The sequence below is a fragment of the Lotus japonicus genome, chromosome 3 (genome assembly GCF_012489685.1).
Source record: "Lotus japonicus ecotype B-129 chromosome 3, LjGifu_v1.2".
NCBI lineage: Eukaryota > Viridiplantae > Streptophyta > Magnoliopsida > Fabales > Fabaceae > Lotus > Lotus japonicus.
Genome location: NC_080043.1, coordinates 35,331,180 through 35,398,963, shown reverse-complemented (window position 1 = coordinate 35,398,963; position 67,784 = coordinate 35,331,180). Strand labels below are relative to the sequence as shown.

The 67,784-nt window shown below is 40.7% G+C and overlaps 2 protein-coding genes and 1 long non-coding RNA gene across 4 annotated transcripts in view; 1 reads left to right on the top strand and 2 right to left on the bottom strand.

Moving 5' to 3' along the window:
- Positions 1 to 9,690: 9,690 nt before the first annotated feature.
- On the top strand, positions 9,691 to 27,947 carry LOC130742796 (uncharacterized). 2 transcript variants are annotated; one of them, XR_009021271.1, is made up of 5 exons: positions 9,691 to 9,805; positions 10,426 to 10,484; positions 10,974 to 11,020; positions 16,465 to 16,542; positions 27,575 to 27,947. It is a non-coding gene; the product is annotated as an uncharacterized LOC130742796 (long non-coding RNA). The 2 variants fall into 2 exon arrangements; XR_009021272.1 differs by lacking the exon at positions 27,575 to 27,947 and adding an exon at positions 22,940 to 23,358.
- A 25,661-nt stretch (positions 27,948 to 53,608) lies between these two features.
- LOC130744039 (uncharacterized) lies at positions 53,609 to 56,475 on the bottom strand. The gene is made up of 3 exons (XM_057596234.1): positions 56,246 to 56,475; positions 54,530 to 55,094; positions 53,609 to 54,469 (listed from the first exon to the last, which is right to left on the bottom strand). Exons 1-3 carry the CDS (start codon positions 56,473 to 56,475, stop codon positions 53,609 to 53,611), a joined length of 1,656 nt encoding a protein of 551 aa, XP_057452217.1.
- Positions 56,476 to 63,150: 6,675 nt separating this feature from the next.
- The window catches only part of LOC130749742 (uncharacterized), an 8,885-nt gene continuing 4,251 nt past the window's right edge, over positions 63,151 to 67,784 (bottom strand). The window contains exons 7-9 of the mRNA XM_057603114.1: positions 65,579 to 65,665; positions 63,947 to 64,040; positions 63,151 to 63,851 (exon numbers count right to left, since the gene is read on the bottom strand). Coding sequence (XP_057459097.1) covers positions 63,331 to 63,851; positions 63,947 to 64,040; positions 65,579 to 65,665 — 702 coding nt within the window. The 3' untranslated portion in view covers positions 63,151 to 63,330. The remainder of the gene's footprint in view (positions 63,852 to 63,946; positions 64,041 to 65,578; positions 65,666 to 67,784) is intronic.

Genomic DNA, 67,784 nt, shown 5'->3' with positions numbered 1-67,784 from the left:
ACCATAGAAGGTGTTAAGAAGTCGCTCATTCATTTCAAAAAAGGAAAAAAAAAGTCGCTCATTGACAAGAGATATATGACTTTTATAATCTAATCCTTATTTCTAAAGCAAACTTTTAGGTTGTGTTAGGTTTTCAAAATTTTAATATGTCATTCCTAAATATTCAATGCTACAGATATCCAATCCTGAGTAGGAAGTTGGTGTGTGATAAGAGATCTCATATTGATTAAAGATTTTACATAAATAATCCTCATATATTAGACTTCCCAAATTCTAATAAGGTGAAATTGTTTTTTATTTTTATTTTGTTTGTTACAAGAGAAAAACTAAGGAATAGTTTAATACAAATTACCTATACATAGATGAAAATAAATGAAAAAATATAAATAAGTTATTTCAGACTAGATTTTACAGATATATATGTATTTAGCCTCATAAAAAGAATATATAATTGGACCCTAAGGTATGTTACTATGTATATTCTTGTAAATGAAATGTTTTTGTTAGGGATTTAATGTACATGCATAACTATAGGAGGACAATCTCAGTCTTTTTTGGTTAATGGTCATAAAATTAGACCTCTCCATGTAAGAGCTTGACCTATGAATTTCTTTCAGAATCATTATCTCTTCTCAACATGATTTGAAAAAACATACTAAATGAGGCAATATTATAAGACCAGTGATTAAGCACTTTAACATCACGCTGAAAAACAATATTTGCAAGTGGAAATAAATAATTAAGTCGATATAATATACAATTATAATAATAAACAAATTAAAAATTAATGCAATTTAACTAGAGATAATAAACGAAAAATGTTTAGGCAATGATATGAAATGGGAGCTCTCACATATAGTTATGATTGTGATATTGTTGCTTTTTAATTTGTTGTTGCTGCAATTCAAAAGGCCACGTAGGTTTGGTGATAATATATCCCACACCCACCACCACCCCTTGAACCAGGGGTGCTTTTTTCAACTTTATAAACGTCACCATAGAATAGAGACAACTAAGTAAACCCTACTTTAATTATCATGCAATAAACTTGCACTTTGGGTTGCAGGTGTGTGTGTATGTGAGAGAAAAAGAGACATTACTATGATTGGTGGGGTTTTGTTGTCATTTTTTTATGCAGACACCATGTGGAAACCAGCATGCACTTGGTTTGGTTGGTGCTCTCATTGCCTTTGGCCTGCACACAAAGATTTTTCATTCTAGTTAACATAATATTTATAGGAATTTAATTATGAAATTTATCAATGTATATAACTTTTTAACACTGTTTATCTAGCTATATTACTTATTCAGTCAAAATCAATGAGCATCAAATTAGCGATTGAGTCAAACAATATCAGTTAAAGGATCTTTCAATTTAATTTGATCATGTCAGTAGTTTTTTTATTGGATACTTGCCTGATAATCACTGCAATAATGTTGGGGATAGTCACAACGATGACCCATGGGTCAAGATTGAAGGGAGACACCAAGGTTTATGAGTTCATCTCCTTATAAACTATCCCTCTTACCCTGACTTCACAGTTGTTGGACTTGATTCTAACACTTGATTCCAACAATCTCCCCCTCAACCACATCACATGGTCCTCCCATCCGCGGAAGCTATCAGGCGTCACTATGGTTACTAACCATCGGCCCCTCCGCAGAAGTTACCCGGTCGTTATCATGTTTACTAACCATCGGTCCCTCTGTGGAAGTTATCCAGCTGTTACCATGGTCCCACGAACCATCTCTCTGATACCACATGTTGGGGAGAGTCACAACGAGCGAGGACCCATGGGTCAAGACTGAGGGGAGACATCAAGGAGATCCTGGACACCACATCTGAACCCAAAACCTTAAGGCAATAGGTTTATGGGTCCATCTCCTTATAAACAATCCCTCTTACCCTGACTTCACCAATGTGGGACTTGACTTTACCACTTGATTCCAACAAATAATAAATTCTATTAGCTCGAGTTAATGACGAAAAATCCTGATGCAAAAGATAATTTAGTGTCGACTTAATATTAGTGTCGTGGCTTCCAATAATCTGGTCAAAACAAACATATTAACGCTGACCTTATGGTTGAGGCCACTTTAGTATCAGTAAAGTTGATATTAATGTGACGCTATTTACGAGAGTCAAGACTAATCATTCATAATTAGCGTTGGCCACACAAATGACGATTGGGTTAAACGTGAAAATCGTCCCTGAACTTTGAGTGAGATTTGGTTTTTGTCCCTCGTCGGAAAATCTTCCTATAGACACCCTCAAGCTAGGTTTTTTTTTATTTGGAAACCGTCATTGCCGTTAAAAATCTCCGGCCGCCGTGTCCATGTGTCTGTTTTGGGCCTATGTGGATCTGCCACATCATTTCATTAAATGACGTGTAAATTTTTTATTTTTTGGAAAGGGTTAGAGTTTTAACCGACACAAATTCTCACTATGCTAATTTAATGACGAGTAACAATCTTTGTTCGTTAATTGAGCATATTTGAGTTTGCGGCTATTGGGCATACTTAATTAGCAGTACCTAACACATGGGTTATGCATTTTAGGATGACTCAGGACACTACTTATGTAATGTCAAGAATGCTTGATATCCACCAACTCAAAACCATCAAGAAACTAACAAAGAACCTAACTCATTATCTAAATTAGAATTTTCTAATTCCACAATTTCTACACATAATATTAGTACAATTACATATACAAGTATGCAATAAGTTTGAATCAAGCAACTCTAATTAATTGTGTTAAACAACCAATTATCTCATATGCTTAAGTTATTGGGTACATGGGGCATGAATAGTTTTATATTATTATTTCTAACACGCCATCTCAAATAAAAGCTTGGTTGGACTTGTCCGTTTGAGCTTGAAGTGTTGACATTGCATAAGCCGATCTACCATTTGCTGATATTTAACTTTTTATTAGAAGAATTAGGGAGGAAATGATCTAACTCAAGACCGCTTGATCATAGAAGTTCCAATACTATGTAAAGAAAGCAATGTAAAGAAAATAGGAAGAGGAAGAATAGAGAGGACAAGAGGAAATGGAATGGACTAGGGTCTATAATGTGAATGTTTAGTTAATTAAAAGATTAAATACTTTCCCATATTTATAGTGATGGCCTAATGGGTTGACTCTTAATCCTAATTAAATAAGGAATCAAAGAAAGAAATCAATCTAAAAAATACTCTAAATTAGCTAAAATAAAATCAAGATATGATAAGATAACCTAAGATATGATAAAGATTAAAAATATTATAGATATCTTTTTGATATTCTAACACTCTCCCCCAAGCATAGTTAATTTGGCTTTAAGCTTGCTACAAGTATAATTTTAGGAAAAAAAAACTAATGAGAGTGTGTCACCATTATCATTATCATAGAAAAGAGGAGAAAAGAAGATGGACCATTGTCATTGCCAAAGAGAAGAATAGAAAAGAACATAGGGAGAAGTAGGCGAGCCTGTCCAAGTTGAAAACCCTTTGGGGTGAGATTTTCTTTTGGTTGTTCACCGAAGGAGATGAAGTGTATGATTCAGGATGGTTGCTAACGATACAACTTGCTTTGCCTAGACTTGTACCCAAGCAGAACGTCATTTATTGTTAGGTTTCTACTCCTTTTTTCTGAGTCTTTTGTCGGGGCTTGTACTCAAGCGAATGTCATCATTGTAAGACTTATGTTCCTCTTTTTGAGACTTACGCACATGTATCGCTTGTTTTGCGGAATGTCATCCGAAAGATGAGTTGTCGCACGTGGGGATTAGTTGCGACGTGTGAGCTCATGCGCAGTAGTAGTTGCTTCTAGTGAGTAAATTGAAAATAGAACAAAGTTTCAAATATTATTTCTAACAATTGTATACAACAAGTAAGCGAGAAGGTGGGTGCGTTGGCAGAGGCAGCACGAGCCTAGATAGAAGTGCAGGGCTGAACTATTGGAGTGAGAGGGGTTAGATTTTAAGAAATTTAAAAAAGGAAAACTAATATAGTATTCATTGAAATTTAGCGTCAACCAGACCGATGATTAAACATGGGTCATTAAATGGGCTAGATCGATTACAAATTAGTGTCAGCCTGCATGGACACTAATTTGGCCGATGACATTATTGTTAGTCTAAATCGATGTTAATGAGCAGTGAACAAACGCTAATTTGGCTAGTGTATTTACCCTCGGCCTAAACCGACGGTAATGGACGATGAGCCGAGCCGAAGCTGTCTAAAGTGAAACACAATTGAAATTCAATGCTTAGCGTCAATTTAGCATAACAGACACTAACAAGCACAAATTAGTGTCACATCGTTTTTAATAGTGAATATGTGTGGCATCCCCACCCACAAATGATTTTTTCTTAGTTCGAACTCGAGTCATCACTCTCATTAGGAAATAACTTGTTTAACACTATATCAACAATCCCTCACAATTGAAATTCAACGCTTAGGGTAAGTTTAAAGTAATCAACACTAACATGCACAAATTATGCCGAGACGTTTTTCGTAGTGAAAATTTGTGATAGTCCATCATAACATATGACTTTTACATAGCTCGAATTTGTGTCCTCACTCTTGCAAGAATCTAATTTGTCTAAAACTATATAACATCTTGTTAGTTTGTGCTTTTGATAGTTTTTAAATATTTATATAATTGCATGATAGTATAAGCTTATACAATATATTATGGACTTATCCATATTGTTTGGTACTAACATTGTCTTGTATGCTTATGCATCAATCTTCTCTTATGCACTAAAATGATAGATTATTTAATCCACCCTATAGATGATGGATAAGGCATGATGAGAGAATGATGCATAAGCTACATGAAAATAATTAATCAACTGCCACCACCGCTGCCACCTCCACCCTCCACCATTTCCACCACATCCATTTCCATCATCTTTATTGCCATTGACATCCTCCACCTTTGCCACCACCCACCATTGCCACCACCATCACCTTCCACCACCGCCACCACACCACCCTCCATTGTCATCGCCACCAACACTATATACCGCCATGACCCACCATCACCATGACGACAACAACCTCTCCCTCCACCATCACCACCATCATCATTATCACCTTCCAACACCACCACTCGAACCATCACCACCACCGTAATCATCACCCCCACCACCACTACATACCGCCCTGACCCATTACCACCACTACCGCCATAACCATCACCCTCCACCGTCACAACCGTCACCGCTACCGCCACCCCCATCTTTTTTCCAACACCAACACCACTCGAACCACCATTGCCACCGCCACCGCCTACACCACCACCACCACAATATTCTCCACCAACATCATCACCACCACCCTCCACCACCATTCTCCACCTCCACTTTCCACCGTCATCGTCATCGTCATCGCCATCACCACTTCCTACCGCCACGACCCACGACCACTACTACCGCCACAACGACCTCTCTCCACCATCGTCACCATTGAACCTCACTATTGCCACCTCGACAACCACCACCACCCTCCATCACACCACCGCTATTGTCTCAGCCACCTCGGCCTTGTCATCCTTACCACCCACTAACACCACCATCATTTTTATAATATTTATTATAATTTAATATTTCACGAAACGCATATTTATATTAATTTAAATGAAATGATAAGTTAGATGGATGACTAAATATTGTATATTATAAAATTTTTATCAAGCATAATACAATCGGATATTGTACTATTAGGTCTTATACTATACAACATACCAAACATGTTGATTGTAACACCCCGATTTCCAGGTGTCACTTTAGTAACACAAAAATAAACTTTACGCGAAAAACCAGGTATTTTTTTTTCTTTTTAATAAAGCGATAGAAAATAAAGACATAACCCAGCAAACTAAACTAACCGATGTACAAACATATACATGTACAGCCTCAGCTGCACGTCAACGTCACGCGCACTCGCAGTGACCTCAAAGTAGTGTGCCCGTAGGCAAATATGTACAGAACCAGTAATGTAAGTAAGAAAGTTTTAAGTACAGTCATCCAAGAGAAAGTCGACTCCAAAATAGCCTAAACAAAAGACCCCTGTAGTCCGACAGACTCTCTGTGATTCCCCATCAAGAGAACCACACAAAAAGCCATGTATCGGGAACCTACCCTGTCCCAAAAGTAAGACGAATCAGAGCTCTACACAAAATATGACGCTGCCTAACCTACCCTCCCAGTACTGCTCATAGATCCTCCTCCTCTCCCTCGTCAAACGTCCACGCTCGTCTGTCCGGTCCTCCATGACCCTTCCCCGGTACGTCGCTCGATGACCCACAACATCGATCACCCAAGCGGTGGGGGCATGACGGTCCACCAACTCATACCTGATCCCTCCCGAGGGAGAGACCATCGAAAACCAGTCCGCCATCGACATCTGGCAGCAGGCCGACCGCCCAAACACAAACATGAAACCAAAGCCAAGGCGCTAGGGTCAACTCACGGAAATAAGTAATTATACACTCAACATGTGATTGGGGTATAGATATATATGTTGATATATATATATATATATATATATATATATATATATATATAAATAATCCTAGCATGTTATTGGCTCTAACAATGCTTCAATAATTCAAACAGCATACAATCCCAGTCAGAGTGAATGTATGCGTGAAATGCAATTCAATATGATCCGGATAGTTGTTTGGGATGGGCACCACGAGACCGCACGACACAGGCCTAGTGTCGCCAACTCTGCTCGGATGTCGCTTACAAACCCATGCATAGTCGGATCAGCCCCAACCATCAATGGTCGTGCCACTCTGCCCGCTATGCCGAAGATGCACCCAGGTGTTCTTCGATGAAGGCAATTCCCCAACCTTCGTGAAGCATTCCCGTTCTTCACCGAGGCCCAATCTTTCGATCGTACAAACCCCGAATATGCATGATGCAATATGGTTAGCCAAACATCGAATCGTCCTCCCAACGCAAGTGTTTAGCTCAAAACCCAATCTCGAAACCCAAGAGTTTAGTGTCGGTCAATACAACACAACTCCAACAACAAGAGTACTAAAGTACTCGGTGACTTTCAATCATCACCGTGGCTCACCCCCCCCCCCCCGGTGTCCAGCAATTCTCCAGAACCCCCAACAAAAGTCGACTTTTCCCCGTCTTTCGCAATTTTTTTCCCCTTTTAGTTTTCCTATGTTTTATTCGCTAATAAAAATGTTTTCGAATTGAATTAGTCAAGTTATGAGTTTAGTTCTTGAATACTAAATTCTCTAAAGTCTCTAGTTTTCGAAATTCTATTCATTCTAAGTTTTCCAAAAACCCACCAAAAGCAATTCCCGGGGAAAGTCTAAGTATACCAACGAATGGCTAAGTCTCAAACCCCACGTTTGAACTTGCCTAGGGTTGTTTCCCCAACCCGAAACATCAACTATAACTAGTTCAGTAATTCTCCACTCCGAAATCGCGTCAAAACGCACAATTCAATAACATCTCAATATCATAAGTTATGGAAAACATCATAACATTAGTTCATCATCATAATCAATATCAAAATAAAGCATAAGTCGAATTTATCGACGCCTATCATGCAGTCTTAGCTAATAGTAAGTTGCCCTAACCTCGAGTTGCTCCAGCCTCGTGGTCTAGGTTTTCTTCACACAAATGCTCTGAAAAATCCAAAGTTCCTTCAACTGAACCTCGGAGAAAACAAAGCAGAAATCCAAACAAAATCGATTAGCTCGATCACAATACAACTCATTAACGATAGACAAAGCATTGAAGCTTCAGAATACAACAATCGAGTACGAAAAGACAAGTTTTCGAAAACGAAAACTCCCCCCCCCCCACAAACATGCTCTCGGCCAGAAGAGGAAAAGAGCTCCGGCTCTTTTTCTTCGATCTAATTTAAATACAAGGTAGTTTTAGGGTAAAACTAGGGTAAAGAAACTGTCGGAAAAATTTTCGGACGATCGGATCGAATTACGGCTATTCAGGGGCGTTTTGGTCCAATATAAAAGCTCAAAACCTCAAAGTTAAAACTTCGGAAAAAAAATTTGATAGCGATGTTCCTAACGACATTTGAAGCAACTTATCCTAAAGGCACGAAGTCGGATTGCGACATTTCGACATTAAAGTTTCGATATGTGCACAAAAAGAGTTTTGAATCAGTTTTTTAGATCCTTGACAACTCGATCAAAATCGGCGAATATCGGCGAGTGTTCTAGGCTCTTGGGCAAGTACAGAAGATATCCCAAGCGAAAAATCAAGAAAAACGGATAGTTTTACGAAAAGCTCGAAACTTTGAGCACAGAAAGAGATATAGAAACGCAGTAGAAACAATGATCAGAGGTAAGAATTAAGCTAGTTACCTCGATACCTTGAAGTAGGGACAAACAGCTCGAAGATCGGTCAAGTTTCGGCGAAAATCTCCTCTCCTCTTTTCTCTCCTCAACCCGCGGCCTCAATGGAAGGAAATGAGAGATATTTTGAATTTTTCAACTACTTATAGGAAGGTGAAATCGCGGGAAAATGAATATTTCGCGATTCCGATTTTTGCAGCACGTTCATCGGTGAATTCTAAGCGAGATTCTGGCGACAGAATTCCAGAACTCAAAACAAATCTCTATAATTATGGAAAAACTATCTCTAAAACCCCAAAAGCGGTGTAAGTTAATCTGTCCCGAAAAACTACTTTTTGCTGTGAAGGTCAGACGACAAAACTTCGTTCTGAAGAAAGATTGGATACATCGAAACAAATCTGGCAACGCGGACGGAAACTTCGTTAAAAGCTCTGAATAGAAAAAGTCTTCATTCAGTGATTGAATTTAGGGTTTTGAAGCAAAGAAATTAGCGTCGTCGGACTTTCGAGAAGTGAATACTATCGTGCGTACAGTCCAGGGTTCCGAAATGAAACACTGGTCGAAGGAAAAATAAAGAGAACTTCTTATTTTTCCAAGGATTTGAAATCTCACTTAAACGTTGCTTTAAGAGCGAAATTAGCCTATTCTGGACACTCTCGCCATAAGGCAGGTGTGCAGACGACTCGTACTAACTCCTAAAACAACTATGAAACATTCCTCAAGCAATTCCTGAACTTTCTTCTTCATTAATCTTTCTCAACCGGCGAACTCCTGTCACGCTTACACTGATTCTACGCGTGAGTCGGAAAAGTAACTAGTTCAGTAAATCCAGGTCTTACATTGATGAGATAATACATAATTGAAACTTTAAATAAAAGAATGGAATTTTGAATTGCCTTTTTGTAAATTAATTTCGGATAATTCCTTTCCCTATATTCATCAATTGATATTTAATTAGCAACGTGGGATGAGTACTAAACTTGATATTTAATTAGGGTAACATGAGGAAGAAAGGCAATTTGACATAAGATATATTTTGTGGGTGCTTTTAATTTCAAAGCTACCTATTTAATATGCATCGTGGGTTGGGAACTTGGGATCCATGTGAGGACAATCATGGGAAAATGGGAAGAAATTTTTTAGGTTTGTGGGTGGTGGAGGGTACCCCTCAATTGATTAATTCTATGTTTGCAAATGTTTGGTCACAAGTAGTAAAAAAATTGGAGGCAAGTGGAAGCTTTGGTCCCCCCAACACCGAATGGTTCTCGCCTCTGACTTTACTTTTGACCCTATTTAAGCCTCTTCATTTGCTACTTCAAGCCAGATTTGTCTCTCTACATATGTGGGTTTCTTACTTGTGAACCCAAGAATCTTGACAACCACTGGTCACATCAACTTTAACTATTTCTTTTGTAAATCTGCTTGGTCCCTTTCTTAACAAAAATGATAGAGTTCAACGCTAATGTAAGTAGATTAACAAATATGAGGCCTAATAGAAGTAGATATAAGTGATCAACTGTGAACGCACACTTCCCCTCTCATCTCTTTCACTCTGTATGAGAATTGTTGGGGAGACAGATAAACCCAAATTAAGCCGGAGAAGCAATACAAATGGGCTAACAAAGAAGATTACTTATAGCTGCAATTCATATCTAGAGTTTTAGATAACTGTTTTGTATCAAATTTAGAAATTTAAAATATAATATTGTCACCTACAGACCAAGAAGTAATTTCAATGTTTGCATAATTAAAAAATATAAGTTTAAGTTCTCATAAAAAATCAAAATTTCACATCAAGTCAACTATACCGGCAAACTCTTTTAATTTAGTTCCACATTGTGAAAGTTCATATACTCTTCCTTCTCTTTACCCAACATGTTTCATAATTCAAAAAATCTAACACTAACGAAGGTTATAAGATTAACACTTCATTCAGTGTTTTATATCACACTAACATAGTGTACAAACACAAAGTATGTATCATAGTGCAAGATTTTACAGATCCATTTTTTGGTCACTTGAATTTTGTGCTCAGCACTAAACCTGTGTTCAAGTCTAAAGTTTTGGGGTTTTTTATTGTGCAGCAAGGTTAAATTCTTAGAAGGCCTACGCGGATAGAGACACTGTGAGTGCTTCCAGCGAGGTAAATTTTTATCTAATTTATTCTTTGTTTTAATTTTATTTGTATAATTTATTTTTTATTTATTTATGTGAATTTTATTTTCTTCTTGTTTAATGTTCTTTAAATATTTGATTTCTCAATTTCGTTCTAATTATGTCTTTAGTTTTAATTATAAAAAATCCCAAAATATGCTTTCATTCATCATAAAAGTAAAAGCCCCAAAAACTATCTTACAGAAATCACATAAATATCATGATTAATAGTTTTTTAAAATATTTAGAATAACTATTAATTTAAATTCTAAAAAGTACGTGACTTTTCCATTGCGCCAAAGGGATACATAGGAGCAACGTTTATACCTCATCAAGCCTATTATGTAACTAATTTCTTTTCCTTTTAAAAAAATCTTTTTGTAAATTCTGAAACATAAAAGTATGTATATGTATTATTTTCCTTTTGGGGAAAAATGAATAATTTTGAAGTTATTACATTTTGAATAATAAATAACAGGTAACTGCTTTTACGGACGTCGTATGGTGCAAAAATATTCCCTACAGGTAATGGCTTTCAAATTCGGAACTTTAGTCGACTCCATGCATATAATTTATTTTCTTAGAGTCGATTGTTGTCCCTTTGAGACCCTAGTAGTGATAATAGGAACGATGTAATTACACCGTGGAAAAACTGATCACAAAGTCTGTGTCTAAAAAGATCTCACAAAGCGTGACTTACATTATGACGCTAAAGATCTACGAACTATATTCGGATTTCATATCTTCTTTAAGATCTTCAATCCATCAAGCAAGGATATATCTTGTTCTTGCCATGAACATTGAGATAGGGTGTAGTACGTATATTAGAGAGATTGCACTAAGAGAGAGAGTATCTAGAGAGAGAGTGTAACTGCTTGGAGAGAGAAAATAACTGAATCTCAAGTGTGTATTGATCAAATGAGTCAAAAGTCTCTTACAAATGGTAACCGCTCCCTATTTATCGTAAGGGAGCTGGGCCTAATGCGTATAACTGCCTCTGTTCGGCAGGTTGGGCCTTGCGGGAGGAGGCCCAATTCCTAGGCTGGGTGACCGCCACTTTGCGGGTAACCTCTGGGCGTAGGCCCCCTAGGGACTCGCCTAGTCCACAAGACACCGAGCACGAAGCATGAGGGCTAAGTGTGTCTTTAAGGATCAACATAACTAACTTAAAGCGCTACGTGTGCAAAAATATCTAGATCGCCAATATGGCGTTAAAAGAAATAACATTTCACAAGTCCGCAAGCCCATGAGCCCACGAGTCCACGAGCGGCGATTGCAGAGCACTTGATCGCCACGCTCGGAGGGCGGTCGTGGTGAGTTTGGTCGCCGACACGTCAGCGAAGTGGAAAGGTCAGCGTATCTTTGAAATCTCAACTGCCACTTTCGAAGCGTCACCTCTCATCATAATGTCGCGAAATTCAAGCCAATCACGCGTAAAAACTGTATGCCGCCTGCCCCTCTCTTTCCACATTATGGGGCACATTTCCCATCAATAGTCATGGCTTTCCATACGTCCTTTCCTATTCTCCCTTTAAACCTATAAAACGCCCCTTCTTCTATCCCTTTCATTTCTTTCACGAACTCTTCACAAACTTTCTCTTCTTTTTCACTCTTCAAGACATCTCCAGCGAACCCGCTGTTTCGGTACCTCAACGACTCATTCTTATCCTTCCATCCTTTTGCTTGCTCTTCTGGTGAGTTTTCCTCTTCTTGCTCTAGTTTTTGCTTTCCTTTACTCCTGTGACTGTCATTCCTTCTGCCATGTCACCCAAGCAACAAACCGTCGACCCCCGAAATGACACCGATTGTGCCATCTCCTCATCTTCCTCAACTCAGCGCGAGCCAGCGCCAGAAACGTCAGATGGAACCCTCTCCTTAACCTTGAGGAGATTGCTGCTTATCGGCTCCAAACTTCAGATCCCTCGAACGTTCTGTTCAAATTGCCCCACTTCAGGATGCAATAGACCAAACCTCAGACTACAAATCCTACGACCACATTGTCAACTTAGAGAACAAAACCGGAGGAATTTTCCATGAGAAATCCTTTTCAGACGTCCTCCGGGCCGGCAGTTGCACAGACGCCGATCGCCCGTGGGTACACCGTGCAGAAGGGAACATCAATAAGTCCCACTTCTTTTATGTTTACGAATATTTGTTCTCAGAGCTTAGGGTGAAACTTCCCTTCTTGCCTTTTCTCTGCCAAGTGCTGAGCCAAATCAATGTCGCCCCATTCCAGCTACATCCTAATGCTTAGGCCTTCATAAGATGTTTTGAGAAGCTCTACGGCGTGATCCAACTCGAGCCGTCACCCGCCCACTTCTTCCATTTCTATGACGTTGACTCCAAGTCCCTCCAATCCCGCAGCTGCGTTTCGTTGAAATCTCGCCCAGGGCGCAAACGCTTCAACCCTTACAAGAGAAATCCTAAGACGAGTTTTGCTCGTCGGTATTTCCGCGTGATTGTCGACCCTGCTTACCTAGAAGTCTTCACCGATCGGGACAGAACTACCCTTTTTCCTTTCTACTGGACCGAGAAACCCTGTAGCATTCCTGACCTACCCGAAAGGTCTTTGTCTGAGGACGAAAAAGTCATCATCGGTCTCTTCACCAAGCTCCCCATCCTCGATTGCAGCAAAGTCCTTGAGGCCTCAAAAAAACTCCACCCTTAGCCAGTTCCTAGGTGTCTACCCACTCGCCATCCTATTGTTTATTTTTCATGACCGCTCATAAGTGAATTTGTTCTTTTCCGTATTTACTAATGTTGTAAGATCAAGATTTGGTCATGTGGTACAACTCTATGTTTTGATGATAACAAGTATTTATTTGTGGATGAACAACTATGATACTCTAATGTATGTCTTGAGTGTTTTGACAAACAGGTTCTGATTCTGACACCAGAAGATATATTCGTCAGAAGATCTGAAGATCAGAGGATCTGAAGATCAGAGGATCTGAAGATCAGAGGATCTGAGGATCAGAGGATCAGAAGATCAGAAGATCTGAGGATCAGAAGATCTGAAGACCAGAAGCTCTGAGGGACCAGAGGCTCTGAAGGTTCAGAAGCTCTGAAGGTCCAGAAGCAGAAGTTACGAAGGTCAGAGGATCCAAGCATCCCTCTGACTCTGATCACCAAGCTTCACAAGTTCCAACACGAAGCATAACTCTGATCAGAAGTCAATGGTTAAAGGCAAATGTCTCTATCGAGTAGTACAAGAGCAGTGTACTATTCTGAATAGCCTACCTACCAAGGTTCAGCCACAGCAGGTTCTGGAAGTTCCAGAAATGCCCTCCAACGGTCATATTCTCTCAACAGAAATATCCTTTGCACCTTGGACTATAAAAGGCTGAAGAAAAGAAGAAAGAAGAGTGAGAGAAATCAAGAGCTGCAATACAAGAAAAGATTCAAGCCTCTACTTTCTTCATCTATTCTTATTTGGTTTACACTCAGCTTATTTAGAAGCAAACCTTTGTAAACACCAACCTCAAACAGTTGTTTGATTTTCCTTAAGGGACCGGGTAGGTCAGTATCCTTAAGAAGACTAAGAGAGTGAATCTTAGTGGTGATTCCTTTAGGAGATCAAGGTTGATCGGATCCTAGAGAAGACTAAGAGAGTGAATCTTAGTGATAGCTAAGTCAGTGTATTGTTAGTCACTTGTAGGTTTCAAGTGCAGTTGTAACAATTATCTGATTAGTGGATTGCCTTCATTCTAAGAAGGAAGAAATCACCTTAACGGGTGGACTGGATTAGCTTGAGGGATTTATCAAGTGAACCAGGATAAAATACTTGTGTGCTTTTCTCTTCTCTCTATCTTTATCCGCTGCACCATCTATCTTAGAGAAACTGAAAAGATTTACTTTAAATCTTAAGGGGAAAGTTTTTATATTGAAAACTCTATTCAACCCCCCCTTCTAGTCGTTTTTCACACCTTCAATTGGTATCAGAGCGCAAGTTCTGATTACCACACTTAACAGTGTTCAGTAGATCCGGGCCAGTGTGAAAAACTCATGGATGCCACCACTACTACAAGCAAATATCAATACAGTGCAAGACCACCTATCTTTGATGGTCAGAGATTTGATTTCTGGAAAGATAGAATCAAAAGCTTCTTTCTTGGCTTTGATCCTGATCTCTGGGACTTTGTTGTTGATGGCTACACCCCTCCTGTTGATGAACATGGTGTAAAAATCCCAAGGGAGAAGATGAGTGAAGATCAAAAGAAGGAATTCAGAGATCATCACCGATCAAGAGCTATTCTGCAAAGTGCCATTTCATATGAAGAATATGAGAAAATTACTGATCGTGATTCCGCCAAGGGCATCTTTGAATCCTTGAAGATGTCTCATGAAGGAAACAAGAAAGTGAAAGAATCAAAGGCACTGTCTTTGATCCAGAAATATGAATCCTTCCAAATGGAACCTGACGAATCCATTGAGGATATGTTTTCCAGATTCCAGTTGATTATTGCTGGAATAAGACCCCTCAGCTGTAAGGCCCAAGTTTTAACGCTTTGGATAAGTGAATAAAATAAAAAAAGTTATTTGATTAAGATAAATTTGGGAAGGAAAGAGGTTCAGGAAAAGTCCAAGAATGTATCGAAAAACCGAAAGAGTTATAGCACGACTAACATACGCTTAATCCTAGGTCGAAGGTATTAGTGAATAGTTAATTTACGCTTTAGGACACGATGGAAACTAATTCCAAAAATCCTCAGAGAAATGTTAGAACTTCTCTTTTCCGTCCTTAAACAACCATTTCGATGCGAAATCCTGGAATGTACGAACGTCAAATTCCAATTCTCGGAAGTTTGCCGAAACGGAATCCCTGATAGTTCGGAAAACCTAAGATCGACAGACGATGAAGACTTTTTCTATCCGGAAACTCAAACGAAGATTCCACCCGCGTTCTCCTACATCTCTCATCATTCCTAATCTTTCTTCAGAAGGAAGTTTTCTCATCCGACGATCACTGCAAAAAGTAGTTTTTCGGGATTAACCGACTTACACCGACTTATGCCGATTTTGGATCTTTTGGTTTAATTCCAAGAATTCTATTTTGAGTTCTGGAATTCTGTCGCCAGAACCTATCTTAGAATGCGCAGAGGAACGCGCAGGAAAAATCGGAATCGCAAAAAAATCATTTTTCCGTTTTTTCCAAAACCTATAAATAGTTGAAAAATTAGATTTTTTTCACAAAACCCATTTTCCCCACCCCCCAAAGCCGCGAGTTTCTAGAGAGAGAGAGAGATCCGGATCTTCGTCGATTCTTGCCCGTTTGCTTCACCGTTCGTCACTAATCGAAGACCTCGAGGTAGGTAATCTATACTCTCCTTCGAATCGTCGTTTCTGTCCATTTCTCCTGCGACTTTCTGAGTTCAAAATTTTGAGGTTTTTGAAAAACTGTTCAAATCAGTTGATTTCAGCGTCTAAACTTCTTCCCTGCATGCTCCTGAGCGTGTTCTGCGGATTAGATTTTGTCAAATGTCGACGAAATGCCGCCGGGATCAATTTCTACCCTAAATACCCATTTTTCGCCAAAGTCGCAACCTTTACGCTCTAATCTATCGACTTGGCTTAGTGCTAGTAGGATTTGTCGTCATAAACGTCGTTGTGGACGTCCCCATCCAATTTGTTTTTCAAAAATCCAATTTTGAAATTCTGAGCTAAAAATAATGACCAAACTACCCCTATATCAGTTTTCGATCCGAAAATTTTTCCGAGCCTAGAACCGTCTTAGTTACGGCTTATGTTAACCTAGGAACCAAGTTTGATCGAAGAAAAATCGACCCTCCCAATTAAGGAAAGTGGCCGAGAGCTATATCAAGGGGGGAGGAGAATCCGATTTTTCGAAAACTTGTCTTAACGCGTTAGATTGTCGTACCACGGAGGTAGTAGTGTACTGTGTAACCCTAGGACTCTTTGATTGCTGAGTTTCTGACTCTTGGTGTTGATTTCTGTGATTTTTGCTTAAGGTTCGTTTGAGGAGATTCCAAGAAACCAAGGAGAAGAGCTTGAAGAACATTTGGAGGAGGAAGCTGGAAGACCCACCGGTGAGGGCTACTCTCTGAATTACTAGATAATGCTTTAGGTGTCGATGAAATTCGACTTGATTTATGTGTTATGCACCTAATTGCTAAATGTCTGAAATGATTTCTGAGGCTTCGGCCGAACTTGTTGAGTACTTGATGCCATGATATTGTGTGCTAAATGATTCACATGCTATGTGCTACATGGTTAACTTAGGATGTGTTGGAATATGCTGTTTATGTCTTTTGGTTGAGCTGTTTCAATGATGCTATTCCACTTGTACCTGAGATTCTGAAAAGTGAGGATTACGGGCAGGTCATGCCGAATTTTTATGAGATTTTGAGAAAGTTTTAAAAGGACGAACGGAGTTCGGACCTTGTCATGCTCCAATGGATCGAGACCTTCTCAGGGAATTACTTGGGTTTATGGGAACTTTGAACTCATAGGGAATACGATAAGACTAAAAAGAGCTATTTTTATAAAGAAATTCATAAGATATTAAACAACCTCTAAACCTTTAAATAAAGATAACAATCTCGGATGCAAGCTTTGGATTGAAGTTTAGTTTTGGAAAATGAGAAGTGTCGTCGGATCCAAGTGTTGGGAAGATTTCGAGTTTTGGGTATGTTGATACTCATTCGCTCTGGGAGCAGTTTGTTTAGCCATCCAAGGGATGAGCCGAGAAGCTTCACGGAGGTGTGAGACCTTGTGAATGCGTGATACTCCACTGAGGCGTGAGACCTTGTGGAAAGCATGGATCTTCACTGAGGCGTGAGACCTCGTGAACAGCATGATACTTCATTGAAGCGTGAGACTTCGTGCAAGTGTGTAAATTCACTGAGGCGTGAGACCTTGTGAAAGCATAAAACTTCACTGAAGCGTGAGACTTTGTGAATGTGTGAGACTCCACAGAAGCGTGAGACTTCGTGAGAGCATTGATGACTCGAAGAGTTGTCGTGAGTGGTTGCACTCTTTTGTTTATGATTAATTGTATTTTGTCGCAGAATCGACATTTACCTTAGGGTATTCTTTTAGAGACTTTAAGTTAATCTAGAACACGTGGCGACGTGTCGGGTGAGGTCGGAGACGTTGTTTGGCTAATCACTTGCATTCATGCACTCATTTTGAGGTTAATACACGGCGTGATACCGGACCTCGGTGGATTCCAAAATGGTCATAAGACCCGGATTTCCATATTTAGGACACTACGGTGGTCCTCAGTAGCAGACGGAATGGCAGACCTACGGGTTCACTGCTGATCTGACTACTTTTGTGTGGTGTAAGAGACACGCGAGCAGGAAGGTACCCACCGTGGCTGGTGTTAGGGCCGTCTCGTTGATGTCCATCCTTCTTCCGGAATGCATTTTGTTACCCAGCATTGCATTTCATGCAACATACATGCTAACTTAGTTGCTGAGTGTGATTGGTAACTGTTTATCCTATTTTGAGGCATGCTACTTGTTTTTATGGCTCTTTATATTTATTGTGATACATGCAACCCTAGGAAGCTATCCCAAAACTTATAAGCCTGAGAGGCTAGTATTTATTATCCTATAATTATATCTGGTTTTATTAATTATATAATTCTTTGGAGTTGACCCTCGCGTCTGCTGTGTGTGTTTGGGCGGACTACGCCATTTGTCAGATGAGTATGGGGGATTGGTTTACCATGGTCAGCCCGTCAGGGGGGACCAGGTACGAGATGCTTGACCAAGACGACCCAGGTGCATGGGTGGTCGATCCCGAGGGCCACCGTGCGACCTACACCGGTCGGATCATGGAGGACCGTGTCGATCGATTCGGACGCTTGACGGAGGGAGTGATGAGGAGGCACATAGTGAGCTTCAACCTGCCTCCAGGAGTACACTGTGGACCCGGCTTGGGAGTACCTCCACCGCCACCATCTCCTTCAGATGATGAGGACCCTTCTGAGGAGTTGCCAGTAGGTGGGGCTTCGACGGAGTCTAGTCCGTCTACTGCTGCTGCTGTCGTTGCGGATCTCGTTCCGGGCCCCGAGCCCGAGAGTCCAGTGCGGGAGCGCATTAGGGTGGACAGAGAGGGCAGTGTTGAGTACGTCGACCTAGTCGTCCTGGATGCAGATTCGGATGACGACCGCGCTAGCATGTAGGATCGAGTGCTAGTGTGGGCTCCTCGGGTAGGGATAGTGTAGGAGTTGTGTCGATGCTCTGACCGTCATGCTTCCGTTTTGGGGACAGGGTAGTTTTCCTACCGGTAGCTTTTGTGTGGTTTCCTATGGAGATCACAGAGAGCTGGTTGGATTTAGGGGGTCTTTTCTTAGGCCGCTGGGCCAACTTGCTCTCAGTTTTTGTAGGTTAGTGTTGCGGACACAGTATCTTCATCTTGGACTGTACATATTGCCTTCGGGCGTTACTCTTTTCTGTCACCCGACACGAGGCATGTATATATAGTTGTATAGTAGTTCCTTTTATCTTTTGTTGGGGAGTTTTATTGCTTTTTGTCTTTAGTTATATTGTCGAAAAAAAATAATTCACGTTTTTCCGCTTAAAGTATTTTCTTTTGGTTACTAAAGTGACGCCACCGAAATCGGGGTGTTACATCAGCAATAGCTACACCACTGTGGATCATGTCATGAGGATCCTTAGAGGTCTTCCTGAAAGCTGGATGCCTTTGATAACTTCCTTGGAGCTAACTAGAGATGTTGAGCAGATGAGTTTGGAAGAACTCATAAGCATACTGAAGTGTCATGAACTAAAGCGTGCTGAACATCAAGATCACAAGAAGAAGTCTATTGTCTTGAAATCCAAATCTGAAAAGGCTAAGGCTCTCCAAGCAGCAGCAGAAGAATCTGAAGAAGCATCAGAATATTCTGATGAAGATGAGCTGACTCTTATATCCAGAAAGTTCAACTGCATCTGGAAGCACAGGCAGAGCAAATACAAAGGTTCATCAAAGGACGGAAAGTCAAAGAAGCATTTCAAACCAAAGAAAAGTCTGATGGTGACTTTTGATGAATCAGAATCAGAGGATGTTGACTCTGATGGTGAAGTCCAAGGACTCATGGCTATTGTCAAAGACAAAGGAGCAGAGTCAAAGGAAGCTGTTGACTCTGACTCAGAATCAGAAGGAGATCCAGACTCTGACGATGAAAATGAGGTATTTGATTCTTTCTCAACTTCTGAACTTAAAGATGCTTTGTCTGAAATTATGGATAAATATAACTCTCTCTTGACTAAGCATAAAAGGTTGAAAAAGAATTTCTCTACTGCCTCTGAAACTTCTGTTGAACATGAGAAAATTATTTCTGATTTGAAAAATGATAATCATGCTTTGATCAATTCTAACTCTGTGCTTAAGAACCAGATTGCTAAGTTAGAAGAAATTGTTGCTTGTGATGCCTCTGATTGTAGAAATGAATCTAAGTATGAAAAATCTTTTCAAAGATTCCTGGCTAAAAGCGTAGATAGAAGCTTGATGGCTTCATTGATCTATGGCGTGAGCAGAAATGGAATGCGTGGCATTGGGTATTCTAAACCAATTAGAAATGAGCCCTCTGTGCCTAAAGCTAAATCTTTGTATGAATGCTTTGTTCCCTCTGGTACCATATTGCCTGACCCTGTACCTGCTGAAGCTGCTAAACCTCCTCTTATAAAGGGATCCTTCTCCATGTCTAAATATCATGCAAAAATTCCTGTATATTATCCTGTTGAAAGACCCAAAGTTGTCAGAACTTCTGGGCTAACTAACAAGAAAGGACCCAGAAAGTGGGTACCTAGGGATAAGATTATATATGTTGCAGATATCTTCAATAGGTCTATCGAAACTCCAACCATGGAACCTGGACAGTGGATGCAGGCAACACATGACGGGAAAAAGGCATATGTCCCAAGATCCAAAACTTGAACCTGAAGGTGAAGTTAATCTTGGAAGCATCAGTAGAGTAAGATTTGGTCAAGTCAAAGCTAGCTGAAAAAGCTTGCAGAGATGAGCATGACCGTTTCAGAAAGAAACAAAGACTCAGAACTTGACGAACCAGAAGCAACAACATCAGAAGATGCTACTACAACTTCTGACTTGCGTCATCAGAAGAAGAGTAGGTTCCTAGCTTCTCATTCTGGAGTATCTGAAGATGAAATTTTGTCCAGAACGGAGATGTCACCAGAACCACACTTCTGCTCTCATCAGAAGATATGCTAATCAGAAGCCAAGTATCCCTTGGTATTCCTTCTGAGGGGGAGTATTTCGTCTTATGCTCTTACTATTTTTTCCCACCTTCATTCTTTTTGCTTATGACAAAAAGGGGGAGAACTTATAGTATCTTGACAACTCCTATATTTTTTAGCTCAGCTAACGTTGATATTAAGTATTAGATTCAGGGGGAGCTTAGCTCAGAATCAAGCACGAGTCTTGGATTCAGAAGGAGCAAGATAAACTACTATTTTTTCCCACCTTCATTCTTTTTGCTTATGACAAAAAGGGGGAGAACTTATAGTATCTTGACAACTCCTATATTTTTTAGCTCAGCTAACGTTGATATTAAGTATTAGATTCAGGGGGAGCTTAGCTCAGAATCAAGCACGAGTCTTGGATTCAGAAGGAGCAAGATAAACTATACACATCAGGATAAGTTTTAACTCTGATACCTTATACTCTGAGTGTATTCAGTTTATTTGTTTAGAGTTGTTCATCAAAATACATGGTTTTGTCATCATCAAAAAGGGGGAGATTGTAAGATCAAGATTTGGTCATGTGGTACAACTCTATGTTTTGATGATAACAAGTATTTATTTGTGGATGAACAACTATGATACTCTAATGTATGTCTTGAGTGTTTTGACAAACAGGTTCTGATTCTGACACCAGAAGATATATTCGTCAGAGGATCTGAAGATCAGAGGATCTGAAGATCAGAGGATCTGAGGATCAGAGGATCTGAGGATCAGAGGATCAGAAGATCAGAAGATCTGAGGATCAGAAGATCTGAAGACCAGAAGCTCTGAGGGACCAGAGGCTCTGAAGGTTCAGAAGCTCTGAAGGTCCAGAAGCAGAAGTTACGAAGGTCAGAGGATCCAAGCATCCCTCTGACTCTGATCACCAAGCTTCACAAGTTCCAACACGAAGCATAACTCTGATAAGAAGTCAATGGTTAAAGGCAAATGTCTCTATCGAGTAGTACAAGAGCAGTGTACTATTCTGAATAGCCTACCTACCAAGGTTCAGCCACAGCAGGTTCTGGAAGTTCCAGAAATGCCCTCCAACGGTCATATTCTCTCAACAGAAATATCCTTTGCACCTTGGACTATAAAAGGCTGAAGAAAAGAAGAAAGAAGAGTGAGAGAAATCAAGAGCTGCAATACAAGAAAAGATTCAAGCCTCTACTTTCTTCATCTATTCTTATTTGGTTTACACTCAGCTTATTTAGAAGCAAACCTTTGTAAACACCAACCTCAAACAGTTGTTTGATTTTCCTTAAGGGACCGGGTAGGTCAGTATCCTTAAGAAGACTAAGAGAGTGAATCTTAGTGGTGATTCCTTTAGGAGATCAAGGTTGATCGGATCCTAGAGAAGACTAAGAGAGTGAATCTTAGTGATAGCTAAGTCAGTGTATTGTTAGTCACTTGTAGGTTTCAAGTGCAGTTGTAACAATTATCTGATTAGTGGATTGCCTTCATTCTAAGAAGGAAGAAATCACCTTAACGGGTGGACTGGATTAGCTTGAGGGATTTATCAAGTGAACCAGGATAAAATACTTGTGTGCTTTTCTCTTCTCTCTATCTTTATCCGCTGCACCATCTATCTTAGAGAAACTGAAAAGATTTACTTTAAATCTTAAGGGGAAAGTTTTTATATTGAAAACTCTATTCAACCCCCCCCTTCTAGTCGTTTTTCACACCTTCAAATGTGTCTTTCCCTTTTCTTTTGTTAGGAAGCATGAATTTCTCCAATGCCTAGCTGTTCCGCGTCCTTGCTGCTAGGAGGGCCGCCCAAGCCCTGCCAACTCTTAGTGCTGAAGGGGGAAAGAGAAGTCGCCCCTAGCGAATGATGATGGCGGGATTTCCTAACCTCTTCCCAAAAGACAGGCCACGCAAGTTGAAAACTCCGCCCCGGCGGGCCTGGAGAGCGAGATTATTGCCCAGTCCGCCCCTGTGAACGTCGCCGCCGCCACCTCCACGCTTGCTCAGTGATGACCCTTGTTTAGTAGTGCTTTTAGGGTCATTTCTTAGTGTGTTTTGAGTCTTTTTGTTGAGTCTAATGTAGTGTTTCATGCAATCTCATGCATTTTTATCTTTATTAGTTTTTGTGCTTTGTTTTGGTAATTTCGTAGTTTTATAGGGACCTTTTATGCATTTTAGGAAAATTTAGGACTTGCATGTTTTTTCTACTTAAATGTGAGGACTTTTATGCTTTTAACCCTTTGAGTTTCTTGCTTTTATTCCTTAGCTTGGGCTCTAAGCATTTCAGATCATAACTGATGAAGAGGGAAGGCCAACGAGCTAGGAGAATTGATGGAGGCATTCAAAGGGAGTTACAAGAAGATGGAGAGTTTTTTTGTTAGGGTGCTGAGCGCCCAAGCGCTGGTGCTGAGCGCTCAGGCGCCAGCTAACCAGTACCTTCTTGCCAGCTTCTGTTTAGGGAGCGCTCAAGCGCCCCTGTGCAGCGCTTGAGCGCCCCTGTTCGCACAAATTGCCTATAAATAGGCTTTTTGTCATTTCTTTTGTAATTTTTGTCATTTCTATACATTCCTAAATAAGTTAGAAGTAGGGTTAGGCTCTGGAGCTTGAGGAGAAGCTTTCTCCAAGTCCATGTTCCAGGTTTTATCCTTTCTTTCTTGTATGGATTCTATAGCCATGCTTGGCTAAACCCCCTTTGCTTTAGGTTCTTTGTAAGACTCTTGATGTTTTAGTTATAATTCCTATTTCTATTCATGAATCTTCTGAGTAAACCCTTGAATCTCATTACTATGCTTCATCTTTTAAGCTTGAATGCGTGCTAGCTTTATGCTTTTTTATAATCATAACGGAAGTTTGTTATAGATTAGGGACTTGTTGTGGGATTACCCCTTCTGTGCTTGCTACTAGGAATAGAGGAAGGGTAGGGGTGTTGATCTGAAATTGAAAACTTAATGCCCCAAACAATTGTTTAAGTACACAAGGAATTGGGCTTATCCTTTGATTTGAGAGTATTACCTATGCGAGGCATCGATAGGTAGTTGTTTAGATTATAGCATCAACACTTTGTGAGTAGAATAGGTTTACTAAAACTGAATTAGTTGTGCAAGAACCCAAGGCATTCTCATCATTGATCTTTTCACACTTATCTTTTTTAGCCTGTTAATTGAGTACCTCAACAAACAGTCAACCTTAAAACTGAATTTTATTTGTTTTCTAACCTTGAACTTGAATCTTAAACCGAAATCGCATTCCAATTCCCTGTGGATCGATAAATTAAAACCGGGTAGATTTTGTACACTTGCAGATTGACCAACACTCAGAAAGAGTCTTCTGCTCAACAGGGCGAGCCAGGGGCTCCACCGACTCCCCCTTCTCGCACGGCGAGCCCGACCTCCACCGATTCGGCCTCGCCACCGCCCAATGACCGGTCTCCTTTGAAGATTGGCCAAGTCGTCCTTTCTCCTTCTCCTTACCACCGCCCGGGTAGTGTGGAGGACCAAGCTTATGAAGGTATGAAAAACACTAGATGGGGGGGGGGGGTTGAATAGGGTTTTGAAGTTTTAAAGCTTTCCTTCTAAGATTTTGGTAAATCTTCTCGGTATAAATAACACAAGGTGCAAGAGATAAAGGAAAGAGAAAAGCACACAAGTATTTTATCCTAGTTCACTTGATAAATTACTCAAGTTAATCCAGTCCACCCGTTAAGGTGATTTCTTCCTTCTTAGAATGAAGGCAATCCACTATTCAAAGATTGTTACAACTGCACTAGCACACCTTGCTCAGTGACTAACAAATCTAAGAACTAGCAACACTAAGACACACCAGTCTTAGTCTTCTCAAGAATCCTGACCTCATTGGTATCTCAAGGAAAATACAAACATAGTTTGTAGAAGGTTTGGTTTACAAAGAAATGCTTCTAAACAAGCAAAGGTAAACACAATAAGAACAATGAAGAAATATTGCTAAGGTATTCGCTTGAAGGTTTTCACTTGTATTGCACAATAGTTTCTTAGCCAATTTCTTCTATCTTCAGCCTTTAAATACTCCAAGGTTTAGGGTTTGTATCCGTTGAAAGAATCCATCCGTTGGAGGGAAATTCTGGAATTTCCAGAACCTGCTGTGGTTAATCATCGTAGGTAAGACGGTCAGAATAGTACACTTGCTTTTGTACTATTGACAATGACATTGTCTTAGCCTAGTTGACTCCTAATCTTTGGCGACGTTTCGTGTTGGAACTTATGAAGCAATGAGATCAGAGTCAGAAGGAAGCTTGGATCCTCTGACCTTCAGAACTTCTGCTTCTGGACCGTTCATTCTGAACTTCTGGTCTTCAGAATTTGAAGTACTTTGGTTTTGGTTGTCAGCTTACTCTTGGACTTCAGAATCTTTAAGTCTTCAGCTTCTGGACCGTTCACTCAGAACTTCTGATCTTCAGAACTTCAGCACTTGAACTTAACAGAGTCTGTAAGACCCGGTTTTAGGGCATACTATTTTAATAATAATATTAAATAATATTCTGTGAATTGCTTGTGCTATATGTGATATTATGTCTTTTAAAAAGGTGATTAATTGTTAGAAGCAATATTAAGTCCTAGAAACCTCTAGACATTGATGAGCGCGACGATACGAGCATTCTGACTATAATATTGCTAGGGTTCGGCGACGGCGACTTTTAGGTCAAAATCGACCCGACAGCAGCGATGAGTTGGCGAATCGAGTCGACGATGACGATTTCGTGGGCCGCACCTTATGGGGAGGTGCTGGGCATGATTTTAAGAATATTCTAGAAGAGAATATTCCTTGGTTTTATTTTTGAAGGTTTTATTTAAATAAAATGGGGTTTTATTTAAATAAAATGCATTTAAATAATTTTAACCTATGGTTTAATATCAAAATTAATTCTGAAAATATTTTTGAGGCATCATGGAGCTGTTGCACGAATTTTTGGAGCCAAAAATTATTGATGAGGATTTTTGATTTTAAAATTGAAGTTTTGATGCATTTAGGAGGGAAATGGTTCATTTAATGCATTAATTATTTTGGGGTTTTTATTTAAATTATTATTTTAAAAATTTTTGGTGAAAATCTGAGCATGGAGAGTGTGTGGTCGGCCAAGACTTGTGGAGGAAGGAAAAAGAAGACTTTTGCAAAAATTTCCTTTTCTAGCTAGGTTTTATGATGGAGAGAGATTAGGGATTTGATTCTTTGATTTTCTATTTGATGGGGGATTGATTTCTAAATTTTTAAAACTTTCAAGGATCTCTCCAAATCTGATTGGAAACCCTTGTGATTCAGATTTAATTATTTTAAATAATTAGGGATTTAAATGCTAATTTTTTTGGGGTTTAATTAGGAAATAAACCTAAATTTGAGGGCTAAATGTGGGGAGCTTGGAAAGCTCTAGAAACCCTGGGTTGGGCTGAAGAAAGGGGCGGCATGGGCTTCACTTGGAGAGGAAGAAAAGCAATTAATGCTTTGCTCTCACCTCTCACTATAAATAGAGAGCTCCTCCCTCTCATTTCTTCACACCAAGAGCTCTCCTCTCCTCTGCATTTGTGTGAGCTCTCTCTCCCTCTCTTGTCTTTATTTTATTTTTCTTGTTCTTAGGTTAGTTTAATTTCTAAGCCTTGAGCAAGGTCATTCTCAATATGCTCTGTGGTTGCAGCTTAAGCTGATCTGCCAAATCCAGAAGAGAATGATTTTAATCAAGTTGCTTAGAAATGTTTATCTATTTGAGGGTTTTCTTAAAGAAGTTCTTGATGTTCTTATTTTGTTCTTATGACCTTCCAAGAAAGGATTTTATAAAGGAGGTTTTGATCTTGGGAGGATTGAATCTATGCGAAAATTATGTTTTTCTTCGAAAGTTCTTCAAGTGTTCTTATGATCTTCAAGCAAAATGTTTTAGAAAAGAATGTTTGATCTTATGAAAGAAATGATTTTGGATTTTCAAGCTTTTTTGGGGGGGGGGGGGATTTCGTGATCAACAAGGGGATGGGCTTATGATCGATTCGATTGTCCGATTAGTAACGTTACTTTGTCCGTTCGTTGGTAGGAAATTTCCAAGTGTAGATCTAGCTTCAAGGAGCAACCCAAGACTTCTAGGAAAGCGTACCTTTGAGGTAAGGGCACTTCGGCCTCGGCCTAGATAAATTGTTTGTGATTGTGATTGTTAGCAAGCATGATGCTAGGACTATTGATGATGTATGTGCTAGATATGCTATATGATGATGCAATAAATGCTAGCTAGTGTTATTATGAATATGCCTATATGCCTAGGGTGTTAGCGATATTTATTGCTATGCATGCAAGTTATTATGCGATGATATGTTGTTCATAAGAGATGAACGTGATGGGCTTAGGGCCTAGTGACGATGACTGACTTGCATGACATGCATTTGTGGGCCAAGTGACCTGGACTGGGCTTGGTTGGCCACGGCTGGTGACCTGGACTGGGCTAGTCAGTGGTGACGTTCAGGGGATGGACCTGAACAAAGGACGAACGTGAAATGGCAGTGCGTTGGAGAGGTCCAACCCCGATCATCAAGCTGTTGGGCAGCGGTGCGTTGGAGGTGTCCAACCCCGATCGTGGAGTCGTGTTCGTCCTGCCTTTCCATGAGGGATTGGCTTATGGATATCCAAAGCGTCTTCATGCATATGCACAAGCATTGACTGACAATAAACTATGAGATAGTTCCCTATACTTGTGAAACTTAGAATTATGAGATAGTTCCCTATACTTGTGAACCTTAGAACTTAATATAGTCCCCATATTTGTGATGTTAGCTTAGTGAAGAACTTGTGATTGATAGGGTAGTATACCTTACTTATGATGTGTGTGTGTTAGAAGTTGACCCTTGCTTGTTTGCTTGTTTGTTGTTTGTTGTTTGGGGCGCTTAACGCCTAGACAACAAGCATGCGTGTGATCAGTCGAGATGCGACCCTATATCTGCTTGATGTGGACGATGGCAAGGCTCGAGACATCGACTGCGCGACTGATGGTTCAGCTATGGGATTGGCGAGAGCAGATGATGCGAGACGATATGATGCGTGCGCTGAAGGAGGCCTTGGAGGGCACGTGACCTATGAGTCGGGTATTGAGTGTGATAATTGAGTCTGTACTTGGGGGTGAGCTGAGTTTGTTTATAGGGTTCGAACCTAACCTAGAGACCTTCTTGTTGTGTTGGCTCGGGGGCGGTCGAACACTAGTTTAATCATTATGTTGTAATTTGTAAGAATCATTGTACGCTTCCAAAGCTTTTATTAATAAAATGAATTATTCAGTCTACTTCTCAAGTTACAACTTTTTATTTGTAAGCAATGTTTCGAAAAGGTTTTTATTTCAGTTAAAATTTACACACGTTTTTGGAAAAAGGTTACTAAAGTGACCCTCGAGAAATTGGGGCGTTACAGAGTCCACATCAGAGCTTTAATCTTCAGAACATCTGAAGCATTTACTACCGTTTAGAAGAACGTAGTGATTGCAGAAGCGTTTCATTGGTTACTCTTGGATCTTTAACTTCTGATATATATGTGTTTGAGTCAGAATCAGAACCTGTTTGTCACACACTTAAAAGACAAACGTTAGAGTACCCTAATTTTTCATACATAAATAATAAACTTGTTATCATCAAAACATAGAGTTGTACCACATGACCAAATCTTGGTCTTACAATCTCCCCCTTTTTGATGATGACAAAACTAAGTATTTTGATGAACGATTCTTAAACAATAAACTGAATACACTCGGAGTTTAAGGTATCAGAGTTAAACTTATCCTGATGTGTATAGTTTATATAGCTCTTTCTGAATCCAAGTAATGAGCTTGATTCTGAGCTAAGCTCCCCTTGAATCTATGACTTAATAAAATCGTTAGAATAGTCTAGATTCTGAGCTAAATTAGATAAAGTGATCAGAGTGATATATCGATCAGGGTTAGGCATTTAGTAGTTTAACATAAAAGTATAAGCATTGGAGTATTAGAACTATTAAAAGATCGGAGAATATGATCACTTCAGAAGAAGTGAAATGTATTCCTTGTTGTTGCCTCATGAAAGATCTATAGTCATAACGATTGATCACTTTAAATTCTCCAAAATAAAAATTAACACATCAAAAACTAGGTGTTGTTCTCCCCCTTTTTGTCATAAGCAAAAAGGACAAAGAGTGTGAAAAACTTAGCGTTGAAGTACTAGGTACTCCCCCTGAGAAAAGGACTAAGTTCACAAGATTAGATAAGAAAATAACAGAAGAAAAGAGTCAGAAGCAAAAACTTGTATATATATAATGAAAATCATAACATAAAGAGAAAAACTTGAAAACATCAGAAGAAAAAAATAAAATAGAAGTAAATCCTAAGAGACTAGGGTTTTGGATATGGGAGCCTTTTCAGAATGATATCCATCATCTTCTGCATATTATGATTAAACGCAGTTTGCTCTTCAATGACGATGTTCTTGAGGCAAGCGCTGAAAGATCATGTTGAGCAGAAGCCAATTGTGCAGCTTGAAATGACGATGTTCCCGGAACAGAAGTAGCGCTCATAGCAGAACTTACAACAGGATCAGAAGCAGATGCAGAAGCAGAAGCAAGTGCTTGGGCCTTCAAGGTAGCAACTTCAGCTTCCAACTTAGCATCATTTTCCAGGGCTTCTAAGCGAGCAACTTCTTTCTTGGCGGCCTCAATCTTGGAAGCCTCAACTCTGACAGCAGCAGCTCTAGCAAGCTCTTCGGCTTGAGCTACTAGTTTCTCAAGTGCAGCTTCCTCAGCTTCAGCTTTCGATCTCTTTGCCATGGCCTCTTCAGAGTGTTCTTCCCTGTTCCTTGTATTCTGAACCGCCTCTCTCAGATTTTCAAACAGTTTGGATTCCAGAAGTTCTTGCCTTCTTCCATTCAAAGCTTCTCTCTTCACCCTGGCAGCTTCAACCCGGTCAAATCTGTCAATGTTCAGAAAACTCGAGCATGTCCTGAATGTGACTTTGCATCCATTCACAAAATGTTTCCCATTGTGCATCCACGCAGTTTGGCTTCTCACTTGAGTCAGTGATAGCATAAAGGTTCCTCAGCCTTGTTGTTGCCCTATCATTAAAAACATTAATGCATTCCAGAAGGTGGGTTGGTTCTGGATAGGTGTAGGGAATGATTGGAAGATTTGGTTGAGGGGAGGGTTGGGTGGTTGCAGCATGGTTAGAACTGGTTGCCTCAGAAGCATATTGGGCAGAAGTTTCTGCTTCAGAAGTTGGAGGCAACTTCTGAGTTACCTGATCATAAGTGGTCTGATCTGGAATGGGTTGGATCTCAGAGTTTGAAAAGGAAAGGTCTCTGGAGTTAACTGTGGAATATCCAGATAACGAGACTTTAGATGATTCAGAAGAGAATGGAGGAAACACAACATTTTGTGGTATGGGGCTGAAAATATGAGAGGTGTGTGGAATAGGATTAACGATGGTGTCTGAAGGTACAGAAGTTCTTTCTTTCATAACTTGTTGGAATTCTCTTTCAGTGGAGGATTTGTTTATAGGAGAAGATGTTTGAGGTTGATCTGAGGTATTTGGGTAGGTGAGTTGGATGATTGGAGGAGTTGGTGCAGATGATGTTTGGCGAATGCGATCTAGAAGGTCTGGTTTAGGAGGTGGAGGAAGGTGTTGTTCAGAGGTGGTTGTGACTGTTGTAGCAATGGTGGAAATTGCAGATGTAGAAATGGTAGAAGTTGTGAGGGAATGGTATTTTGGAATAAGAGGAGCAGAAAAAGGAGGGAGTGTTTGTGAAGGGGCAGAAGTAGGAATTGCATTAACATTCATAATAGTGGAAGGAGTAGAAGTAACAACAATAGGCTTACTTGATTCTTTGGCAGAGGATCTGGTGATCCTTGGAGCTCGATTCTGAGATGGATGATGATTGACAGCCTTTGTTTCTGTCTTGATCTTCTTGGCCTTCTTTTTCTTGGGCTTCTTCTCAGATTCAGAATCTAAATCTTGATGCCTCGTCTTGGGTTGAGGTCTTGACATGTCAAGAGGACATTCTGGAAGAGTGTTGAAGAAATATTCAAAATCCACATCAAGTCCTTGCTCCCTTAGAAGATTGACATACTCCATGATTGCATTTGGAGCATCCGGCTTTGTCCAAAGAGGATAATCATCAATGGAGATCCTCTTTTGAATGATTTGCTCCTGCGACTCATCAGAAGGAGTAACAGCCACGGTTGTCACCAACTTCATTTTCTTCATATTCTTCACGTTGAATGCTTCTCCAGTAGTAACATTCAGATCTTCTGTGCAGCCAGTGTCAATCAGATCTTGGACCAGCCCACTCTCCACAAAGATGTCAGAGAGGTTTTTGCCAAAGGGTATGTAATAGATGGCGGTCTTCTTCTCACCACTGGTGGTTCTGGACTTCCTGATGCACTCCTTCAGATATGTGAAGTTGAAGAATGGTAGATACAACTCCTTTTTCTCCTTGATGAGAAAAATCATCAACTTCTGGGTTGCGTTGATGTAGTTAGAAGAACTTGTCAGCGTTCTGGGGTTGATGCAGAAAAGTATGATTTTGTGCCATACCCTCAGAGCTAGACGAAGATCACTTGACTTGTACTCCGTCTTCTTTTTTTCCCAGTATACAAACAACTCTAGGTTCACTATTGTCCTAATCTTTGTCATTTTGTTGTCCACATTCTGGAATCTTCTTCCTTCAACAAACTTCATTCCCAGAATAAGGAAATGGACTTCTCAGAGATGACGATCTTCCTTCCCAGGATGTGTGAGACGACAAGATAATCATCACACTCAGCGTGCTTCCAGAACACCTTGACCAACTTCTCATAGATTGGTCCAGTTAGTCTATCAAAATACCCTTTCCATCCTTGAGCTTCCATCTCAGGACGGATGTCGATGCCGTTGGCAGCCAAATTCTCAAAATCCACCATCAGTTCCTTGAGAACAGTAAGTTCTACAACCTTGAACGTGCAGTGGACAACAGCAGTCCTCTCAGTGATTGGAATCCCTTTCTCATCATCTTCCATGTCGATCTCTTCTTCTTGTTGTTCTTGATTTCTGGGTTGAGAGGTTTCCCTTGGTGCAGATTGCCCGGTGGGAAGTCCAACAACCATTGTTGGAAACCTTGAAGTTCCTTCAGCGGCAGCCTTTTCTGCCTTCTCTTCGGCAATGAATTCAGCCAAATGCTCAAGTGCAACTTGTTCTTATGGATCAGAGGAGTTGAATTGAGACATGATGAAGGCTTTGGGTAGAGAGGGATGAAGAACAAGAGAGAGAATGAAGAGGATTTTTAAATACTAAGAGTTTTGAAAACTTGTGTGAATGAGAGAAGTGATGGGAACGTGTGTGCAAAGTGGGTAAATAGTGGTTTTGAAAGGTAACCGTTGAGTAGTTGAAAAACCAAAAGACAAAAGTAAAAATCAACGACCAAAATTTAATGTAGCAATAATACGCAATAACTACTAATAATAAGAGGTGGATAATTAAGTAGATGTGATCATTACAACAGAAATTCCCAAGAGGCACAAGGAACGAGGCATCAGAATAAATCTAACACGCGTTTAATGTCTTATCACAGAAGGAATACCAATGGGTACCCATCTTCTCATTAAGTAACCTTCTGAACTATACAGCTTCTGACAAAGGGTAGAAGTATCATTGTCAGAGGATTTGATCCATCTTCATACTGGACACAAGTCCATATTCATATTTTTCAGGATAAACTTAAATCTATCCTCTGCTAAGGGCTTTGTAAAGATATATGCCCATTGATGATCAGTATCCACAAACTTCAGAAGAAGTACGCCCTTCTGAACATAGTCTCTAATAAAGTGATACTTTAACTCAATGTGCTTGGCCCTTGAATGTAAGATATGATTCTTACTTAGAGAAATAACAACGGTGGTGTCACAATAGATTGGGATATTTCTCTCAAAGATTTGACAATCTTCTAACCGATGTTTCATCTAGAGCATCTGAGTGCTACAAATAGCAGCTGAGATATATTCTGCCTATGCAGTAGATAGTGCAATTTTAGATTGCCTCTTGCTTGCCCATGAGACTAAGTTACTTCCCATAAATTGACAATTTCCAGAAGTATTCTTCCTTTCTGTTCTATCTCCAGCATAATCAGCGTCACAATAACCTGAAAGCTTTTACTCTGATGTCTTTTTATACATCAAGCCTATGTAAGTGGAACTTTTCAGATATTTGAGAATTCTCTTAACGGCAGTTAAGTGAGTTTCTCTAGGATGTGATTAGAAACGAGCACATAAGTGTACACTAAACAGAATATATGGCCTGGAAGCAGTCAGATAGAGAAGAGAGCCTATCATACCATGATAGAGCTTCTGACAAACCTTTGAGCTTGTATCTTCTTTCTCCAGAATGCATGTAGGATGCATTAGTGTCTTGGATGGAGTACATTCTGACATGTTGAACTTCTTCAGAAGTTCTTTAGTATATTTACTTTGGTGAATGTACGTTGCTTCTGGTTGTTGATCTACTTGAATTCCCAGAAAATACTTGAGTTCTCCCATCATACTCATTTCAAATTCAGCCTGCATTAACTTAGAAAATTCCTTGCAAAGAGAGGGATTAGCATAACCAAATACAATATCATCAACATAAATTTGCACAATCAGAATATCATCTTTGTAAGATTTGAAAAAGAGAGTTGTCTCAACTTTACCCCTTACAAACTCATTTTCCAGAAGAAATGAGCTAAGTCTCTCATATCATGCTCTTGGAGCTTGCTTTAAGCCATAAAGAGATTTCTTCAGCTTGAAGACATGTTCAGGATGTTTAGCATCTTCAAATCCATGGGGTTGATGAACATACACTTCTTCAGAAATGTAGTTGTTGAGGAACGCACTCTTAACATCCATTTGATGAAGAATAATGTTGTGATTCACAGAAAAAGAAATCAACAACCTTATAGCTTCTAATCTTGCTACATAAGCAAAAGTTTTAGTGTAATCTATGCCTTCTTGTTGACTGTAGCCTTGTGCAACAAGTCTTGCCTTGTTTCTGACTACTTCTCCCTTCTCATTGAGTTTGTTTTTGAACACCCACTTAGTTCCAATGATATGAACATCCTTGGGTTTCTTGACAAGATTCCAGACGTCATTCTTGGTGAATTGATTCAGTTCTTCTTCCATAGCCAGAATCCAATCTTTGTCTTGAAGAGCTTGATCAATAGAAGTTGGTTCAATAAGAGTGACCAGACCCTTTAAGCTTAGAAGAATCTCTTCAGAAGGTTTGAAAGCTGATCTGGTTCTGACGGGTTCATCTTTGTTTCCCAGAATCAATTCTTCAGGATGAGAAACTATGACTCTACTCTTCTTCTGACGAGGTGGGTCAGAAGTTGTAGCAGCATCTTCTGATGTAGTTGCTTCTGGTTCTGCAACTTCTGAATCTTGGTCTTTATCTGAAATGGTTATGCTCATATCTCCAAACTTTTCAGCTAGCTTTGACTTGTCATAGAAAAGCTTGTCATCAAATTTAACATGAATAGATTCTTCAATAGTTCTAGATTCAATATTATAAATTCTATAACCTTTAGAACGTTCAGAATATCCTAGCAGATAGCATTTGAAAGACTTAGAATCAAATTTATGCAATCTATCCTTAGTATTGAACATATAGCAAATGCAACCAAAAGGATGAAAATAAGAAATGTTGGGCTTTGTATTCTTCCACAATTCATAAGGAGTCTTATTCAGAATTGGTCTTATGGAGATTCTGTTATGAATATAACACGTTGTGTTTACTGCCTCGGCCCAGAAGTGCTTTGCCATGTCAGTTTCTTGGATCATGGTTCTAGCCATCTCTTGAAGGGTCATATTCTTCCTTTCCACAACTCCATTCTGCTGAGGAGTTCTAGGACAAGATAAATCATGTGATATCCCATAGGTATCAAGGAGGTTCTCAAAATCCTCATTCTCAAATTCTCCACCATGATACTTATGACACGGACAATCCTGCAACCCTTCTTGTTTTGCACTTGGGCAACAAAGGTAGATAACACAGAATGCGACTCATCCTTGCGTCTTAAGAATTTTACCCATGTCCAGCGGCTATAGTTGTCAACGATGACCATCCCATATTTCTTGTCACCTATAGACTCAGTTTTCATCGATCCAAATAAGTCAATATGCAGAAGTTCCAACGACCTTGAGGTGGAAACAACATTCTTTGCCTTGAACAGGACTTTTGTAAATTTGTCTTTCTGACATGCTTCACAAAGAGCATCTGAAGAAAACTTCAGAGTGGGTAAGCCCCTGACAAGGTCAAGCTTACTTAGCTGAGAAATCTTTCTCATGCTAGCATACCCTAACCGTCTATGCCATACCCATTGATCGTCATTAACAGAAAGAAGACACTTTACTTTTTGAGTTTCCAACTCAGTTAATCTAATCTTATAGATGTTGTTTCGCCTCTTGCAGTTAAACAGAACAAAGCCATTAATCTGACTTACAACCCTGCAAGACTTTTGATTGAAAATAATGTCATAACCCTTGTCAGCTAATTGACTTATTGACAATAAATTATGCATTAAACCGTCAACTAAGAGAACATTATCAATGCATAGACTCTTACCAACACCTATGGTTCCAGAACCAACAATCTTACCCTTCTCGTTGCCACCAAAACCAACTTCACCTCCAAGTCTAAGTTTTAGGTCATGGAACATACGCTTTTCTCTCGTCATGTGTCGCGAGCATCCACTGTCCAGATACTATGATTGGTGTTTCAGTCGAGCTATCAAGGATATCTGCATCATATACAATCTTTTTCTTATGTACCCACTTTCTGGGTCCCTTCTTGTTAGTTACCTGGATTGGGCGAGACCCCAGGGTCCCTCGCCCAGGGGACTCAGTCTTAGGCGCGGAACATGCCTGGACCTTGGGCTGCTCTCCCCAAGGCCCAACCAGCCCATTTAGACAGATTAAAGGCACGAAGGCCCAACCCCAAATCTATAAATAGGGGACGGTTACCAATTGTAAGAGACTTTTGAGCTCATTTGGCAATAACAATATTGAAATTCAGTTATATTTTCTCTCTCTAAGCAGTTGTGAGCTCATCTCTCTAAAATCTCCGATCACATTCCACACACTCTTGGCATTATGCCTTGATTCTATGTTCTTGGCGAGAACATTGGCGCCGTCTGTGGGGGCCGATAAACTTTGATTCCCGGACTACGTGGATCGTGATTTGAAGGAGAAATTCTTTGGTTTTCTGTGAGACATTTCGTCAGTTCTTGAGTTTTTGGTGAACGTTCTTCGGTGTCAATGGAAACACGTCGGAGACGACGGGAAGAAGATCCCGTGCGATGACGCACATCGCCGCCGCGTCGCGTTCTGGGCCGACCGCGCCACCAGACTATTCACCGCGAGGAAGCAACTCCGGTAACTCCTCCAACTCTACCCCCGCCTCCTCCGTCAACGACACCTCCGCTGCCTTCTCCACCGACATCACCAGAACAAAGAAGGTCGCCACAGCAATCACCTATGGTTTCAGGAGGAGAGACGCAAGCACCTCAAGCTCCGATCTCCAGCCAAGATTGGAGACGCTTGATCAGCAGCATTGACGATATAAGGCAATGGAACTACTATCTTCAGGAGCAGCTAGAGTACTATCGTTACGAGCAGCAGGACGAAGGAGAGAGCGAGGCAGAGGCTGTGGCTGAATTCGAGCCATTTTCAGCAGCGGTAAGGGAAGTGGCCATCCCAGATAATATGAAGAATATAGTCCTCGAAACATACAGCGGAAAAGCAGATCCTAAGGAACACCTACTGTATTTCAATACAAAGATGGTGATTAGCGCCGCTTCAGACGCAGTCAAGTGCAGTATGTTTCCAGCAACTTTTAAAGGTACAACAATGGCGTGGTTCACAACTCTTCCGCGAGGATCCATCACCAACTTCCAAGATTTTTCGTCCAAATTCCTCGTCCAGTTCTCAGCAAGCAAGACTAAGCAAGTGACGATCGAGGACTTGTACAACGTTCTTCAGTCTGAAGGAGAGACTCTTAAACAATACGTGAAACGATTCAGTGCTGCGTCGGTAAAGATTGAGGAGTCGGAGCCGAATGCCTGTGCCCGGGCCTTCAAGAACGGTCTACAACCTGGGAAGCTAAATAGCAAACTGAGTCGTAAGCCGGCCAAATCGATGGCGGAGGTGCGCGCGCGGGCGAACACGTACATCCTTGATGAAGAGGACGACGCTTTCAAGCGAAGAAGAGCGAAGGTGGAAAAGGATGGTGATCAAAGGGACGCGTCGCCAGAGGATAAAGCGAGCTAAGACAAGGCTGAAGGGAGTAAAAGGCGAGACAGGAAAGTGCGGACAGCGGAAAAGACAACGAAAGATCCCTTGTATCCGAGGAAGGACAATTTCGAGCGTCGCCGGCCCTGGCACCAGGCTGACTCTAGCCAGCGTGGAGAGTCAGGAAAGAGTCTAAGCGCTCATCTAACAGAGCTGCTCCGTGAGGTCAAGGCGACCCATGCCGTTGAAGAGGGCGAAAGGGAAGCGGACCCACCGCGACCAAAATCAGATAAGACTAAGTGGTGTGAGTACCACCGGTCAGCGGGACATGATACAGGGGATTGTTTCACTTTAAAGAATGAGATCGAGAGGCTCATCAGAGCAGGGCGAGCGCAGCTAAATGACCGCAATGAGCATTGGAACGGCGAACAACAGCAGGGAAACAAGTATAGGAACTCTCGCCAGCAGGATGATCGCCGACGGGAGGATCGTCGCTGCACGCCGAGCGCAGAAAAGAAGGAAACACTGACTACCAAGAAAAAGAATGCAGAGGAAACATTTAATAAAGATCTCGAGCCGCCAGTGGGCACAATTAATACAATTGCAGGTGGTTTCGGCGGAAGGGGAGATACAACTTCGGCGAGAAGAAGACATAACAGGGCAGTAACCTCGGTGCAACAATACCAAGTTCCTTTTGGCTTCCAGCATCAGGATATAGTGATCTCATCAGCGGATTTTGAGGGAGTCAAAATGCACAAAGTTGATCCGGTGGTCATTAGTTCGGATCAAAAGCTTTAATGTTCGTCGAGTACTCCTAGATCAAGGTAGCTCCGCCGATATCATTTACGGGGATGCGTTTGATAAGCTGGGATTAACCGATAAGGATTTAATGCCCTATACGAGAACACTAGTGGGTTTCTCAGGCGAGCAAGTATGGGTGCGGGGTTATATAGATTTAGACACCGTTTTCGGGATAGAGGACAACGCCAATCTCCTTCGCGTGAGGTACTTATTGATACAAGTTGTAGCCTCATACAACGTCATCATTGGGAGGAATACCTTAAACCGTTTGTGCGCCGTCATTTCAACAACCCATCTTGCAGTAAAGTACCCACTGCTCTGTAGAAAGGTGGGAAAAATTATGGTTGATCAAAGAAGGGCGAGAGAATGCTACAATAATTGTCTCAGCATGTACGGGAAGAAAGGAGCAGGCGAGGGACACCAGTGTCACGAGATCGAGATCCAAGAGAAATGTCAGAACGAGCAAAATAGGTCAAGGAATGAGATGCAGGAGATGGAACACGGGAGGGTGAAAAGACAAAGGAATAGTTAGGAGCAACTTAGGGAAGAATTCGAGAAGACGGAGTGGGATGGATCGTTCACAGACATCACAGCGGAGGAACGCTGGGCAGGCATAGTGGATGACTTGGAAAGGTACAAGTTCAGTAGAGGTGTGTTGGCGATTGAGCCTAGGCTCACCCTTGAGCAAGAGAGACGATTGAAAAAGCTGGTAGAGGGCAATTTTGACCTCTTAAGCTGGAGTCCGAAGGACGCTACACTTTGGAACCTTCCGCGGTTCAGGACACCAGCCCTTTTGAGCAAGGGACCAGGCGACTGGAAGGGGAAAGCGGCGATGGGCCGAAGTATGGACTTGGAAGTATCTCAGCGGGAAGTTTATGGACAAGGGTTGAGCAAAGGGCCTGACCGCATTCGGAAGAAGAAAGGCTCGGCACACTGCGGTAAGAGCAAAGGGAAATCCGTGGCGAGGGAAATGGCCTCCAGGAGCAAAAAGGTCAAGGGTAACAAGCAAAAGAAAGAGTTAGAGGCGAACGGGCATTCTGCGAGTGAATGGATAGCAAGTACCTCGGGGACAAAAGAAGAGGTGCTGGGCACCATAATTTGAGGAAAGAGCTAGGCAAGCAGGGGCGCGACAAAGAGGATGGCGACTAGGATTAATCACAAAATAGGACTAAATAATAAAGACGCACTCTTTTTCTCCGACACAGGAGTTTTTTAACGAGGCATCCCTAGATGTAAAATTCCAAACAAGTCAAATACAAAAGGATATTCATCATAAATACTCCTGGCTCAAATCACTCAACTCTATTCGCTCGGTGGGAAAAATTCCCCGAAGGTGGCAATCCCAACGCGACCTTGATGTCTGGGGATCGCTCTGGGGAAGTCCGGCGCGAACCGACGCTACTCAGATAGCAAAATTCGATCATCATATCACGTTCGCCTGGTGAGAAAAATTCTCCGAAGGTGGAAATCCCAACACGACCTTGATGTCTGGGGATTGCTCCGGGGAAGTCCAGTGCAAAACACTGATTTCTCGTTTGCGATGTGTGCAGGAAAGCGACTTATCCCCAAAATGGGGCAAGTCCCTTATCCCCTTAGTCTCCCCGAAATCTAGGAATAAGAGACCTCCCCGAAATATATGGCGAGAATATAAACTAGGCGTAAGTCTGGGTAAACCCATATGGCCATTGGGCCCCCAACAAGGTAAGCCCTTGGCGGGAAAAAACCGTCGAGGCCGCACTTGCTCTTACGGGAAATATTGGTGCGAAGAAAAGCCTCGGTTCAAAAGCTGAGCAAAAGTCCTAGTTTTTTTGGCACACCTTCAAAATCGCTACACGAATGAGCAAAAGGAAAAACTAAGCCTAAAAGGCGAACAGAGAATACGAAGCGATGGAATTTAAGGCAGAGCCTAAAACGGCGACGAAAAACTCGAGAATAAAACCATGCATGAAACAAGTTAAAGGAATACAAAGATGTAATTCAATTACCAAAAAAGCAAAGTGCATACAATTAGTACGAATATAACTATGTTGCATTAACATTTCTCCCTCATCTTTTCTTCCTCAATTTCAGCAAAATGCTCAGCGGAATAGCCTGGGGATCATCTCGACCAACAAGCCCGTGAGGAGTAACTTTCTTGAAAGCTCCCATGTCATCAAGGTTGATTCCTTTGTAGAGATGTTGAACTTGAGCTTTGGCAAGGAAGAAAGCACGACCTCGCTCCTCCAAAATTTCAACAGCAGCGCCAGCCACGGACCTAGCCTGAGAAGTCTTGATTTGCGAGTCCCTCTCGGCGAGGGCCCGTTTCTTTACCTCGAGCTGCAACCTCACGTCGGCGAGAGACTCGTTCGTTTCCCCCAATTCACAGCGGAAGGACGCGATTTTCCGATCCTTGAGGATGCAGGTGGCCCTGCCGGCGTTGATTGACTCTATCTTTGTGTTCACTCCCTGTCGCAGTTCAAACCAATCCAGCTCCAAATCTTCCATCCTATCTTTACAAGCTGATAAGTCTTCCTCATGGCGGTTCAGCTCTATGCATAAGTTTGCTTGCTTGTTGGTTTGAGCCACGCCATTTGGGACAGCATCTCGTCATACTTGCGGTGCGTTTCCTGCGCCGCTGCCTGGTAGCCTTCAAACTCCTGCTGGAGTCTCTCCATCTCTAGAGAAGAAGCTGAGCCTTGAGACAGTTGGGCGAAGAGACAGCCTATGCGTAGAAGGTTGAACAGAGCTTCCTGCGCGGCATGATCAAGGTCGAGAATCTCAGCCACTCTCGCGCTCCCAAAGAAATTGTCAGAGAGGACAAAATCAATAGGAGAAGTCCGCTGGTTTGGAATGGAGCCTGCTTGATCACCAGTGGAAGTGAAATTGGCCTTGAAAGAGGTTTGGCAGGGACATGGCGGGGTGCGAGGAGCAAGGTCTTCACCCTGTGGGTCTACCGGGCGGGCAAGCAAGGTTTCATCTAGGGTCGCCTCGACTTGAGGAAGCGGGCGATTAGGGGAGAGAACCGCCGAAGGGACCCCTCCAGATTTGGCTCGCCGGTGGAAGTTCCTCTAGGGCAGGGTGAGGGTTCAGCGTCGCCTGGAGAAGCGTTTTCGTCACCCCCAAAGCTTGAGGGGAAGCAGCAGCGTCGCCAGTCTTGGATCTTTTCACCTTTTTCTTCTTCTTTTTCTCTTTCTGAGGAGAGGGAGCATCAATACCAGGGGCACCCCTTTCGGATTTTTGGATTTCACTTAAGGGTAAAGGTTGGACGGTATCCTCCGGCGTAGGTTCAGGCCCTTTTGGAGAGGGGACGACCTTAGCCACCTCGGCGGAGGGGATGGTGGTAGTGGAGGAAAACCCCCTGACTCTCTTCGCGGGAGGGGCAGGGATTTCGTCGTCAAAACTAGCCGCGGTGCGTTTCTGTTTCACTCCCTCGGTGTTAAAGGTGGGAGGAAATTTGGGAGAATCAGCGGCCAAAGCACGTTGCAGCGAGGCTTCGGTGAAATTGAACCCCTCCAAGAGTGAGCGGAGGGAGTCGCTGCGGACAGCCTCCAATAGTTGGGAGCACTCAAGGATGGGGAGTCCGGTGAAAAGGCCGATGGTGGCTTTGTCCTCGCTGCTCAGCGACGAGTCAGTTGGCGGGGGAACATCACAAGGACTCTTTGTCCAGTAAAGGGGAAACAGAACGGATCCATCTCGTCGGGTGAAGGCTTCAGGGTAAGAGGGATGAACGATCACACGGAAATAGCGTCGCCCGGGGCCCTTCTTAACGTTACTCTTATAAAGGTAAAAGCGTTTCCGACCTGAGCGGGATTTCAAGGAAATCCATCCGGGAGTTTCCGTCTTCAGGCATTTTGGGTCTACCCCATAAAAGTAGAAAAAGTGTGAGCTTCGAGGCCGATAGCTTCGCAGAGGATCTCGAAGCAACGGATGAAGGCCCAAGCATTCTGATGGAGTTGGCAAGGGGCCACGTTGATTTCCCTCATGACTTGGCAGAGGAACGGGGAAAAGGTTAATTTGATTCCTAACTCAAGGTAGAAATATTCATAGACATAGAAGAAATGTGCTGTTTAGCCTTTTGTTCAAGCCCACGACACCTCCAGGGGCGACGAATGTCCCAGCCTAGGCCGATGATGAGGGCATCCTCCAAAGACTTCTCACAGCAGAGCCCTCCGGCTTTACGAATTGACTCGGCGATGGACTCGTCAGTAGACAACTCAGAGGTTTGACAAATGGCTGCATGCTTAGGCTCTTCAACTGTGGGATGGGGAAGATTGATGAAAATTTGTCGCCAAAAGGCATCTTTCTCATCTTCGTTAAGGGGAGTTCCCCCTGCAGGAGGCGTAGCCGCCGGGGCAGGAGTGGGGGGCGCTGAGGCAGCACTTCGGGATCGGGAGGACCTATGGGTACGACGCTTGGGAGTCATTTCTGAGAATGAAGGGAGAAGGCTAATAGGAAATGTTGAGTTGATGACTTTTGGATTTTCGTCGGATGTTCAAGAATGGCGAAAGTAAAGAAGAAAGAAAATTTTAAAGTAGGAATTAAGAGTCGGTTCGGAAATCGTGTCCATCATGACAAAGGTGGAATGGTTACTTGGGAAACGTGGCATTAATCCCGAAAAAGTAAAGGCAGCATGTTAGGCGAAAAGTTGTAACCGTTGATGCTGATTGGTTCAAATTCAAAAAATGTTAGGGTTTGACATAACGCATTAAATGGAAGGTACCGTAACGGAAGCTTATTGGTTGAAATTCGGGTTGACAGGGTTCGCTGGGATTCGAAAAGACATTTCATAAGTGGCAGTTGAGATTCAGTAGATTTGTTGACTTAAAAACTACTACAGGGCGCAATGCGTGGCGAACACGCGACACCTGTCAAAGTGTCATGATCCAAGGCGCGTGCGCAATGCTAGCAAGGCGAGCAGGTCAAGTGCCATCGTCGTGAGGCTGCTTGTAGACTCAATTTGCCCAGGAAAGGGGTGGTGCAGGAAAAAAATTAGAATACGAAGATTTTTTGACTTTATTCTCCTGGCCATGTTGGCAATTGTTTTTTCATTTTGTTAAAACTTTAGGTTTTATCATTGTTTAGTCTTTCATAGTCCTCGCCTTTGTTTGTTCTGTTTAAAGACACACTTAGCTCTCATGCTTCGAGCTCGGTGTCTTGTGGACTTGTGGACTGGGCGAGACCCCAGGGTCCCTCGCCCAGGGGACTCAGCCTTTGGCGCGGAACATGCCTGGACCTTGGGCCGCTCTCCCCAAGGCCCAACCGGCCCATTTAGACAGATTAAAGGCACGAAGGCCCAACCCCAAATCTATAAATAGGGGACGGTTACCAACTGTAAGGGACTTTTGAGCTCATTTGGCAATAACAATATTGAAATTCAGTTATATTTTCTCTCTCTTAGCAGTTGTGAGCTCATCTCTCTAAAATCTCCGATCACATTCCACACACTCTCTCTCACTATGCCTTGATTCTATGTTCTTGGCGAGAACATTACCCCATAAGTTCTGACAACTTCGGGTCTTTCAACAGGATAATACAGAGGAATCTGAGCATGATATCTTGACATAGAGAATGTTCCTTTCTTAATAGGTAAAGCAACTTCAGAAGGTAAAAGTTCAGGTATAATGGTGCCAGAGGAACAAAATGTTCATAGAGAGATTTAGGTTTAGGCATAGGAGGCTCATTTCTACTAGGTCTAGAATAGCAAATACCATTCATTCCATTTCTGATAACGCCATAGATCATTGAAGCCATTAAGCTTCTATCTACGCTTTTAGCTAGGAACATCTGAAAAGATTTTTCATATTTGGTTTCATTCTTATCATCAGAAGTACTAGATGCAATAACTTCTTCTAGCTTAGCAATTTGATTTTTAAGAATAGGGTTAGAATTAACTAAGGAGAAGTTGTTTTCATTTCATTCTGAAATAGTTTTCTCATTCTTAGCAGAGACTTTAGAAGTAGAAAGAAAATCATTTTTCAACTTTTTATGCTGAGACCGAAGATAATCATGTTTACTAATTATTTCAGCTAAAGAAGATTTAAGTTCAGACAAAGAAAAGGATGCGAATACCTCATTTTCATCTTCAGAGTCTGACTCAACTTCTGAAGTTGGATAAACATCTGACTCAACTTTTGACTCTGCTTCCTTGTTTTTGACAATGGCCATGATTCCTTCAACAACTTCACCATCAGAGTCCACTTCTTCTGAGTCTGATTCATCAAAAGTTACCATGAGACCTTTCTTAGCCTTGAAATGCTTCTTAGACTTCTTGTCTTTCTTCAGCTTAGGACAATCACTCTTGTAGTGTCCTAACTCCCTGCATTCAAAGCATGTAACTTCTTTTGGTGATGACTTGCGTTGACCAGATGAAGACTCTTGTTTTCCTTTGGCTTTTGATGATCCTTTGTACTTGCTTTGCCTGTGCTTCCAAAGGTGATTGATCCTTTTTGAAATCAATGAGAGCTCATCTTCATCAGAATCTTCAAAAGATTCTTCTAAAACTTGTTCAGCTTGAAGTGCCTTGGCCTTTTCAGATTTTGACATCAGAGCTATGGATTTCTGCTTCTTCTGAGTTACATGGTCAGCACGATCTATCTCATGACTCTTCGGAATGCTGATAAGTTCCTCCAAACTTATCTTGTTGATATCCCTAGACAACTTCAAAGAAGTCACCAAGGCCATCCACTTCTTAGGAAGGCCTCTGAGGATTCTTTTTGCAAGATCAGCAGTGGTGTAGCCTTTGTCGAGCACTCTAATCCCATCAATGATCATCTGGAATCTGGAAAACATATCACTTACCGATTCATCAGGTTCCATCATGAAGGCTTCGTACTTTTTGATTAAAGACAACACCTTTGTCTCCTTGACTTCCTCATTTCCTTCATGAGACATCTTCAAAGATTCAAAGACGGCCTTTGCAGAATCACGATTAGTGATCTTCTCATATTCTTCATATGAGATCACATTAGCAGGATGGTTCTTGCTCTGTGATGATCTTTGAACATCTTCTTTTGAAGATCATTCATCTTCTCTCTTGGAATCTTCACTCCAGCTTCATCAACTGGACGTGTATAGCCATCAACAACATGATCCCAAAGATCAGCATCAAAGCCAAGAAAGAAACTTTCAATTCTATCTTTCTCGTAATCAAAATTTTCTCCATCGAAGACATTTGGTTTAGCACTGTAGTGATCTTTCTGAGTATCGTTGGTGGTGGTCGCCATTTGAGTTTTTCAAAACGACTCGTATCTCTGAACACTGTTAAGTGTGGTAATCAGAACCAGGCTCTGATACCAATTGAAGGTATGAAAAACACTAGAAGGGGGGTTTGAAGTTTTAAAGCTTTCCCTCTAAGATTTTGGTAAATCTTCTCGGTATAAAGAACACAAGGTGCAAGAGATAAAAGAAAGAGAAAAGCACACAAGTATTTTATCCTGGTTCACTTGATAAATCACTCAAGCTAATCCAGTCCACCCGTTAAGGTGATTTCTTCCTTCTTAGAATGAAGGCAATCCATTATTCAAAGATTATTACAACTGCACTAGCACACCTTGCTCAGTAACTAACAAATCTAAGAACTAGCAACACTAAGACACACCAGTCTTAGTCTTCTCAAGAATCCTGACCTCATTGGTATCTCAATGAAAATACAAACACAGTTTGTAGAAGGTTTAGTTTACAAAGAAATGCTTCTAAACAAGAAAAAGTAAACACAATAAGAACAATGAAGAAATATTGCTAAGGTATTTGTAAGACCAAGATTTGGTCATGTAGTACAACTCTATGTTTTGATGATTACAAGTTAATTATTGTATATGAACAGTTATGGTACTTTAACGTTGTTCTCTGAGTGTTTAATTGACAGGCTCTGACTCTGGTCTAAAAACACACTTATCAGAAGCACAAAGCAAAAAGAGTAGCCAACCCAATGCTTTCGCTCTCACTATGTTCGGATTGAACAGTAGTATATGCTTCAGAAGTTCTGAAAATTATAAGCTCTGATGTGGATTCAGATCACTTCAAGTTCTGAAGACCAGAAGTTCTGAAGACCAGATGCTCTGAAGGTCCAGAAGCTAAGAAGTGAAGACTCTGAAGTCCAAGAGTAAGCTGGCTCTGAAGACCAAGTACTTCCAACTCTGATGACTAGAAGTTCTGATGAACAGTCCAGAAGCAGAAGCTACGAAGGTCAGAGGATCCAAGCTTCCCTCTGACTCTGATCTCATGAGCTGCACGCGTCCCAACACGAAGCGTCACCGGATCAGAAGTCAACTAGGATAAGGCTCACGTCGCTATCCAAGTACAAAAGCAATTGTACTATTCTGACGGCCTTACCTAAGATGTTCAGTCATAGCAGAATCTGGAAGTTCCGGATTTGCCCTCCAACGGTAGCATTCCATGCAACGGCTACAACCCTAAACCTTGGAGTATAAATAGAGGCTGAAGATGGAAGAAAGAAGCTAAGAAACATTGTGCAAAACTCAAGCAAATATTCAACCGATCTATGCGCAATTTTTCTTCATTTTGTTCTTACTGTGTTTACTTCAGCTTTCTTAGAAGCACTTCATTGTAAACCAAACCGTTCAAACAATGAGTTTGTATTTCCTTTAGGGACCAAGTTTGGTAAGATCCTTGAGAAGACTAAGAGAGTGAATCTTAGTGTTTGCTAGTTCATTGTATTGTTAGTCACTGAGCAGGTTGCTAGTGCAGTTGTAACAAACATTGAATAGAGGATTGCCTTCATTCTAAAAAGGAAGAAATCACCTTAATGGGTGGACTGGATTAGCTTGAGAGATTATCAAGTGAACCAGGATAAAATACTTGTGTGCTTCTCTTCATCTCTGTTGTTCCTTTTTTCATGGTTGTCTGCATTTTAGCTAAGGTATACCTGTCTGTACCAACATGTCGGACACGATGTTGTAACACCTTGACTATGACATGTGTCCCTCCGGATCTGATATGAGTTGGCTGAGTTTTCTATGAAGTTGTGCTTTGATTACGTGGTATTCAAGCTAGGGTTGTTGAAGAAGCTTCTGTGTGCTATCTGAAATATTTTATAGTGGAATCAAATCTGCTGAAGAAGATTTGATTTGGTTTAAATTGAAGATTATATCTTTTTATGTTCAAATCTTATTTGATAAGATTTGGTACTAGTTTAAAAAGATTTGTTCCAGATCTGTTTTGTGGACTCTATTTCGTGCAAGCCCATTGAAGATCAAGGCCTGCAGAAGAACAACTATTTAAGGAGGCTTAACCCTAGTTGCTAAGTGTGCATTGGGCACCCAAGGATTGGGTTTTTAGGGTTTTGTTTTGTGAGTCCTTGTTTTGTTATTTTGTACACCTCTCTACTGCCTCCATTGATAATCATATGGCTTAGAGTTGGTTTGTTTAGTTGAGTTGTAATCTCTTCAAATATGTGTTTGATCTTGAGATCGTTTTTACTCTTGTGTAAGTTTCAATCACTGTGGCAGTGATTGTGAGAGAAAGTGAGAGGAGGTTCTCATACTTAGGGGGAGACCTAAGTAATAAACCACGGGTAGGAATAGGTAGAAAGGCTGGGAACTGGGGCAGTTCTGTTAAGACCTTTTTGTACTTGTTTCTCCATAATAGTGGATTATCTTTCTCGGGCTGAAGCCCTCCAGATGTAGGTGAGGTTGCACCGAACTGGGTTAACAATTCTCTGTGTTCTTTACTGTTTTTGTTGATTTAATACTGTGCTGTTATCTGTTGTACGTTGTGCCAGATGTCCTAGACATTTGGTTCGACATTTGTCATGTGCGTGAACCAGAATTTCAATCTCTTATCTTTGCACCTTTTGTTATTTGTTCCGAAAAGATTTGTCTAAATCTTGAGTGGGAAAAGTTTTTATCTGAAAACGCTATTCAAATACTTTCAGTATTCGCTCGAAGGTTTTCACTTGTATTGGACAATATTTTATTAGCCAATTTCTTCTATCTTCAGCCTTTAAATACTCCAAGGTTTAGGTTTTGTATCCGTTGAAAGAATCCATCTGTTGGACGGCAATTCTGGAATTTCCAAAACCTGCTGTGGCTGATCATCGTAGGTAAGATGGTCAGAATAGTACACTTGCTTTTGTACTATTGACAATGACATTGCCTTAACCTAGTTGACTCCTAATCTTTTGCGAGGCTTCGTGTTGGAACTTGTGAAGCAATGAGATCTGAGTCAGAAGGAAACTTGAATCCTCTGACCTTCAGAACTTCTGCTTCTGGACCATTCATTCTGAACTTCTGGTCTTCAGAATTTGAAGTACTTTGGTCTTGGACGCCGGCTTCCTCTTAGACTTCAGAATCTTTAAGTCTTCTGCTTCTAGACCGTTCACTCAGAACTTCTGGTCTTCAGAACTTCAACACTTGAACTTAACAGAGTCCACATCAGAGCTTTCATCTTCAGAACATCTGAAGCATTTACTACCGTTCAGAAGAACGTAGTGATTGCAGAAGCGTTTCATTGGTTACTCTTGGGTCTTCAACTTCTGATATATATGTGTTTGAGTCATAATCATAACCTGTTTGTCACACACTTAAAAGACAAACGTTAGAGTACCCTAATTGTTCATACATAAATAATAAACTTGTTATCATCAAAACATAGAGTTGTACCACATGACCAAATCTTGGTCTTACAGCTTCGTCTCCGGCAGGGGAAAAAGAAGGTCCACCGCGCGACCACCCTGAGGATCCTGTCGCTTTCCTCCTTTCTCACCCTTTCTTTGAGAAGATGAGGGAAGGAGATACCAGGGGACCTAAACCCTTGGCTCAAGAGGCCCTGGCGAGCCTGCTTCGTGTTGGGTGTTTGCTTGTTCGGGCAACCCAGAACTCCGAGCCCTCCATTGCTGAGATCGACCAACTTCAAACGGAGGTTGAAGAGCTCTACACCGCCAACAAGAAAGCTCATGAGTATCGAGACAAGCTGGTGGCCACGTTGGCGGCCCAGGAGACTAAGATGAACACGGTTGATGTAACACCCCGATTTCGGTGGCGTCACTTTAGTAACCAAAATAAACTTAATGCGGAAAAACGTGAATATTTTATTTTTTTTTTTATAATAATTAAGACAAGACTGAATTAAATAAAACCCAACAATAACAATAATCAGAACTAATATACAATATATAAACAGCCCCCGCTGTAGTAGTAACCTCGTCACGAGTAAACCTCCAGTGACGGAAAGAAAAGTGTAACGCCCAAAGGCAAAAGGTACAATCCACAAGAAAGGTCAAGTGTCCGCTACACCATCCCTCAAAACTGAGAATAAGCTGGCCCATCGGCCTGAAGCAATACCTCCTAAGTCCAACCAACTCTCTGTGATTCCCGTAAAGAACCACACAAAAAGCTATAGGTGGGAAACTACCCTGTCCCCAAAGAAAACAAATGATGTTCAGAGCTAAGACTCTACTCCTACACTAATCCCATCTCGAGGAGCTCACACTAACACTCATTCCTACATGCTAGCGTGATCGTCGTCCGAATTTGAAATCCAGAACGACCTAGTCTATGTACACCATCCGTCCTCCTCTCGCTACCGCGATACGCTCCAGTTCCCGCATCTCAACCCTAGTTCCTCCCGAAGGATGAACCATCATGAATCAGCCCGCCAAAGACATCTGACAAAGGGCGTTTGTTCGCCAAAGCACACACAGAAGACGCGAGGGTCAACTCCAAGGAATTATGTAAATAATAGCACCAATAGATATAAATAAGATAATAGCCACTTAGGCTTATAACTAGGGATAACATCCTAGGGTTGCATATTTCCACAAAGAATATAACGACTGTAAATCACAGTTAACATGCATCAAGTAGAACTAACAAGTATCAAACACACTCATCAACTATGTCAGTATGCATGTTGCATGAAATGATATGCAGGTTAACCCAGTCAACCAATATGCAATCCGGAACGGATGGACATCAACGGATCAGCCCTTCACCAACCACGGTGGTGCCATTTCGGCCCGCGTGCCTCTTACTCCAACAACAACGGTAGTCAGATCAGCCGTAACCCGTAGGTCTGCCATTTCGGTCTGCTACAAGAGACGTCTACAGACGCTCTATCACGGAAATCCGGGTCTTATGACCATTTTGGAATCCGACGAGGTCCAGAGTACGTCCTGTGTTAATACCCCATTAATGTTGCATGAATGCAGGATGATTAGTCAACCAACGTCTCCGATCTCACTCGACACGTCGCCACGTGTTCTAGGTAAATTAAAGTTTCTAAAAGCTTACCCTAAGGTAAAGTCGATTCTGCGACAAAAGACACACTTCACGCCAACACATAACCCACGATGATCTCCAAATCATCCGACTCATCTCAATCCGATGGTCACAACTGCTCAGCGAGCACAGAGTATCATACTCTCGGAAACTAACGGTTTCCCGGACTTATCCCCAGGATAGCCCAACAACATCGCTGCTCCAACAGCACAACAACCAACGCTGCTCCAACAGCACAACAACAAACGCTGCTCCAACAGCACATCAACAACAGACTCAACACTTGGATCCGACGACACTTCTCGTTTTCCAAAACTATGATTTGCATCCAAAGCCTCCTTTCGAGATTTATATCATTACTTAAAGATTTAGAGGTTGTTTAATGTCTTATGAGTTTTCTTTACAAAATAATTATCCCTTTAGTCTTATCGCGAATCCTATAAGTTCTCGGGATCTTCGAATCCCCAAATGACTCCAGAGAATGTCTCGATCCATAAACCCTATACAAGGCCCGAATCTCATTCGTCCTATCAAACTTTCTCAAAACTCTCAAAATAAAATCGGCATGACCTGCCCGCTATTCTCACCATTCAGAATCTCAGATTTCCAGTGTAAAACATATTTAAATCATCACAATCAACAACATGTCATATATCAAGAAATCTCAACATTAACACTTAGCACTTAGCATATAAAGCATGCACCACACATCCTAGATTACCCACATAGCACATAGCATGTAAGTCAATCTCAAAAACATTCAGTAGATGAATCATCTACATTGTCAGCCGAAGCCTCAGAAAACATTTTCCAATCACACACAATTCCAGTGCATAAACAGTAAACAATGTCGAAACATCGACCCTAAGCATTAACTAGAGATTCAGTGAGAAGCCCTCACCTGCAGATTCTCCAGGATTATCTTCTAACTCTTCCTCACAAGCAAAGCGTTGCTCCTCAGGAAATTCCTCAAAAGTTCCTTTAAAGCAAAGTCACAGAAATACTATCAGAATCTATCGAGAACTAAGCTATCGATACTTACTAAGGTTACATGAAGTAATCTATACTCTAAGGTACGATAATCTAGTGCGAAAGACAAGTTTTCGGAAAAGGAAATTTTCCTCCTCCCCCTTAATAGGGCTCGGCCACTTTAGGTAATTATGGGGCTCGATTTTTCTTCGATCAAACTTGGTTCCTATGCTATCATTAGCCGTAACTAAGGGTATTCTGAACTCGGAAAAATTATCGGATCGAAAACTGTCGCAGGGGTATTTTGGTCATGATTTTTAACTTAGAAATTTCAAAACTGAAATCCCAAAAACCAAATTTTGCAGGGACGTTACTAACGACGTTTATGACAACTAATCCTACTAACACTAAGCTAAGGCGATAGTTTTTAGCCTAAAGGTTGAAGCTTAACACCAAAAAACTCCAAAAATGGGTATTTTAGGTTCAAATTGATTCCGGCGGAATTCCGGCGACATAACGGAAAATCTAACCCGGCAGAAGTGATCTTGGGCACATATAGAAGAGGTTTAGAATCAGAAATGAAAGATTCAGGATAGTTTTGCAAAAACCCATAAACTATCCGCTCAGAAAACTCTACAGAAAAGCTATGGAAAAAGAGATCAGAGGTAAGGATTAGCGACTATACCTCGAAGCCTTGAAGCAGCAACTGATTGATCGACGATCAAGCAAGGTTTGAACAAAAACTCTTCTTCCTTCTTCCTTGTTCTTGGCCGCGGGTTTGAAGAGAGAAAATGGAGGAGAATTTGAGTTTTTCTTCCTTTCTTTGCTATATATAAAGGTTGGAAATTCGCGGGAAAATGAAAGTTTCGCGAATCTGATTTTTCCGGCGTCATTCTCCGTGAATTAATAGATATGTTTTGGCAAAAGAATTCCAAAACTATAAAGAGGTCTCCTTGTATTTTTGGCAACTAATGCATAGTCGGTATAAAACTATTTTACCCGATAAGTTGCTTTTTGCATCGAATGTCGGAATAGAAAACTTCCCTCTGAAGAAAGATTGAAATCATCAAAAGAAATGGGTGTACGCGTGTAGAATATTCATTTGAAGCTCTGAATAGATAAAGTCTTCATTGTCGAGAAATTCTAGGGTTTTGAAATACTAGGGATTCGGTTTCGGCAAACTTCCGATGATTGGAATCGGACGTTCGTAGATCCTAGAGTTTCGCCTCGAAACGATTGTGATATATGGAAAAAGAGAAGTTCTAACATTTCTCTGAAGATTTTTGGAATTAACTTCCGTCGTGCCTAAAAGTGAAAATTAGCTATATACTAGGGTTTCTGACCTAGGTTTAAGCGTAAAACGATCGTGCTATAACTTTTATCGACTTCAATACGAACCTCAGACTTTTCCTGAACTTTCTCCTTCATACATTTATTTCATTTACTAAACTCTTGTTCAGGTTTCCCTTCGCCATGCTTCAAACCTACTGGTGAATAAGAATTTATTCACTTGGTATAAACTGAAAAACTTGGGCCTTACAGTTGAGGCCGAGATAGGCCAGGCTAGGATCGACGTGGATAACCGCGATTTTGAAATTCTAGTTCCCGTATGGCAGATGTTCTACGCGATGCTTAGACAATTGCTTTGACAATCGAATAACAGTGAACAATAAAAGCATAAAATAAACAAAGCACAACACCAAAGTTGTTAACTCAGTTCAGTGAAACTTCACCTACGTCTGGTGGGTTTGCACCCAAAGAAAGGAAATCCACTATCTCAAGATTTAGGAACTACAGACACTCATGAACACCACAGCTCATAGTTCTCTTCCTAATGTACCCAGTGTATTTCTACTTAGTATATCGACCTAAGTATGAGAGCCCCTCTCACTTTCTCTCAACAACAAAAAATCAAAATGCAATCTTCGATAAATGATGATTGCGTTTACAAGTCAATCACCATTAACCCAATAGAGACATATCTTCAATCAGAGATTGCCTCAACAAATAAATTAGCCCACAATAAACAACCATTATACAACTACTTAAACCGTAAGTAACCACAATCAAATCTTCACCAGATTTTCAGGGCACACATAAGTACTCCAAGTCATGGACTGATGTCCTGTGCTACACATAGGCAGATGTCACAATATCTGCTTTGACATCAGGTTGTTTTGGACAAAATGCAAGACAACCAAAGGTAACAACAATCTCTCCCTTTGTCAAATTTTGTCTAAAACAACTTGAGTAACTAAGAAGATACACATACCTCCCCCTTAGCAGCGGAACTCCCCCTTAAATAATGCAGCCCACAACACAGAAACAAATAACACATCCTTGGCAGCTTCCTAATGCACACATCACAGTAAAGTATCTAGCAAGTAACTAGTAACAAACACAAGCTAACTAACTAACAGTAGCAACAACTTGGAGAACAGCACAAACACACTTGTCTTCCACAGAAACAAACAATACACAACTTCTTGAATTCTTGAGTGTAGGCTTCGGATTAGTACATACCAATTGTCTTCCACAGAAACAAACAGTACACAACTTCTTGAATTCTTGAGTGTAGGCTTCAGATTAGTACAGACCAAATCAAACTAGTAGCTACTCCCCCTTTTTAACACAAATTTGGCAAAGGGTGCTCAAATACAGTCAAACAAAACAAAACAAATAGCAGTAAGATGCAACAATTCCTAATCATCAGAACTGGATTCTTCCCCAGTTTCATCTCCATTCTCATCAGATCCTCCCTCTTCATCAGTGCTTGCATCTGCAGCAGCAGTATTGACAGCACTTAGCTCACCCTCTTGGTCTTCTTCCTCTTGAAGCTTAGCCAACAACTCATCCACCTTGAGTTTCCTTGCAGTGATAGTCACCTGAAGAGCCTTGGAAACAGCCCGCAATTCATCAATAATAACCCTCGCTCCAGACTTACTCACTGGAGCAGAAGCATATGTCCTGCTGGATGGCACAGCAATGTTTGGGACATGAGGCCCAGAAAACAAACGATGGTCCAAGGTGATAGGAGCACCTTTGGGCATAGACTCCTCATCATCCCTGGCGATCTTGGGATGTTGTTGCAGAATGATCTCTGTGATCAGAGATGGAAAAGAGATGGGCAGTTTCACAGCACAAGTTTCTGCAGGCTTCAATGTCTGTTCAAAAACAAAAGTACCAAAATCAACAGGAACCATAGTACCAATCTTGTAAATTAACCTGGCAAGAGTGGTAGAGATAGCAGAGGTATGTTGGGTAGGGACCCAATTTACAGCACCAATCCTGTTAAGGATTGCATATTTCACACTGAGATTCCCAGTGGACAACAGCTTATTCTTTGGCCATTTCTGAACCTTTCCAGCAGTGAGTTCCTTGGTAACAACATCCAAGGGTTGCTCTTCATCAGCAACTGCAGCAACACTTCTTCCAAGTGCTTTGTTGATCACATCAAAAGAAAACTTCACACGTTTTGCCCTAACATACACCTTTCTGTATTCATCACTCTCAGGAAGTCTCACTTCCACAGACAAATTCACCACAAATTCCTTCATAAGCCTCTAAAAAAATATACCAACTTGTAGAACAGTCTTCATCAGTCCAGCCTTCTCAATGAGTACCATAACTTCCTTGCACTCAAGCACATCAGTACCAACCTCCTTTTCAATAGCAAGTCTTCTTTGATAGACATACTTCCATTTTAGAACATTTTCTTCAGAATGGAAGGAGACATTGTCAAGAGGGGCAGCAGGAACATTCTTTGGAATACGCCTTCCTGCAAACTTCTTCTTTTCAGCAGGCACGATATCTGGGTCATCTGCTTCAACATCTGACTCACACTCAGAAACAATAACATGAGCCTTCTTCTTCTTCTCACTCTTGCTTTTCTCAGCCTTTGCTTTGCCTTTCCCTTTCACATCCTTTTTCTTGGACTTAGGAGTAGCAGGAAACGACTTGGTCTTCTTCTGAGGAACAGAAGGGGCTTCACTAGCAGCGGTTCTTATTTTCCTTTTCAACCGCGCAGCAACACTTTCTGGAAGAGTTTCAGACAGAGGAACTTCATCATCATCAGAATCATCACCATCAGAGATGTTTTGAACAGGAACCTGATTTGGATCATCAGAGTGGGTTTCTTCAAAGGATATAGACCCTTTATCACCTTTCTTTGATTTTACATGATTTCGCCTAAAGATTTTCATAGATCATGGCATCAAATCTTTAAGGAGGTAAAACATAAAGTTTGGCCCTAAAAAATGTTCAAGAGAAGCTCTACTCATCATAAAAAGGTTTTACATGTTAGAGAGACATCATATCATCAATCACAAGAGGTTTTGCACTCATACATCAAGATTCATGCAACACAAAGCCTAGACTCTACCCAAGACCGGAAAAGCCCTCACCTTTACCTAGAGATTGAAGAAGAAAAGATGGTTGAAGAAGATGACCACAGTCTCCTCCCTTGCCTTGCTTATCACGAACCTCCTTCTTCTTCCTTGCTTCTTCTCACTCGCGCGTCCCTCTCTCTTTCTCTATCTCGGCGACTCTCTCTTTTTCTCTCTCAAAAACCCTTTTTCTTTTCTTGCTGAAGACTTACGTGAATGAGTGTGTGTTGTGCCTTTCTATTTCAGCTCTTTGAGTTGAAAAGGAAAAGAAAAATACTCCCCCCTTTGCCCTTCAAAACCGGTAGCCAACCAAGCCCAACAACTAGGGTTTTTAAAAAAAATTATCCTATCTCACCAATATTTGGAAATAAAAATAAATCCTCACCTTTTCCAAATAAAAACTGAATTATAAAATAAATAATAAAAGAATAACTCCCCATCTATAAGTAAAACCCCAATCTTTGCATTTAAACCATATTTTTCCCTCAAATTAAGCAAAACAAATCAAATGAGATCTTCCCATATCTCTTTCTTTCAAAAAATTCGGCCAACACTTCCCTTAGCACCCAAGAATTCGCCAATCATCAACTTGAGGTCAAAATCTCACACAATAATTTATATTCACACATTCAAATATTATTATTTCAAAAATAATAATGCAAACATTATTATTTCAAAAATAATAATATTTTCACACATTTCATGCAAAATTCCACACACATATCACTTAAGAAATTTATTAATCACTAAAATTTCACACTTATTATTTATTCAAAATAAATATTAATATCATAAAAATAGGGTCTTACAAGAACGACTTAGCAAAAGACTTAGTGTATTATCCAAGTGGAAAAAGTGAACATACAATTGATAACAAAGGATCCTTTTCTATAGTAGGTCATCTTCCTAACCCTAGATCTAAGTACATGGTATCTGGTCAGCTGATTAATCTACGGGATTGGGCGTAGTCGAGGAAGAATCACAGGATCTGGTTGGTTGACCAAACGGACAGGTTGCACCAAATCAGGGAGAAGGTTTTGATTACTTTCCTCAGCTAGCTGTGAGATTGAGGGTGTTTCAGTTGTCTCGTTGACAACACCAGTTTTCCCTGAAGCGGGATGAGCCGTTAACTTAGCTCCTCGAGACCCATCAACTTGAGTCTCGTCCGCCATCCCAGATCCCATGACGGTCCACAGCCCCCAAAGGCTTGCGGTTAGAGAACCACAAAAGTTAAGTTAGGTCGTCATGTCTGGTCTTATGTCTTGTGTTACTTCAAGGGAGTCCTCCCCCGACCCAGAACATGAAAATCCAACCGCAGGATATTTGTCTAACATGGTGAGTCGCCCACCAACTTGCAAGCCCAACTCTTGAAGTTTGTCCGTATCACAGAGAAAATTAGGACAGTCCACACAAAATCCTTAAGTGAGGTCTTTGTTCCTGGTCTCAAGTCTTGTGTTACTTCGAGAGACTCCTCCACTTAGCCCAGAACACGACAGTCTAACCGCAGGATGTCCGACTAACATGGTGAGTCACCCTGTCACGTAGGCCCTCCGTGCATGCAAACTCTTTCGTCCACCATCTCACAGGCTCAACTCTTGAAGCATCCATCCGACAGAGCACATTATGAAAGTCCACATCCTCCCAAGGTTTGTGGCTAAGTTTTAGGCACAAAACCCTTAAGAGAGGTTGTTCTTGTTCGTGTCTGTTCGTCAGTTTTTAAATGTATATTGTCAGCTATCGAGCGGTTCCTTTTAATTCTTTTATGCAGCGCTCCTCTCCCCAAACGGCGGTCATTCATTTTTTGCACGGTTGATTCCTCAGGGTCGTCTCATGCCGCGAAGAGTTATACAGCTGATGTTGACCAGATAACAGAGTCAGTCGATCGTACGGAGTAGAGCAACGTCGTGGAGTTTGTTGTTGTTTTTATAAAGGCATTGGAGCAAGTGAAAGTCCTCCATGATGAACTTGATCTCTTGGCTATTGATCCCTTCAAGGTGATAAAGGACGGGAATATGGTGGATGATGAGTATAACGACAGGTTGGCTTACATTTAATTTTGTATTGAAAATACTAATATGTATTTTTCTTACTTTGATGTATTTGCTTTCCGTTTTTGTTGAATGTCCTGTAATGAACCTTAATTTTGTTGTTGTTTAATTCTTATTTTTCATTGGCTAAAAATGGATAACATCGGTTGTTATATGATTATTCTTGATTTTCTCCTAGGACGGCATAATATCATTGGTTGAATGTCTCATCGGTAAGGTTCGACGCTCAATTGGGGTCGACGGATATTAAACTGACTCGGTACAAGGTCAGGTGTTAAGGCTCGACGCGGAGTTAACAGAGATTGAACTCACCTTGCACAGAGCCATGTGGTAAGGTTCGAAAATCAACCAGAGTTGGCGAAGATTGAACTAACCCGGTAGAGGACTAAGAGGTGAGGCTCAATGTGCAACTGGAGTTGATGGAGGTCACCCGATACAAGACCAGGTGGTGAGACTCGACGCGCAACTAAATTTGACGGATGTTGAACTCACCCAGTATAGGACCAGGCGGCAAGACTCGACACACGATCGGAGTCACCGGAATTTGAAATCACCTGGCATGAGGCCAAGTGGTGAGAGCTGCAGCACGACCAGATTCGTCAGAGATCTTGAACGCATATGATTGTTTAACATGCAAAACAAAGTTTGTTAAAAAGATGGTGCCCTTTTGTGGTCGATTATTCTTCAATTACGCAAGGATCCTGAACGCATACAATTGTCTGACCTGTAAAAAAAAGTTTGTTAAAAAGGAGGTGACTTTATGTTGTTGGCTATTCTTCTGTTGTGTTTCCCTACTTCTTCGTGTCCTTCAAATTTTTTTGTTCCTCGTTTGTTTTTTTGGTCGTTTATTATACTCAAACTAGTGGTTTGGACATGGTGTTGGTTGTAATTTGAAGGACCTTCCGAGGAACGCAACGTCATTACGTTCCATAGCTTGGTGAGTTAGCATTCACGTCATTAAATGATGACCATAAATGACATTAAACAACGAACTTATACCATAATTGGTATTATTTGAAAACTTACTTGTGAATCGAATGACGAGCTTTAATTCTGTTTCTGGGCGCATGAAGAGCTTCATTACTATCTTTCGTCTATGATGTTCCCTCATGTTTTTCCTGCGCGAAATCGACGCATGAGCGTGCTTTGAATTTCCTACACGGTTGTACAACTGGATCAGCTGGTCGAGTTCCTCCCTCCCTATAGGTCATGAATACAACGACCTACCTTCCTGACATCAGCGGACCTACTGCTGACGAAGGTCTTCCTTCCATACAAAGTAAAAAAATTGACGGTCAAAAGATTGACGGTATACTTAAATTGTGTCTGCCCATCCCCCCTCAGGATTTACGGATAGCCTTCAAATCCAAACTTGTTGCGATGCGCGGTGTTCTAGAAGACACCATTCGTAGCCTCGGACGGCTAGGATGCAGTGGTAAGGCACAGGATGAAGAACTCTCGTGGAAGGAGGAATGTTTTACCAGTCCCATAGTGGGCACCAATGTTCTAGAATAAACCCTAACTAAGACAATGATTGAGTAAAAGACTTAGAGTATTATTCAAGTGGAAAAAAGTGAACATACAATTGGTAATGAAGGCTCCCTTTATATAGTATGTGAGCATCCTAACCTTAGATCTAAGTACATGCTATCTGATCGGTTGACTCATCTGCAAGATTGAGCGTAGTCGGGTGAAAGTCACGGACAAACTGCACCAAATCAGACAGAAGGTCTTGATTACTTTCCTCAACCAAGTGCAAGATTAAGGGTCTTCCAACTGTCTCGTTGACTACGCCAGCTTTCCTAAAGTGGGGTGGACATTTAACTTAACTCCTCCAAACCCATCAACTTGAGACTCATTCGCTCGGCTAGATCCCATGACGGTCCAAAAACTAACAAAATAGAAATAACTAATAACTAATTTTTGGTCCTAATAAAGTGTAAATAGCTAGGGTGAAAACCATATTTACGGGTATTTGCATTCCTAAGTACCAAATATAACTCTAATCCGGTAAAAAGGTGAAGGAAGAGGTTACGCATAAATTCACACATAAGATGAACAACACACTATGCTCTTGTATTTCTTGCAAGTAATGTATATAAATGAGAAGTATTTACTACCATATGATTCAATAGAATATTAAGAAGTTCACGCACTTACTTACCAGCAAAAATAAAGCATACTATCAATGATATTCTCCACCCACACGGTTACAATCAATTAAATCTTTGGAAATCTTTGTCATATGAATCCAAATTAATTTTTCCCAGCATCATGTTTCATCTAATTGAGTTTCAAATCCATGTTCTTACATTTACAACTCCATCAAATTAAGGCCAAATTATGATGAATTAGTAAGTTTTAATTTACAATAATTTATGCAATATGTGAATGGAAGGACAAAGCATGAATCTTGCTCATTGGCAATTCTATTTTATCGATAGTGTCATGACCAACGATACTTAACATAATTGGCCAAAGGGTATAATGATTTTTTCTTGCTGTGTGCATTGTGTTGTGTGCATTGTTTATCATAGGTGGTGGTGTCCTTGCTAGAAAGCTCAATTATTGAAGTTGTATACCGGCAGCTATAAACCTATGGTATTTAATTAATGGCATAAAAGCCCCTCATTAATATAGATAATTTTAATTAAATTGGAGGGGATTGAAAGAAAATTATGCTTAAACTTCTCATTGCTTGTAACCAAAAACAAAACTTCTCATTGCTATTATATTATCCATAGAAGTTTTAAGTTGTTATTGTCAAGCAATCTCAGTCTCAAATTCAAAAATGTCTCTTCCACCCTTAGTCCCTCAGTGAATATTATTAGAGAAATACACAATATAAGTTCTTATTTGGTTAGCATATCACAACAAGATACCATCCTCTCAAATTGATAGAACATGTCTTCATCACTAAAAATGGCACTTGGAATTGTAGGTTTAATTTACCTATGTAATTATATTAATTGAGCATTAATCTTACAAAAGATCAAAGATTTTCTTTGAAAACATATGCATAAAAAATACTTCTATAGTAATTAGGTTAAGATACCTCCTAGATATATAGTCCTGTCTGAAGCCTTAAGAGCCACAATTAATTATATGATTAATATAATATAGAGGGAGTCACGTAAGTATCATATGATTGGTGGAATTAATTACATATAGCTTACTGGTAATCAAGTAGGAATCCATGTCATAGCAACATGATTAGTTAGTCATAGCTCCTATTATTAATAAGATTAGTGCTTTGTTGAGGCTCAATGGGGTGGTGGCTTGCAAGGTTACAAACATTGGTTAATATATACACAGCCATATACATATATGCTATGTCTGGATATGAACACTATGTTAATGGAATGATGTGCAGATCAACGATCACAAGATTTTTCGTTCAAAAAAACGACCATAAGATTTTGTTACATACAAACAAGTCATTGAAATATATATAAGGTTAGATGCTTCTCGATAGGTTGGATTCTCTTAAATGTGTCGACCATTAAAAAGAGATTTCAACCATTCAAAATATGTTAGAAAACAATTGATGGGATCATGTCACAGAAGAGAATCTGTGTTCAGTAATTTTTACATGCCTCTCTTATAAAGTGCTCGAGAAAACAATACAAAAAACAAATATTACATGCCTCTCTTATAAAAAAAAAAAGTAGCGGCACCATCAAGCAAAAATTGAGCATAGCAAAAATTAGGAAGAACATCGAAAATTTGTAACGACATGGCCAAGTCTAGCTTAAATTTGGCTAAAGCATTTGCAACAAAGTTAATCTCTCGGAAGACATGACCCTTGATAGCATGTGAAAACCCGACTATCAAGCATCGAATCTGGATAATCAAAAATGCACAAGAGTAATGGATTTGCACATTGGGAGCTGAAAATTAAATGAAACAAGCTCTATCAATGACTGGAACCCCTTTGTCAAAGCAAATGTAAATTCATCAGGATCCCCCTCCAGTCAGCATGAACAATGGAATAGTCAATATCTTCTTAAAGTAATTGATAGTTAAAATAATATAGTATAATTTTGTGGAAATGAATGTCAATTATGCTTATGTGCTCTTGTGGACGATGCCATTTTGTCCAATTTCCAATACAAATAAGAGGTTATGATTTATGAATAAAGAAAGGTTCAAGTGTTTCACAAGCATCTTAGTCATAAAAATTGAAAGAGAAAGGAAAATCCTCAACCCTGACTTATTTTCTTATTAGTTTGGGATGGTTCCAAAGAATTTGACCAATCTTCAAAGAACAAGAAGAAAATTACAGCACTATGGATTTCCATCCTTTTTCGTCCCCTTCTTTTATGGGGGTGTTGTGTACTATTATAGGAGAGTATAATATCCGCTTACCTACAATCCAATATATGAATCCATAATTACATGTTGAAACCCGTATTTAATTATTTATATTATTGGCCAAGTTGAACTTGAAGATTTATAATGTCAAATTAATATTGATGAACCAGCGTCAAGTTTCAGACCACAAACTGAGGAAATGATATCGAAACAGACTCGGAAGAATTCAAATATGCCATGAATAGCGCAATTTATAAATTAATTAAAGAGAAAGTGGAAAAGAAGTTACAAAAAGGAAATAGATCTATAGCGAAAAAAGAAATTAAACAAAAAATAAAGTCATCCACACTGAAGTCGACACAAGTGTTTTATAAAACCTAAATAGGGGTCCACCTAATATGCACCACTTTTTAGTGGTGTAACTTTGTACCACTATGTTAATTGTCCATTTTACCCCTGTTTAAAAAATTAATCCCATCAAAATCCATCCGGTAATACCAATATTTTTTTCTTTTTATAAAATAATTATTTTTAACAGGGATAAAATGAACAATTGGTATAGTGGTGCAAGGTTGCACCACTAAAAAGTGGTGCATATTAGGTGGCACCTATAAATAGAGACGGACTCTAAATTTAGTGGCAAACGCTAAGCATGGGTCAGACTAATGCTACTTATTATCAGCTTGATTGGCGTTAAGTTTAGTATCAGATGAACTGATACTAAAGAAAAATAAAATAGCACCCTAAGAAAATATTCATGACAAGTATGGTTAAAAGTTAAAACTCACTTGATGGGTGTAAGTGGAAACCGCATAAATTAATGGATTTAGAGTATGGGTAATTTTTTTTTGTTTACAGGAGGAAAGGGTAATGTTTTTTTTGAAAGCTAAGTATCGGTAACTTACTACAATGAAATATTTTTTTCATCACAGTACATTTTTACTCAAGAAAAATGTTGACAATACTCTCTTTTAAACACTTTCGGCCTCTTTTGATTAAAGTTCATAAGATGAATTAAGTCATGAGTTTCACTTCCTATTTGAAGATCTCACTTCATATTTAATAAAACCCACAAAATGAGAATGTTAGAAAAATGTTGAATAAAATGTTGCGCTCATTCCTTCTAATCAATTCAAATAATATAGATTTCACTTTTTCTGCAATCAAAGAAGCAGAGAAAGATCACATTCATTTCTGTAATTCTTCTTTCTCATTTTTGTCCTACTAAACAATAAAAAATTTACTTTTTCACATCATTTTCTTTTCTTTTCACTATTTTCATTTCTACAATCAAATCATTAATGTTTTTCCCTTGTTGCTGTCCCTATATTACAGGGATTGACTGCTAAATGACTAAATCTAATTTCAGTCATGAGGGATTTTCGTGCTGTGCGCATATGAGCAAGTTGTTATCTGTCATATTCATGTATTTCCAAATACTTAACAAACTTGAGACCAAAGCAAAGGAAAATACAGCAAAATGAGGATATCACGAGGTAAACCCAAAACTCAAGCGTCTCTTTCTTGGGCAGTTAATAAATCTCTGATCTTAACTGTCAAGGACGTTAATACTACAATCAACACCACAGCAGTTCTGAAATATTACGCACTATAATTAACAATAAACTAGCAAAATTCCTTAGATGAGAATCAAGTACATTCCATAAGTGCATTCCTTCAACTTGAAGGCGGTGGCATCCCATGGTTATTGGGAAGTGGTGGTGGAGGTGGCATTGAAGACTGAGGATATGCCATCGGGCGTCCAACCTGTTGCTGATATTGTGGTGGTGGTGGTGGCCGCCAAACCTGTGGTGGCTGGCCTCCCATTACTGCTGGCGGTGGAAGATGCCTTGGAGGACCTGGAACACCTTGTGGAGGTGGAGGCATCTGCATACCAGAGGGAGGTGGCCTGAACTGCTGGTACTGAGGTGGAGGCATTGTGGGTGGTGGTAATTGACCTGGCTGCTGTTGATGCCATGTTGGTTGTCCCGGCATAGGCTGGAAGGGTGCAGCTTGAGGCGGAGGTGGTTGACGTAGGGCGGGTGGAGCAACCCCATTCGCAAAGGGGCGCGGAGGCACTGGTGCAGCAATGGTGCCATTAGCCTGAGGAGCACCTGCGAGTGTTGGAGGCCCACTAGCAAATAAAGTATGAGGCCTGCTCTTTTGTGCAGTTGGATTACTTGCAGCCAAAACTCTTTCTGCATAATATAGGGAAAATAGCCAGATACATTACTGAAACAATGTGCATGAACTAATCCAAAAGAAAATAGGTAGTTGCAAGATAGGGGCTCACCTGCAGGAGTACCATGCCTTTCACCTTTGGTGTCCTTTTTATAAGCATATGACACTGTAATTTGGCGATTGCAAAGATATTGTCCATTCATTGCCTATGAAATACAGAAAAAATCAATCTCAGTGATGTGGGAATGCTTACTCCTTCCTATATCCTCTAATTAAGCCAATGTAGCAATTACAGAAAGTGGGGACTAGCAGCTGACCCAAAATAATATACATACAGCGGTATAGAATAGCGGCCCGCTAAGCTAAATTTTATTATATAATTTATAGAATATGCATATATAAATGCTAAAATAATGATAAAAAAAAATACTCAAAGATCATGACATCTATAATTAATAAAAAGTCATTGGTGTATTAGGCAAAACATAACAAAAGTCAAGGTAATAAAGAAGTTTTAAGGCTTAAACTAAACTGTCTACAAACATGAAAGTTCAAATGAAAGCTTCCTAAATTGGAATCAACAATCATCCTTTTCTAGATTTAGGTCTTCCTACTCATCACTTTCACTATCACAGTTGTATATCTCTTCACCCTCATCCTTTTTACTTCTTCATCAGTATCAGAATTCTGATTCTTCATAATCTTCTTCGACCACTTCCTTTCCCTTTTCCTTCCCCTAGAGCTTGAATTCCTACATGTAGACAGCTGCCTTTTACACTCTTGTTTGCTTCCTAATTCCTAGTCTATGTTTGCAGTTATCATTTAGAAACAGCACATTCCGCCACTTCATTGTAATCAACAAGAAAGGAATGCAGTTACACTGGAAGTTATGGGAACAAAAGAGGTCCTCGGGAAACTAGGCGGTCAGTCAATATGCTTTTGGCAATGAGACCACAGAAGCATGCTTCATGGTACAAGCCAGTCAAGCATGCGATGGGAAAAAACCAAAATGTGATACGTAGCTTTATTTAGGAATCATAAAGTTGCTGTAATTATCCAGAAGCTCATGGGAGTACCACTTGAAGCATGATAGTCAAACAATTAAATTTTCAGGATTGTGTGGACTATCATATTTTCATGTTGGATCTGGGAAGAAAGAAGAGGGAGAAGAGAGAGACTCTAATAGATTGGACATGTGACAGCAAGAGATTAGAGAAGCGGGTACTGGAATATGAGTGGGAATGAAGGGTAATGAACAGGTAGGCATTTATTTGGATATTTGGTGTGGCTAGTGCTGTAGGGCAGAGGAGGCTACCTTCTCGGACATTTTTTTTTTAGTCTTTTGTATTTCCTGCTACTTTCTACTGGTAATCAGAGCTTGTTTCTCGGAATTTCGCTACTCAGGTATGTAATAAATTAGGTTCCTACCAAATAGATTTGTGGTACTTTGCAATCATCATGGTTTCTATTTGTTTATGGTATGAAAACAATTTTAACGTTTCATTATGAGTGTTTGTGTTACATTTTTATATTGCAGGATCTTACAGCCATAATAAGTTTATGACTGATAAAAGGTTGTCACCCACTCAGCCATATATTTTTGTTTGTTCACATGTGTTATGTACTCTGGTTAGTTAGTTTCTACTTTTGATCCACGTGTGCTGCGTAAGTACAACAAAAGAATGAAAGATTGACCTCACATTATAATTATTCCTATAAATGATTCAAACAGACTAAGACATACCTCAATAGCTGAATCAGATGCCTCAAATGAATCGTAGCTAATGAAGCCAAAACCTCGGGAGTTTCCTGTGTCAGGATCTCTCATGATCTGCAAAAAAAGACAAACATCAGATCATATGCATAATTTTGAGTAAAAGCCCATCCCGCCAATCAAAGGAGTATAATTTGCCTCACAATATATGCTGTACAGCACAAGATAGAAGCCATGCCATGCCACATAAATGTTATCAGTGAAAAATGAAAAAATATGTTTACTACAGGAGATGAGGATACTAATTGAAACTGGATCAGATGACATGAAGAGATGAATCTTTAGTACAGAATCAATTCTCCTGCAGCTGCACCAGTGCAGCAGAGTAGGAGGAAAATGAACACTGCACAGAACAACACAAACTGCTGGTATTCAAGAGACCAGTACTACCAAAAGCCCCCAATTCCTATTAATAGGCAATATGCTTTAGTTACTAGTCAGACTAACTAATTATACGTCTCAGCACTCTCCCACTAAACACTCACACTGTCCTCAAGGTGAACAGCATGTATAAACCGAAAAGAAAAGATATCTATCAGGATCACCCAATACACACTTCCCTTGGACTGCATCCTCACAATCCTTTATTGTTGCTTCTTGTGTTGCATAGGATTCCACCAAAATCATCAGCCTGAGGTGTATATTTTTGCAAATGTGTCCAGGGTTACATTTTTCATCACATGTGAAACAAATCCCCTTTCTTCTTCTCTCACTGTACTCAGCACCAGGTAGTAGCTTGAAATCTCTCCCTTTACCGTTCCCCTCTGCTACATCTGCAACTTGTTGTTTGATTCTTGAATGCTTGAATACTCCGGTTCTGTTTGTTGTCCAACCAACTCCAATAATTTTTTCTTACAGCTGAAACTCTAGTAGCTTGCACCAAGTGAGGTTCTCGTAACCTCACTAATTTCTCCAGTGCACTTCTTAATCCACCCAAGAAAATGCTGAGCAATAGAATCAACAACACATGCCCTAGCCAACAATTCATCAAAGGTCTCCAGATATCCATCCAAGAACCCTGAATGCTTCAACTTCGATAGTTTGGATAATTGTCATAAGTATCGTAATTAAATCTGCACCAAGAGCCATAAAGGATTTTCTTCCAGGCTTTTTTCACCTTCCCCATCTTTGAAGTGTAGTGAAGTTGCCATGTGAGAGCCTTGCTTTTTTCTGACTCTGGCACCTCCTCCACCATGAAAAATTGTATGCATATTGCTCTTCATCCACGACTCCCAGATCCATCAAAAGTCGAGAACGAAATTGTGGGTCTCCGTCGTTAACTGGCCTCCAAGTATGTCTCATCCTCTGATTTTAGGTCAAACCAACGTTCTGGACCGTGTTCCCTTTTTCTGCTCCTGCCCTTTTCCTTTCTGCATATGAACATGTGATAGGAACAGTGTTGTCAATTGCGGAAAGCCAAACTCCCGCCAAACATGACAAATAATGGCAGAATATAGCGGAATATGGCAGAAATGGCGGCCATATGGCGGGATATCGGCCATGGCGGAAAGCCAGAAAACCACCATGAGAAAACACCATGGCACCGCCATGGCGGGTATTTGATAACACTGGATAGGAATTAGGCTTAGATCACCTAATAAGGTGTATTATTATAGATGTATCAAATTAGGAGATAATGGGCTTGGGCCTGAATCAATGTAACAGTTAGTCAGTTAAGTTGTTGTAACAATTAGTTAGTCAGTATTCCATATGAGAAATGAGGAGGTAGTTAGGGAAGGCATTCAAGAATTGGATCAGTTTTGGGATAGACTAAGCCTCTCGAACCTATACCCACTTCAAGATTCCTATCACAACCTTTGGACCAACTCCTTAAGCGTTGCATGGTCTCACAATACTCCCTCTGGGCCCCATCCATCTTCCTGATTTTCCTAAATCTTCTGCGAATCTTCCACCTGTGATCAGAGCCCTTCCAAGGGAACCCCAAGATCCTTGTTGGTCATTCTCATTCTTATTCCACCTTCTGTGATAGCTCCCCACAGCTTCAAGATGAGAACTGTTACACCAGTTGATGGAAACTGGGCAGATTAGACAGAAAGAAAATAATATTTATTTCAGAATTAACTAACCTACGGCTGCGGGCTGCAGCAATGCAGCACAGATTAGGAGGAAGATTAACACTATACAGAACCTCATGAAGTCATTAGTAATCTCCTCT

Excerpts from the sequence above, each read along its gene's own strand:
- LOC130744039 (XM_057596234.1), bottom strand. The coding sequence starts at position 56,475 with ATGGGATCTGGGATGGCGGACGAGACTCAAGTTGATGGGTCTCGAGGA. Across the intron at positions 55,095-56,245 it reads CCTCGACTACGCCCAATCCC|GCGAAATCATGTAAAATCAA; the intron begins GTAGATTAATCA and ends GAAAATCTTTAG. Across the intron at positions 54,470-54,529 it reads TTGAGTGCAAGGAAGTTATG|AGGCTTATGAAGGAATTTGT; the intron begins GTACTCATTGAG and ends ATATTTTTTTAG.